The sequence below is a fragment of the Oncorhynchus nerka genome, linkage group LG1 (assembly GCF_034236695.1).
Source record: "Oncorhynchus nerka isolate Pitt River linkage group LG1, Oner_Uvic_2.0, whole genome shotgun sequence".
Taxonomy (NCBI): Eukaryota; Metazoa; Chordata; class Actinopteri; order Salmoniformes; family Salmonidae; genus Oncorhynchus; species Oncorhynchus nerka.
In genome coordinates, this window is record NC_088396.1 from 20,076,169 (window position 1) to 20,147,698 (window position 71,530).

General features: G+C 42.9%; 2 long non-coding RNA genes across 2 annotated transcripts; one reads left to right on the forward strand and one right to left on the reverse strand.

Annotated features, from left to right (window-relative positions):
- The first annotated feature begins 22,663 nt into the window (after nt 1-22,663).
- LOC135565673 (uncharacterized) lies at nt 22,664-33,793 on the forward strand. Its single transcript, XR_010461768.1, has 3 exons — nt 22,664-22,772; nt 28,735-28,865; nt 30,649-33,793. It is a non-coding gene; the product is annotated as an uncharacterized LOC135565673 (long non-coding RNA).
- Nucleotides 33,794-45,923: 12,130 nt separating this feature from the next.
- LOC135565674 (uncharacterized) lies at nt 45,924-54,823 on the reverse strand. The gene is made up of 3 exons (XR_010461771.1): nt 54,679-54,823; nt 49,073-49,226; nt 45,924-47,806 (listed from the first exon to the last, which is right to left on the reverse strand). It is a non-coding gene; the product is annotated as an uncharacterized LOC135565674 (long non-coding RNA).
- Between the last annotated feature and the right edge of the window lie 16,707 nt (nt 54,824-71,530).

The following is a 71,530-nucleotide window of genomic DNA, read 5'->3' on the forward strand; positions in this document are numbered from 1 at the left end:
TTTAAGACCAATCTGTTCCACATACATTTTCATTTGATGAGTCACTAAAAACACATAGGAGTTAAATTGGTACAGCGTTCTCACTCTCAAGTGCAACAAAAATTGCCTCCTACAAGGCATGCCTCAAAATATGTTAATGAGCCAGAAACAACAATTACCGTGCACCCAACGGTGGTCAAAATGTGTTTGGCGCTCCAAAGAAACGGTACTGTATTCTGTGGGATGGAATTATGGTACCATTTGAAATGCACCAATTTCCCCACAATACACAATCATTTACAGTATGCTGAAGTAAAACTTTTCCTTTTTTTTTATCACTGTTGATAATACCTCAAATTACAATATAAATGCAAATGTTCCGTTACAGTGTATGTTATGACCCAATGGGTTGGTTTGATTTCCATGCTCTCCACCAATAGGCATAACACTTGTAACAAGTTAGATAAATAGTTATTTTCATGCTACTGCAATTACATTGTTGACAGCAGACAGGTTAGGGTCAGGTGGGAAATATACTCGAACCTGGTCCTCACACACGTGTGCATGTGCACACTGCTGTGATGTGTAATGTATTGAGACAGCTGGGTCCCCAATAATGATACAGAACCACCTCAGGTTTGGTGGGAAGAGTAAAATAAAACACAACACTGTCTCTCTAAATCACAGCTATACGAACCAGCAACCACAACCTACACCACACCAGCGTTGGAAAAAGACCCAATTGCCTGACTAAAAGTAAAGATACCTTAATATCAATAGGAAATGACTCAAGTAAAATACATCCAGTGAAATACTACTTGAGTAAAAGTCTGAAAGTATTTGGTTTAAATTATACTTAAGTATCAAAAGTAAATGTAATTAAAAAATATATACTTAAGTATCAAAAGTATAAATCCTTTCAAATTGCTAATATTAAGGAAACCAGATGGCCCAATTCTCATGTTTTTTTTCAATTTATGGGTAGCCAGGGGCACAGTAGAACATGCAGACATAATTTACAAACAAAGCATTTGTGTTTAGTGAGTCCGCCAGATCAGAGGCAGTAGGGATGACCAGGGATGTTCTCTTAAGTGTGTGAAGTGGACCATGTTCCTGTCCTGCTAAGCATTCAAAATGTACTTTTGGGTGTCAGGGAAAATGTATGGAGAAAATGTATGGAGATAAAAAGTACATTATTTACTTTAGGAATCTAATCAAATCCAATTGTATTTGTCACATGCGCCAAATACAACAGGTGTAATGTGTGAAATGCTTACTTACAAGCCGTAACCAACAATGCGGTTAAAAAAATGTAGAAAATATGAATAAGAAATAAAATTAACAAGTAATTAAAGAGCAGCAGTAAAATAACAATAGCGAGACTATATACAGGGGGTACTGGAACACACTCAATGTGCGGGGGCACCGGTTAGTCGAGGTAATATGTGCATCTAGGTAGAGTTATTAAAGTGACTAAGCATAGATAATAACAGAGAGTAGCAGCAGTGGAAAGGGGGGGGGGGGGGCAATGCAAATTGTCTGGGTATTTGATTAGATGTTCAAGAGTCTTACGGCTTGGGGGTCCAAGCTGTTTATAAGCCTCTTGGACCTAGACTTGGCACTCTGGTACTGCTTGCCATGCGTTAGCAGAGAGAACAGTCTATGACTTGGGTGGCTGGAGTCTTTGACAATTTTTAGGGCCTTCATTTGACACTGCCTGGTATAGAGGTCCTGGATGGAAGGAGGCCTGGCCCCAGCGATGTATAGGGCCGTACGCACTACCCTCTGTAGTGCCTTGTGGTTGGAGGCCGAGCAGTTGCCATACCAGGCAGTGATACAACCAGTCAGGATGATCTCGATGTTGCAGCTGTAGAACCTTTTGAGGGTCTGAAGACCCATGCCAAATCTTTTCAGTCTCCCGAGGGGGTATAGGTTTTGTTGTGCCCTCTTCACGATGATCTTGGTGTGCTTCGTGTGTTCATTTGTTGGTGATGTGGACACCATCAGCAAATGTAATGATGGTGTTGGAGTCGTGCCTGGCTGTGCAGTCATGAGTGAACAGGGAGTACAGGAGGGTACTGAGCACGCACCCCTGAGGGGCCCCCGTGTTGAAGATCAGTGTGGTGGATGTGTTGTTACCTACCCTTACCACCTGGGGGCGGCCCATCAGGAAGTCCAGGATCCAGTTGCAGAGGGAGGTGTTTAGTCCCAGGTTCCTTAACTTAGTTATGAGCTTTGAGGGAACTATGGTGTTGAACGCTGAGCTGTAGTCAATGAATAGCATTCTCACGTAGGTGTTCCTTTTGTCCAGATGGGAAAGGGCAGCATGGAGTGCAATAGAGATTGCATCATCTATGGATCTGTTTGGGAAGTATGCAAATTGGAGTGGGTCTAGGGTTTCTGGAATAAGGGTGTTGATGTGAGCCATGACCAGCCTTTCAAAGCACTTCATGGCTACAGACGTGAGTGCTACGGGTCGGAAGTAATTTAGGCAGGTTACCTTAGTGTTCTTTGGCACAGGGACTATGGTGGTTTGCTTGAAACATGTTGGTATCACAGACTCAGACAGGGAGAGGTTGAAAATATCAGTGAAGACACTTGCCAGTTGGTCATCGCAAGCTCGGAGTACACATTCTGGTAATTCATCTGGCCCAGCGGCCTTGTGAATGTTGACCTGTTTAAAGGTCTTACTCACATCAGCTGCGGAGAGCGTGATCACACAGTCTTCTGGAACAGTTGATGCTCTCATGCATGTTTCAGTGTTACTTGCCTCGAAGTGAGTATAGAAGTAATTTAGCTAATCTGGAAGGCTAATGTCACTGGGCAGCTCTTGGCTGTGCTTCCCTTTGTAGTCTGTAATAGTTTGCAAGCCCTGTCACATGCGACTAGCGTCGGAGCCGGTGTAGTACAATTTGATCTTATTGACGCTTATCTTGTTTGATGGTTCATTGGAGGGCATAGCGGATTAAGCTTCCGGGTTTGAGTCCTGCTCCTTGAAAGCGGCAGTTCTAGCCTTTAGCTCAGTGCGGATGTTGCCTGTAATCCATAGCTTCTGGTTGGGGTATGTACGTACAGTCACTGTGAGGACGATGTCATCGATGCACTTATTGATGAAGCCAGTGACTGATGTGGTGTACTCCTCAATGTCATTGGAAGACTCCCGGAACATATTCTAGTCTGTGCTAGCAAAACAGTCCTGAAGCTTAGCATCTGCTTCATCTGACCACTTTTTTATTGACTGAGTCACTGGTGCTTCCTACTTTACTTTTTGCTTGTAAGCAGGAATCAGGAGGATAGATTTATGGTCAGATTTACCAAATGGAGGGTGAGGGAGAGCTTTGTATGCGTCTCTGTGTGTGGAGTAAAGGTGGTCCAGAGTTTTTTTCCCCCTTTGGTTGCACATTTAACATGCCAGTGGAAATGTGGTGAAACGGATATAACTTTGAGTGTGGTCTTAGTGCCAGCATCGGTCTGTGGTGGTATGTAGACAGCTACACAAAATGCAGATCAAAATTCTCTAGGTAGATAATGTGGTCTACAGTTTATCATGAGATACTCTACCTCGGGCGAGCAAAACCTTGAGACTTCCTTAGATATCGTGTACCAGTGTAACGGTTTTCTTGCGGTGAAGGAGAGTCGGACCAAAATGTGGCGTGGTTATTTAGATACATCTTTAATGAAGATGAAACACGATCAATACAAAACAACAAACATACCATGAAAACCTAAACAGCCTATCTGGTGCAAACTAACACAGAGACAGGGACAATCACCCACGAAACACTCAAAGAATATGGCTGCCTAAATATGGTTCCCAATGAGAGACAACGATAAACACCTGCCTCTGATTGAGAACCACTCCAGACAGCCATAGACTATGCTAGAAAACCCCACTAAGCCACAATCCCAATACCTACGAAAAACCCCAAGTCAAAACACACCACATAAAAAACCCATGTCACACCCTGGCCTGACCAAATTAATAAAGAAAACACAAAATACTAAGACCAGGGCGTGACAGAACCCCCCCACCAAGGTGCGGACTCCCGGCCGCACATCTAAACCCATAGGGGAGGGTCCGGTGGGCGTCTGTTCACGGTGGCGGCTCCGGCGCGGGGCGTGAACCCCACTCCAACAAAGTCTTAGTCCCCTTGTATCGCGTCCTTTGATTGGCGACCCTCGTTGCCGACCTTGGCCTAGTAACCCTCACCAAGGACCCCACTGGACTGAGGGGCAGCTCGGGACTGAGGGGTAGCTTGTTACTGAGAGGAAGCTCAGCACTGAGAGGAAGCTCAACACTGAGAGGAAGCTCAGTACTGAGAGGATCTGGAAGATCCTGGCTGACTGGCGGATCCTGGCTGACTGGCGGATCTGGACTATCTTGGCGGGTCCTGGCTGACTGGCGGATCTGGAAGATCCTGGCTGACTGGCGGCTCTGGCTGCTCCATGCTGACTGGCGGCTCTGGCTGCTCCATGCAGACTGGCGGCTCTGGCTGCTCCATGCAGACTGGCGGGTCTGGCTGCTCCATGCAGACTGGCGGCTCTGGCTGCTCCATGCAGACTGGCGGCTCTGGCTGCTCCATGCAGACTGGCTCTGGCTGCTCCATGCAGACTGCGGCTCTGGCTGCTCCATGCAGACTGGCGGCTCTGGCTGCTCCATGCAGACTGGCGGCTCTGGCTGCTCCATGCAGACTGGCGGCTCTGGCTGCTCCATGCAGACTGGCGGCTCTGGCTGCTCCATGCAGACTGGCGGCTCTGGCTGCTCCATGCAGACTGGCGGCTCTGGCTGCTCCATGCAGACTGCCGGCTCTGGCTGCTCCATGCAGACTGGCAGCTCCGGCAGCGCTAAACAAGCGGGAGACTCCGGCAGCGCAGAACAGGCGTGAGACTCCGGCAGCGCTGTAGAGGAGGAAGGCTCTGGCAGCGCTAAACAAGCGGGAGACTCCGGCAGCGCAGAACAGGCGGGAGCACCTGTGTTGATGGGACGGAGAGACAGCCTGGTGCGGGGTGCCGGCACTGGTGGTACCGGGCTGGGGACACGCACCTCAGGGCGAATGCCTTGCATACTATGCCAAACCAACAGCCTTCTCTCTATTCTGTCCAATACATCCTCAACACTCTCAGACTCAGCACTCAGCTTCGCCGACAGTTCCAATTCCATCCATGGCTCCTTACGGTAAACAGTGAGAGTTGGCTCAGGTCTGACTCCTGACTCTGCCACACTCTCCCTGTGTCCCCCCCCCCAAGACATTTTTGGGGCTGCCTCTCGGGCTTCCAGCCGCTCTGCCGTGCTAGCTCCTCCTGCTGCTGCTTTTGCTGCTGTTCCTGCTGCACCTGTTGCTTCTCCTGCTGCTGCTGTTGCTGCTGCCTCTGTTTACCACGCCGCTTGGTCCTTGGTTGGTGGGTGATTCTGTAACGGTTTTCTTGTGGTGAAGTAGAGTCGGACCAAAATGCGGCGTGGTTATTTAGGTACATCTTTAATGAAGATGAAACACGATCAAAACAACAAACGTAACGTGAAAACCTAAACAGCCTATCTGGTGCAAACTAACACAGAGACAGGAACAATCACCCACGAAACATTCAAAGAATATGGCTGCCTAAATATGGTTTCCAATCAGAGACAACAATAAACACCTGCCACTGATTGAGAACCACTCCAGACAACCATAGACTATGCTAGAAAACCCCACTAAGCCACAATCCCAATACCTACGAAAAACCCCAAGTCAAAACACACCACATAAAAAACCCATGTCACACCCTGGCCTGACCAAATTAATAAAGAAAACACAAAATACTAAGACCAGGGCTTGACAACCAGCTGTTGTTTACAAATATTTCATCGACCGCCACCCCTTGTCTTACCAGAGGCTGCTGTTCTATCCTGCTGATACAGTGTAAAACCTGCCAGCTGTATGTTGTTCATGTCATCGTTCAACCACGACTCGGTGAAACATAACATATTACAGTTTTTAATGTCCCGTTGGTAGTTTAATCTTGCTCATATGTCATTGATTTTATTTTCCAATGATTGCACGTTAGCCAGTAGAACGGATGGCAGTGGGGGTTTACTCACTCGCCTACGAATTCTCAGAAGGCAGTCTGACCTTCACCCCCTTTTTCTCCGTCTTCTCTTCACACAAATGACAGGGATTTGGGCCTGTTCCCGAGAAAGCAGTATTTCCTTCACGTCGAAATCATTAAAAGAAAAAGCTTCTACCAGTTCGTGGTGAGTAATCCCTGTTCTGATGTTCAGAAGTTATTTTCGTCCATAATAGACGGTAGCAGCAACATCAAATCAAAGTGTATTTGTCACGCACACTGAATACAACACTTTCACAGTGAGTGAAATGCTTACTTACAGGCTCTAACCAATATTGCAAAAAAGGTATTAGGTGAGCAATAGGTAAGTAAAGAAATTAAAACAACAGTAAAAAGACAGTTGAAAATAACAGTAGCGAGGCTATATACAGACACCGGTTATTCAGGCTGATTGAGGTAGTATGTACATGTAGATATGGTTAAAGTGACTATGCATATATGATGAACAGAGAGTAGCAGTAGCGTAAAAGTGGGGTTGGCGGGTGGTAGGTGGCGGGACACAATGCAGATATCCCGGTTAGCCAATGTGCGGGAGCACTGGTTGGTCGGGCCAATTGAGGTAGTATGTATATGAATGTATAGTTAAAGTGACTATGCATATATGATAAACAGAGAGTAGCGGCAGCGTAAAAGAGGGGTTGGGGGGGGCACACAATGCAAATAGTCCGGGTAGCCATTTGATTACCTGTTCAGGAGTCTTATGGCTTGGGGGTAAAAACAGTTGAGAAGCCTTTTTGTCCTAGACTTGGCACTCCGGTAGCGCTTGCCATGCGGTAGTAGAGAGAACAGTCTATGACTGGGGTGGCTTATGTTATGTACATTATGTACATTCATATTATGTACAAACATGGGAAGTGAAGTAAAAGTAAAAGTTGTCAAAAAATATAAATACTAAAGTAAAATACAGATACCCCAAAAATGACTTAAGTAGTACTTTACACCACTGCACCACACACACTAAAGTGGCCCATTCCAGTCTAAGCTGCAATGAAACAGCATAGTCTAAATGTGGGAATTATGTGCCATTACATACTATTCATCATGCAATTCTAAATCATTTCCAGTACCATATTGTCTAATAAGTGTTAATGTATCTTTATGGTAGTTGTTAAGTAGTTCCCATGCTGGTATTAGGGTGTTAAACTTTTTTGAAATGACTACAGAATTCAGAATTCATGTTTTGTTTCTGTCTCTTACTGAACCTCTATATAAAGAGACTACAGTAAGAGCACTCCATCTTCTCAACTACACCCAGTCCACTGAAGCATCCACCTAATGCCCCAAAATGGCTGACATTCCTGTTGCTCTCCAGTGTTTGCTCCAAATGACAGTGCAGCAGTTCAACCAGTTGCAGCTCAACCCCATCTGTTTAAAGGACACTCCATCACACTGCGTGGGTTTAAGCAATTTTGATATTAGTGCGTCACATAATGGGGTTGATCCTAGCCAACAGCTCTAGAGATTTGAAACTCCTTGAATTGAAAAGTAGTGACTGTGCTTCTCACTACATAGCAAATTCCCCAGTGTTAAATGAACACTGAAAGTGTAGACCCGTATAGACACTGAACAGTGTTGAATTAACACACTGCTTAGTGTAAAAGCTTGATTTACATGTTTCCCTTTCAAATGAAAGCTAGGTTACCATCCAATTGGCAACATATTTTCATAAATGCCCTTTTGGCTGATCAATTTGTGGTTTCAGGGTGGGTGAAAACAGAGTTGGGTGCTGTGGAATCGGTGGAGGTAACCAGAAGTGGTCTTGTGATAATTGTTTGTGTTTCTGCTGGTCAGAGGGAGAAGGTGCTCCGTGTCAAGCAAATGGGGGAAAGAGATGTGAATTGTTTTGCTACCAAGAAAAGGGCACCATTGAAAGGAGTGATTACTGGGGTAGCGGTAAATGTGAAAGTTAACCAACTGAAGGGGAAGATTCCCGATGTCTGTGATGCTCGTTGTTTGGTGTGACGCAGACAGGGTGGCGTGAGAGGTGAAACAGAAGAGTTGTTCTTTTGAGTTTTGTGTTGAGTCTTTGCCCAACAAGGTGAGGCTAGGATATATAAGTTATCCCGTAGAAGCTTTTATGCCAAATGCATTACATTGTTACAGGTGTCAAGCTTATAGGCATGTGGCAGCAGTGTGTAGGAGGGAGGTAGGTGTGCAGAAGGACATGAGACAAAGGAATGTGTAGTATTGGGGAAAGAAGTGGTATGTGTTACTTGTAGGGGTGCCCATGTGGCTGGGGATCAGAAATGTCCGGTGCAGGTTGAGGTTACCTGGGTTAGAGTAGTGGGTGTCGTATGCTGAGGTAGTGAAGACAGTAGAGGAAGATGGGTCAAAGTGGATGGATCCTGAGAGGAGTGATTCGAGTGGTAGATCGGTACCAGTACACAGGGTTAGGCCAACAAGTGATAGATGCTTCAGTAAAATGTGATTTCTTTGCGAAAAACTAAATATATTTAGATAGTGGAGTAGGGTGGTGGGTTTTTAATGAGTTAGATGGTAGGGTATTTGTTGATTTTTGAAATGTACATTTAAAAAAAAATTAAGCTATGTATAAGGGAGTTTTACTGTTATGCAGGTGAGTGAGGACCCAAAAGCGGTTTAAGTCGTTTGGCAGAACGGATGTACTCAAGGTTCCTATGGTCAGTCCAAACGACAAAAGGAACGGTCGCCCCCTCCAACCACTGTCGCCATTCGCCTAGGGCTAAGTGGATGGTGAGCAGTTCGCGGTTTCCCACATCATAGTTACGTTCCGACGGCGACAGGCGATGAGAAAATACGCGCAAGGGTGGACCTTGTCGTCAGAATGGGAGCGCTGGGAAAGAATGGCTCCCACGCCCACCTCTGACGCGTCAACCTCGACAATGAACTGTCTAGAGACGTCAGGTGTAACAAGGATAGGTGCGGATGTAAAACGCTTCTTGAGGAGATCAAAAGCTCCCTGGGCAGAAACGGACCACTTAAAGCACGTCTTGACAGAAGTAAGGGCTGTGAGAGGAGCTGCCACCTGACCGAAATTACGGATGAAACGACGATAGAAAATCGCGAAGCCGAGAAAGCGCTGCAGCTCGACACGTGACTTAGGGACGGGCCAATCGCTGACAGCTTGGACCTTAGCGGGATCCATCTTAATGCCTTCAGCGGAAATAACAGAACCGAGAAATGTGACGGAGGAGGCATGAAAAGAGCACTTCTCAGCCTTCACATAAAGACAATTCTCTAAAAGGCGCTGGAGGACACGTCGAACGTGCTGAACATGAATCTGGAGTGACGGTGAAAAAATCAGGATATCGTCAAGGTAAACGAAAACAAAGATGTTCAGCATGTCTCTCAGTACATCATTCACTAATGCCTGAAAGACAGCTGGAGCGTTAGCGAGGCCGAACGGCAGAACCCGGTATTCAAAGTGCCCTAACGGAGTGTTAAACGCCGTTTTACACTCGTCCCCCTCCCTGATGCGCACGAGATGGTAAGCGTTACGAAGGTCCAACTTAGTGAAAAACCTGGCTCCCTGCAGGATCTCGAAGGCTGAAGACATAAGGGGAAGCGGATAACGATTCTTAACCGTTATGTCATTCAGCCCTCGATAATCCACGCAGGGGCACAGGGTCCCGTCCTTTTTCTTAACAAAAAAAACCCCCGCTCCGGCGGGAGAGGAAGAAGGGACTACGGTACCGGCGTCGAGAGCTACAGACAAATAATCTTCGAGAGCCTTACGTTCGGGAGCCGACAGAGAGTATAGTCTACCCCGGGGGGGAGTGGTTCCCGGAAGGAGATCAATACTACAATCATACGACCGGTGCGGAGGAAGGGAGGTGGCCCTGGACCGACTGAACACCGTGCGCAGATCGTGATATTCCTCCGGCACCCCTGTCAAATCACCAGGCTCCTCCTGTGAAGAAGAGACAGAGGAAACAGGAGGGATAGCAGACATTAAACACTTCACATGACAAGAGACGTTCCAGGAGAGGATAGAATTACTAGACCAATTAATAGAAGGATTATGACACACTAGCCAGGGATGGCCCAAAACAACAGGTGTAAAAGGTGAACGAAAAATTTAAAAAGAAATGGTTTCGCTATGATTACCAGAGACAGTGAGGGTTAAAGGTAGCGTTTCACGCTGAATCCTGGGGAGAGGACTACCATCCAAGGCGAACAAGGCCGTGGGCTCCCCTAACTGTCTGAGAGGAATGTCATGTTCCCGAGCCCAGGCTTCGTCCATAAAACAGCCCTCCGCCCCAGAGTCTATCAAGGCACTGCAGGAAGCTGCCGAACCGGTCCAGCGTAGATGGACCGACAAGGTAGTACAGGATCTTGAAGGAGAGACCTGAGTAGTAGCGCTCACCAGTAGCCCTCCGCTTACTGATGAGCTCTGGCTTTTACTGGACATAAAATGACAAAATGACCAGCGGAACCGCAATAGAGAGAGGCGGTTGGTGATTCTCCGTTCCCTCTCCTTAGTCGAGATGCGAATACCCTCCAGCTGCATAGGCTCAGCACCTGAGCCAGTGGAGGAAGATGGTAGTGATGCGGAGAGGGGGGCAACGGATAACGCGAGCTCCCTTCCACGAGCTCGGTGACGAAGATCAACCCGTCGTTCTATGCGAATAGCGAGTTCAATCAAGGAATCCACGCTGGAAGGAACCTCCCGGGAGAGAATCTCATCCTTTACCTCCGCGCGGAGACCCTCCAGAAAACGAGCGAGCAAAGCCGGCTCGTTCCAGTCACTGGAGGCAGCAAGAGTGCGAAACTCTATAGAGTAATCAGTTATGGATCGATTACCTTGACATAGGGAAGACAGGGCCCTGGAAGCTTCTTCCCCAAAAACAGAACGATCAAAAACCCATATCATCTCCTCCTTAAAGTTCTGATACTGGTTAGTACACTCAGCCCTCGCCTCCCAGATTGCCGTGCCCCACTCACGAGCCCGTCCAGTAAGGAGAGATATGACGTAGGCGATACGAGCTGTGCCCCTGGAGTACGTGTTGGGCTGGAGAGAAAACACAATATCACACTGGGTGAGGAACGAGCGGCATTCAGTGGGCTCCCCAGAGTAACACGGCGGGTTATTAATTCTGGGCTCCGGAGACTCGGAAGCCCTGGAAGTAGCCGGTGGATCGAGGCGGAGATGGTGAATATGTTTCGAGAGGTCGGAGACTTGGGCGGCCAGGGTCTCAACGGCATGTCGAGCAGCAGACAATTCCTGCTCGTGTCTGCCTAGCATCGCTCCCTGGATCTCGACGGCTGAGTGGAGAGGATCCGAAGTCGCTGGGTCCATTCTTGGTCAGATTCTTCTGTTATGCAGGTGAGTGAGGACCCAAAAGCGGTTTAACAGAAACAGAGTCTTTTAATGTCCAAACACAGGAAGACATAAATCCTCTTCAGATGTATCGGTTGACAAAATAGACAACCCGCAGAGAGGGCGACAAATAAATCATAAAGTCCTCTGATCTTTACAGGAGAGTCCCCTTCTAGCAGCAGAGGAGAATAGCAGGGTTAGCGGCAACAGACTGCTGGTCTCTCCGGGTAGGCGCGGGTTGTAGAGGACAGAGGTACCTGATCACACGTAGCATCTGATGAAGAGGCAGATTACGACAGGACGGGACAAGGATGAAGCAAACGAGAATCTGACAAAGACAGAAGCAGAAACAGAGAGAGAAATAGAGACCTAATCAGAGGGAAAAAAGGGAACAGGTGGGAGAGAGTAAACGAGGTAGTTAGAGGAGATGAGGAACAGCTGGGGGAAGGAAAGGGAGAGAAGGTAACCTAATACGACCAGCAGGGGGAAACGAAGTGAAGAGAAAGAACAGGAACAAGACATAACATGACAATACATGACATTTACTCCAGTCTTCGCTTGAAAAAAGATTTTCATGCAAATATTCAAAAATCTGCACAAAAACAATATGCACATTTGCCCACCAGAGATGTGTTTCCATCAAATTAACTTGTTGCAGATAAAAAGCTGTGCATGATGACATACTGCACATAAAAAATACATTTTGTGGTTAAATTTCCGTGTAACAAATAGAAAAATGTTAAGTAGGTTTCCATCGCATGTTCAACTCTATTGATGGTTTTCTCACAAAAAATGTTTGTGTTATATAGCGAGTGTGCCCACTCTGGTATTGGCACGTGCACTCTAGCCAACACTATATTTAATATACGTGCGTATATATACATGCATATATTATATGTGCGTATATTCTACATGATGAGATTATTATAGAGAATTGTGTTATTTGTTTTTAAATGGCAGCCAAACATCGATTATCATGTCACCAGAATAAAACCCTCAATATTTATTGGAAAGGAGCATCAAGCTCATCCCCGTGCACTATCCCCACCCTGTGTGGTTCATCATCATTTATTTCATCTGTAGCCTAATAAACTGCATGCTTTCGTCGTAGACAACATGTCATCTTATGACTCCAGGTTTACCTCGATATGATGGCTGTTATATCAATATTTGAGCGTAAAACTTTTCCACCCACATACGTCTCATAATACATTTTACAGACGCAAAAAGAGCACACCTTCTCTGGTGAATTTTTGTGAAGTCGACATTTGCAAAGTTTACCGAAACATTTTCTGTTCCCATCAGGCCTGTCATGACATGTTTCATCCGACATGTACTTTACTCACATAAAAAGGTTGGATGGAAACCTGGTTAGTGACACGCTTGTTGCAGTCATCTATTTTCAGTCCTATGGGCTTCACATGTCCTAAGTGAATTTGTCGTAATTAAAATGTAATCATTTAAAGTATACCATTTTAATAATAACATATATGCTCAGGATCTCACTTGGTGAACTCCCGAGGACTGAAAATGGATGAATGCAAAAACCAGGTCTCTGTCATTAACAAATACGGTCATGGGTGGTAACTCTGCAATTCACTTGAAAGGCAAGACACTAGGAAATGAGTATTTACACCAAGCAGTGTGTGAATTAAACACTGTTCCAGTGTCTATACTGGTTCACACTTTGAGTGTTGATTTAACACTGTTCCAGTGTCTATACTGGTTCACACTTTGAGTGTTGATTTAACCATGGAGAATTTGTTGTGTACTTACGGTGCCAGCTGCTCTCATCTATTTACCAGTGTTTTAACTTAGAAAGGTGGTTAGGTGTTAATAAAACAAACAGCAAATAGCCTACGATGTACTAACACTAACACTACACAGTGAAGATCGAGATATCTTGTAATACTCTATTATTACGGTATGAAGTATTATATGAAATAGTAGCTATAATGAAGTAATATCAAAGACTTAAAGCTGATAATAATAATTAGGTTGGTGCCTTTATTTATTCTACTTCACACATGTTCAACTGTGTATTATACACATGTGTGAATTGGAAATGTGTTTTTTACATATTCCAACTCCCCCTGAGACCCCCTCAGATAGTGGGTCACGGCCAGAGTCTGCCATGATCAAAGGCAATTAGGATTAAGTGCCTTGCTCAAGGGCACATCGCAGATTTTCACCAGCAACCATTCAGTTACTTGCCCAACTCTCTAACCGCAGGTGTCACTGCTGCTCTCAAATAAGACATTAGGGAGGGAACAGTGGATTTAAATGGTTTTCAGGGTGGTGAGTAAGACGTTTTCATTTATTACAATGAGATCTGACTTCTCTTCTGCAGTGAAAGCTAAGGGGAACTCCCTCTATGGCACACGAGTCAAACTCATTCCATGGAGGGCTGAGTGTCTGTGGCTTTTTGTTCCTCCTGTGTACTTGATTAATTCATTAATGTCACTAATTAGTAAGGAACTCCTCTCGCCTGCTTGTCTTGGTCTTAATTGAAAAGAAAAACCAAAAACCAACAGACACTAGGCCCTCCATGGAATGAACTTGACACCCCTGCTCTATTGCAATGGGAAACTATACAGAAACACAAACACACATTTACATGTATAATTTGCGTCAATGTAATGTATTGATCATTACATCCATCATTGCGTTTCATTTATTGCATGCATTCATTGGTATTTTGAATGGCTAGAAGGGTTGTTGGGAAGGGTGGGGGAAACGGTTTGTGGCTAGCGTTTCCTGTACACATGAGACAACCACTCTCTATTTCTCACTGTGGAAAAGCACCCTAAAAACCACAGCCATTCCCTTTTAAATGAGCATAACACCCCTCATACCAAATAGTTGCATTAATGACTTTTGTCTCTTTTATTAATATCAAAATCACACATGGGTCTGCTCCTTTATTTGTTTGGGGAAAGTCAACTCGTCAAAAAATCCAGTCCCCAAATCAAACAATCTCTTCATGTCGCGTTTAAAAATGATTTACTATCACATACTCTGCTTTGTGTGCAATACATAATTGATAGTCATTGAGTACATTGTATTTATTCAGTTATTGTCTCTCGCTTTTAACCACAAATGTTTAAAGTTAAAGTTTTCCTTAAAATAAAGAAACACAGTTGAACTGGACCGTTTTCCTCTGAATATGTTCACTTGTCTTGTCTTGTGTGGGTTTTGCTGCTTTACTGAGCATCGTTAACAGAGAATTGTAAATGAAGACATCTGAACAACAGAAAAATATCAAAGGCCACCAAGACATGTTTAGTTTGTGTAGTAAAGTAGACAACTTAACCTATCAACCTGAATCTATGGACACCTTCATAATTTTGACAGTAATTTACCAACAGTAACCCCTAAACAACACACGTGTAGTGAATTTCAGGTAAATCAAATCAAATCAAATGTATTTGTCACATACACATGGTTAGCAGATGTTAATGCGAGTGTAGCGAAATGCTTGTGCTTCTAGTTCCGACAATGCAGTAATAACCAACGAGTAATCTAACTAACAATTCCAAAACTACTGCCGTATACACACAAGTGTAAAGGGATAAAGGATATGTACATAAAGATATATGAATGAGTGATGGTACAGAGCAGCATAGGCAAGATACAGTAGATGGTATTGAGTGCAGTATATACATATGAGATGAGTATGTAAACAAAGTGGCATAGTTTAAAGTGGCTAGTGATACATGTATTACATAAAGATGCAGTAGATGATATAGAGTACAGTATATACGTATACATATGAGATGAATAATGTAGGGTATTTAAACATTATATTAAGTAGCATTGTTTAAAGTGGCTAGTGATATATTTTACATTAATTCCCATCAATTCCCATTATTAAAGTGGCTGAAGTTGAGTCAAAGTGTTGGCAGCAGCCACTCAATGTTAGTGGTGGTTGTTTAACAGTCTGATGGCCTTGAGATAGAAGCTGTTTTTCAGTCTCTCGGTCCCAGCTTTGATGCACCTGTACTGACCTCGCCTTCTGGATGATAGCAGGGTGAACAGGCAGTGGCTCAGGTGGTTGTTGTCCTTGATGATCTTTATGGCCTTCCTGTGACATCGGGTGGTGTAGGTGTCCTGGAGGGTAGGTAGTTTGCCCCTGGTGATGCGTTGTGCAGACCTCACTACCCTCTGGAGAGCCTTACGGTTGTGGGCGGAGCAGTACCAGGCGTTGATACAGCCCGACAGGATGCTCTCGATTGTGCATCTGTAGAAGTTTGTGAGTGCTTTTGGTGACAAGCCGAATTTCTTCAGCCTCCTGAGGTTGAAGAGGCGCTGCTGCGCCTTCTTCACGATGCTGTCTGTGTGGGTGGACCAATTCAGTTTGTCTTTGATGTGTACGCCGAGGAACATAAAACTTACTACCCTCTCCACTACTGTCCCATCGATGTGGATAGGGGGGTGTTCCCTCTGCTGTTTCCTGAAGTCCACAATCATCTCCTTAGTTTTGTTGACGTTGAGTGTGAGGTTATTTTCCTGACACCACACTCCGAGGGCCCTCACCTCCTCCCTGTAGGCTGTCTCGTCGTTGTTGGTAATCAAGCCTACCACTGTTGTGTCGTCCGCAAACTTGATGATTGAGTTGGAGGCGTGCGTGGCCACGCAGTCGTGGGTGAACAGGGAGTACAGGAGAGGGCTCAGAACGCACCCTTGTGGGGCCCCAGTGTTGAGGATCAGCGGGGTGGAGATGTTGTTACCTACCCTCACCACCTGGGGGTGGCCCGTCAGGAATTCCAGTACCCAGTTGCACAGGGCGGGGTCGAGACCCAGGGTCTCGAGCTTGATGACGAGTTTGGAGGGTACTATGGTGTTAAATGCTGAGCTGTAGTCGATGAACAGCATTCTCACATAGGTATTCCTCTTGTCCAGATGGGTTAGGGCAGTGTGCAGTGTGGTTGAGATTGCATCGTCTGTGGACCTATTTGGGCGGTAAGCAAATTGGAGTGGGTCTAGGGTGGAGGTGATATGGTCCTTGACTAGTCTCTCAAAACACTTCATGATGACGGAAGTGAGTGCTACAGGGCGGTAGTCATTTAGCTCAGTTACCTTGGCTTTCTTGGGAACAGGGACAATGGTGGCCCTCTTGAAGCATGTGGGAACAGCAGACTGGGATAAGGATTGATTGAATATGTCCGTAAACACACCAGCCAGATGGTCTGCGCATGCTCTGAGGACACGGCCAGGGATGCCATCTGGGCCTGCAGACTTGCCAGGGTTAACACGTTTAAATGTTTTTCTCACGTTGGCTGCAGTGAAGGAGAGCCCCGCAGGTTTTGGTAGCGGGCCATGTCAGTGGCACTGTATTGTCCTCAAAGCGAGCAAAGAAGTTGTTCTTGTCCCATCGCGCACTAGTGACTCCTGTGGAGGGCCGGGTGCAATGCATGCTGACACGGTCGCCAGGTGTATGGTGTTTCCTCTGGCACATTGGTGTGGCTGGCTTCCGAGTTAAGCGGGTGTTGTGTCATGAAGCAGTGCAGCTTGGATGGGTTGTGTTTCGAAGACGCATCCCTCTCCTGAGTCGTACAGATTGCAGCGATGGGACAAGACTAACTACCAATTGGATCCCACGAAATTGGGGAGAAAAAGGTGAAACAAATATAGCCTCTTACAAGACAAGTCTCAAAATATGTTAATGAGCAAGAAACAACAATACCATGCACCCACTAGTGTTCAGAAGGTTTATAGCACTGTATTCTGATTTACAGTGATTTACTAGCAGCAATTGGCCAGTAAGCTATTGTAGAATTTCAGGACAAGGTTAGTTGAATTCCATAAAATACCGTATATTACTGTAACCTGTGGGGCTACAGCATTCTCACTCACAGGTGCAACAAATATAGCCTCTTACAAGGCACACCTTAAAATATGTTAATGAGACAGACTCTTACATCTGGCCATTACATTTTCCCACAATGCACCATACTTTATACTCTAAAAATTACTGTTGAAATTTCATAAAGGTCTTTGAGTGTGCTGTAAAACAAATGTATTGTATTTTACTGTGCATTCTACGGTAATCTACTATATTCAGTTTATACAGTATCCTACTGTTGATTTATAAAGTAAGCAACTGATCAAATAAAATAAACGACTAGCAGGGTGGTTAAAAAGATAAGAAAGAAGGTCCTAAAAATGCTTCTCTGTGACATCACAGGGTAAGATTAATAGTTTAAAAAAACCTGCAACAAATTTCTTGCCAGAGGGATGGTATTTTCTTGCTCCCCACGTGTTTGAAAATCACTGTTTTAAATTTGAAATGTTTTAACTTTTGTTGATGTCATCGGGTAGAACTTCTTATCTTATATATTTTTCCTCAAAATGTAGAAATGTGTTGTTTTCACATATATAGACAATAGTATTGTGCTGGAGATATTGAGAATGAGATTGAAAAGGGGTGGAGCTGCCCTTTAAATTAGAGGCTGCTTTTAGGAAAAAACCCATCAGAACAGTGTCTATGCAAGTCTCGTAAATCTCAAAAATCATGTTCACTGACTGTTTCTCTACAATTAGTACGATCTGTAAAAGCAGCGGAAGTCCTTTCAACATGTATTCTAACCTGTAGAAGCACACACATGCTATCTACACTATAGTTGTACATGATGTGTACATCATGTGTAGTTTGCTGTCAGAAGTAAAATTATTCCTTTTAGGGATACACAATGTAAGGGAAAGAGAGAGTGAGAAGAGAGAGAGAGCAGAGAGGCGCGAGAGAAAGAATAAGTGAAAAGGGGAGAGTGAGAGGCTCCCATCATATACCACCCACACATATTCCATCCTCTTCTCCGCCCGCCCGCCAGCCAGTCCATTACCTTCATGTAAATGACAGCTCTCTGTGTCTTGCAGTACAGAGAGAAAAGCACTGTTACCATCACAATATAGTGTAGGCCAGAGGAAGTTCTATCACTGTTAAACCCACACAAAGTAGTCCTCTATATTGCCCACCCACTCCCACAACACTCACAGCTAGGTGGGGGAGGCAGGGGAAGCAGAGAGGACAGAAATCCCAGTTAGCACCACTGTCAAACCCATATAAATGTCGTCCTTCGCCCTACTCCTCACACAGCTGAATGGGCCAGGCAAAGGGGAGCATAAACGCTCTGCCTATTCTGAGACTACGCCTTTTTTTTTGGAACTCAACTTATTGTTGAGAATTACAAAAGTAAAATACACAAGGTGCAATTTCAAAATGTGGTAGTGCTTCAGCAGTTTTCCATGTGGTATGTCAGTCAATGTCAGTCAATGACAGTCACTCAATTTGCCCATGTCAAATGTTTTGATCGCTAGATAAGTTAGTCTAGCAAGCTATGTAAACCTTGTACTAATCATCACCAAATGACTTACCGGTGCAGGCAGGGCATGTGCCCAGGGACCCTGACCTCCAGGGGCCCCCTCTTGATTTTGTTAGTCACAAAAACGTCCCTCCACCCCATGGCAAAATGAGTAGAATTGCATAAATTTGTTTTAAAACTACAACATTTTCTCTACACACTATGACAAAATGTGAAGAACAGCAGGCAAGTCATTTTAACACCGCTGCCAAGAGGGGGGAGGGGGGCTAAAATGTTTTGGGGGGTCCCCCAACCAAATCTCGTTTATGGCCCCCAAAAGGCTCACTTCTGTGAGGGAAAGAAGGGGGGGATTGGCAGAGGCAAAGAGCAGTCACCCACAGCTCTGTCTGACACACTTAGAAAATGACATCAGAACTCTGCGGGTGAAAAGGTGCTTTGAATCACATCCATGACCTTCTCTTCCCCTCTTTATCCACTAACAGTTGATTTCATGGCTTCCAGTGTAGCAGCTTTTGCTGATTTCAATACACCGTGAGAGACAAATCTCTGACCTGCTGTAAATTGAACGATGTTTCTCTGTTCCCAACTGCATACAAAACTGTTTGCAATGACATCAGGCTGACGTCTTTTGTGGTGTCATGGTTAGGGCTGTGGCGGTCACTACATTTTGTGTCAAGCAAATAACTGTCAGTCTCATGGTAATTGACCTCGAATTAACAAACACATTTAGCATCTCCTGGCTTCCACACTGATGCTGACCTTTGGAACATCTATATTTTAAAAAAAAGTCTAATAAAACCATGCATATACCTACACCACAATAAATCCATGATTTATTTTAGACAGGTCTAAAGAAGCATGATATGAAGAAAATCTAGTGTATTTCAGAATAGCAAAATCTGAGTTGTCCTTATGTTAGGTCCTGATCTGGCTTTTCCAAATGGCTGTGTGTTACACTAGTTCATTTACCAGACAAGATTTGCTTAGAATTCCGTGGCATTATTTTATACTACGAAGAATACAATTGAACAAAGCTGAATAAAATAGAAAGGATATTTTCTCCAAACAATTTGAGGGAGTGCACACTTTTGGCTATTCTGTGTTGAGTGGTTAACAAAGAAATAGGTATTCCAATATGCTTCATTTAGAGTTATTAATGTAAGTTTAGTTGTTCTACAAACATTGGGCTATATGTGTTTTAATACATTGTAAGGTTGCATGATGCAACTCTAATGATGATTTGGAAAAAAGTTGCTTGAAAGGCATGAACCCTGCTTTGTTTTTTTTCACAGGCTGTACACACTACATCAGTCACTCTTTCAGAATTTGACAAGCACCTGATAATGCCTAGAACTTTACGGCGCCATCCCCTTCGTGTGGCCGTAATGCCCCCTAAAAAAAATCCATGCCTTTTGCGGCCAATGACCGTTGTGCCCTTCTCTCTGAGTGCATTGTGCTCCATCACCTAATCTGGTCTTTCTCACAGGCTACAAGTGAAGACAGACACTTCGGGGACGCAACTGCATGCGTCCTTATTCAAATCAGAGGCGCATATGGAAGATATTTGAAGAACTGTCCACATTTACTTCTCGTCAGCTAACAAGATGAGTAGGCCTAACGAACAGCAAAATCACTAGCCTATGTCAATCTACTATCCCCCATAGTATAAAGGTCGACCTATTCTATTCTGTGTGAGAAATACATTTTCCAAACATAGTCTTGGACAGTTGTGGGATGTGATAGATCCCAAGTTAATACAACCACTAGCATTAAAAAAAAATGTGGCTGACACAACAGATCAGCTCAAACGTTTTGATAAATGTAAGCTTGAAGCTTGAATGTTCCATTAGCAGGAAAACACCTTTATCCGAAGTGACCTGCAAATGTAATTATGCATGTATTGCTTTTATTATAAAGGTGCATTTTTATGGTGAAAATGATCTTTCCCAAACTTGAAACTCACCCGCTGCTTATGTATGCCAGTTAGGCTCTACATCCTTTGTAAAGCGGATTAATGTGCTTCATTTTAAGAAGTTATATGGCCACTTTAGTTGTGATACAAACCTTATTAAAACATATAGGCCTACGGGCCAGGCTACATGAGGTGGGTGACTATAATTTGAAAAGGTTGCAAAAAAAGACTTTGTTTCTTATGCTGGGCATCATTCACAAGGGATAATATATCATTCGCAAGTGATAGGCTGATATTGTCACCCATCAGACTTTTCTTGATTTAATCTAGTCTTTACATATACTAAACACTATATGTGTGCCATTTGTTTTGATTTTGTTTTGATGGACCATTATCATGCACCTGCATCGAAAAAGGGTCAGCGGGGAAAAATACACGTCACTTAAATAGCGAATGGAGGGCGCTTTTTCCCGTGGTTCATTTTCATGACCAGACAGGTAAGCTGTACTCCTGTTGTAAATCTAAGCAATGTGCTTAATGTTAGGAAAGTTGAAAAATAAATACAGTAGGCCTAGCCTATATAAAGCTGATTCTCCTTTTAGTAGAGGCCATCACTATGTTTCTCGCGCAATTGTATAGCCTATTGAAATATTGCACAACATGAGCTTGTGGGCTTTCATGAAGTGTTTGATTCGATTTTCGAAGACATTTGCATTGATGTCAGAGTGATTAGAGGGACTGAGTACCAAGCGGTTAGCAAGTTTGGTAGGCTACTAATGACCATCAGCTGCATCAGAGCTTGGAGAAGCCTAATCACCATGACTAAACGGTCACATGTAATTTGACTGACTTCATGACTCGTGACCACCTGTGTGGAGGTAATACGGTCACCGCAACAGCCCTAGTCATGTTTAAGTTGTATACTGGTTGTGAAAGGATGTTTTTTAGAAACCCCAAAATATATATTTTTACCTGGTCGTAATCTGACCAGATAACCAAAATATGAAGTCTTTCCCAGGTGACTTGATGTTGTCATTCAAAATATGTATTTAGCTGAATGTAATCTGGTTATTGGACTTCTCTTCAACCAGAAAAACAGTTTACAACCAGAAAATTACATTTTTATGAGGTCCCCTGCCAAACGGTGGGACATCATTATGACCAGCCTACTGTAGAAAGGGGATCTGTACAGTGACTCTGTGACAACCACTGCCTCACAAGCTGCTAAACCCTGAGATCCCACACACTTCCCTTCCATAATATTATGGAGCACTATGGAAACATGGGATAATATTTGGGAGTGGTGGAAAAGACAACGGGCAGGTTATGGACAACATTAACTCCCTTTGACTACACCCTGTTTGGTTGCTGTTCCGCAGCAAAAGCCATTCGGAATTTCTGATTACAACGTCAACAGGCATATATGTTTTCTCTTCGTCCTTGTATCCTCCGTAGGAAAGCATTTAGTTGCTAATTGACAAGGTACTGCATGTCCCTCAGACAGCAAACCTTTCACAGTGCATGGTTGAGGGATGGATTCTACGTTTTCTTTTAAATGGCATGGATTTCTACATAAATGGCATGGATTTCTACATAAATGGCATGGATACATCCTGGCATCACTGTCAACTACGACAGCTCTCTCTTTCTATATTCCAAGACATATTTTGCAGAGTTGAAGACACTGCAATTGACAAAGAATGACACACAGAAACATTCTGTTGTGTTTATGACAGTGTGTGTATGTGTAAGGTGGGCTGTGTGTGGGGGTTGACTGGAAACCGCCACTCACACAGCCTCATGTTGTGTGCTCACATATACATATACACATATATATATATATATATATATATATACATACACACACACACACACACACACACACACACACACACATGAGGCTCGGGGGTGGAGAGAGAGGCGGTGTTGCTGTTAAGACAGGCATCAGCTCCTTCATGGATCATTCTCACTACAAGAGACAACCTCACTGGAAAGAGAGAGAGAGAGAGAGAGAAAGAGAGAGAGAGGGGAAGGGAGAGAGAGAGAGAGAGAGAGGAAGGGAGGGGGAAGAGACAAGCCAGCGGAGGGAGCAGAGACAAAGCTTGCTGACGGAGGAAGTGAAGTGTGCTCTGCAGCATGTGGACCATGTGCTCAGGTAAGAACAACTCCAACTCCTTTCTGTCCCTGTACACGTCTATTTCTCCCTACCACTCTATTTCTCTCTGTCTTTATGTCTGTTTCTCTGTCCCTGTCTCTCTCTATATTTCTGCATCTCTGTGCCCAGTGGTTGCCATTAGAAAGGTAAACAATTTATTTTTATCAGTTCATTTTATTAGTACTGTTGACTTGTAAACATTATGCGCTATCGTATCCAAAGTTCAAACTCCACTCCCTCTTCCCTCAATGTATACCCACGTTTGGAATATATAATGTAAATTCTTCATGGGAGATTTGTGCATAATGGGAGTATATTAGAAAAATATAATTGCACAGATGTAATATATGGTGAGATTTATCTGCACATATCGCATTGAAAAAAAACAAAAGGGCATGGATCCTGCCGTTTTCAAGATTTCGGTGCTGAACTGGATGTATATGGTATTGTCCTAGGAGTATATCTTTGTTTTACTGGTTTGTACTGTGAGTATATCTTTGTTTAACTGGTTTGTACTGTGAGTATATCTTTGTTTTACTGGTTTGTACTGAGAGTATATCTGTGTTTTATTGGTTTGTACTGGGACCATATGTGTGTTTTATTGGTTTGTACTGGGAGTATATCTGTGTTTTACTGGGAATATATCTGCGCTGAAGTTTTGTACTGGTGGTACTGTTGTGGAATGTGTGAGACTTGGCCCCATATCTCTTTGTTCCCTAACTCTTTCTTTCTCTGTGGGGCCGCAAGAGAACAGAGGAATAACACACACACACACAAACTACGCTAACAGGCACAACACACATGAACACACACACACACACACACACCCCTCTTGTGGAGAACCAGCCGAAACTTCCCTCCGGGGGGAGAGCTATGTGAGGAATGTGATTATCACGTATTTGTGTTTATTTTATCACAGCGGGATGCTCACAAAGCAAAGAGGGGACTAGATCAGACAAACGGCTGATGCTGAGTGTGAAACTGTGTGCGTGTGTGCATGCTTGCCTGTGGGTTAGTGAAGGTGTGTTAGGGTAAGGAGGAGAGACTGTCTGTGAATTTGTTTCAGAATTGTTTTAAACCGTTAAACAAAGGAATATGCTCAGTTTCTGAAAGACAAATACCTATGCCTTGTACATACATACTGTTCACCTTTTCTATACACTCACGCAGACTTACACCCACACATGCACTTACAGTCACATGTGCACTCAGTCACTGAGAGCCATGCACCCACTCACCCCAACACCCACGCAACCACCCACACACTCACATGCACAGACTAGCACCCTCCCGCCCACATCCACGCACGCACAACAAGCCCAGCCGTCTGTCGAGCCAAGTGCATTACAGAGTTCTTTTAACACACAGCTTCTGAATGGGGGGGATGAATGTGGGGAATTTCAGCTGAAACGTGAGGACAAAAGCCAGGGGGACATTTAAAAGGCATTAACAGATCCATGGGAATCAGGAAGGGAACATACACACGCACCTGCTCACTCACACATACATATACACACACACAGGAATGAATATTACACAGACTCGCACACAGGGGCGTTATGCTCCCATTATTTTATAGGGGGTACAAAGTACGTGAAGATGCCCCTGGCAAAATTCTTAGAATTTAGCATTTTTCAAACACCTGAAACATTGTTTCCTGCAATCTAGAGCCATAATCATTATGCCACGTTCTATGTAAAAAAATATATATAAAAAATAAAAGTATAATTTTTTCTGCATAGGCTGTCTAAGCATATCACTTTACCTGATTTCACTTGGTGAAGTCCATGGGCCAAAAAATACATGCACGCAACAATAATGTCTCTGTCAATAACAAAAACAGTCATGGGTTGTAACTCTAAAATTCACCCGAAAGGCAAAGCACTCTGGGGAATATTCAAATAAGCAGTGTGCTAATAGTACCATAACCCAAGAATGTGTATTTTCTGAAGTCTAGCAACCTTGTCAGCAGGCATGTCAGCTAATATAGTTATACAATCTACTCTAACTTGATTGATAGCCTGAAATGGCTTGGGAGATTGGGAATCTATCTTGCTGTCCTGCCCATCATTGGTAGCTAAAATCAAATCAAACGCTGTTTATGTCACTCAACACTCTCTCCTCCTCCACTGACGATACTGTCGGCACGCACCAGAGCAGGGTTTCCCAAACTTGGTCCTGGGGCCCACCCTGGGTGCACGTTTTTGGCTTTTGCCTTAGTACTACACAGTTGATTCAAATGATCAATGCTTGATGAGGAGTTGGTCATTTGAATCAGCTGCGTGGTGCTAGGGCAAAACCAAAACGTGCACCCAGCGGGCGCCCCAGGACCAAGTTTGAGAAACCCGGCTCTAGAGTGTAGCCTACTGCCTAGCATATCCGTGGTGCCTCTTAGAAGGAACCACTTATTAGGGAGAATGGAGGTACTCTTTCACTGGTGTGTGCACCCTCCGCAAAATACTCCTAAAAGATATTTGAATAGATTATTATTATTACACACACAGAGATGCAGCTCTGGCGTTAGAGGGACAATGGTCTGGGATAAGAGATGACGAGAGACTGGTCATGTTGTGTTTTTGTGTGTTAGAGTGATGAATTGAGAGAGAGAGAGAGAGAGAGAGAGAGAGAGAGAGAGAGAGAGAGAGAGAGATGGAAAGGGGGACCTACATTCACAGGTAAAGAACAGGGATTGAAGTGAATAATGCTCCCAGCTCCCACCACATACCTTACCGTAATTAACTACTGGTCTTCTGTTCAACTGGAGGACAGTAGCACACTTTGTCCTGAATGGTAATACCCTCTCTAGGACAGATGCACACATGTGTAGACTACCTTTATACATTTTTATTCATTTCTGACTTGAGATACTTGAAATAAACCTGGAGAATTAGAAAATTGACTCAAATCGACCATTATCTCCAATGCATGATTTATGGCATGTGTTGCCCTTTTACTTAAAGTGGTCCCCGAAAAACCGTACTACATCACATATGTGCAGATATGTACACCATGTCATTGCTCTCTCTCTCGCTCTGCTGTGTGTGATTCTTGCTAGCTGTCACTCAAAAGGAAAAGGGCTGAATCTCATTGGCTGGAACTCGAATTGCTAGGGGGCTGGCCCATGTGGGGGGAAATGGCACAGCACAGCTTCCAGAAAACAGTCACTTTCAAAATAGGGATTTTGTGGCTAATTGAGGTAAGACTGTAACTCTGCTCAAAGAATATGCATGTATGAACCACACATTGACAATGTCAGTCCAAAGAATACTTTCAAAATACTTATTAGATGCCAAAATACCGAAACATGTCTATATGTTTAGGCACTAATTGCGACTAGTTAAGGTTAGGGATAGGGTTCAAACATAAAAACGAAACAGGTGCCTAGCACTGCGATTGAACCCACGATGCTCGGCGCCGTAGAGCACAGTATAAATAACTACTAGATGGTAACACGCACTCTTATTGCCCCTAGTGCAGGGGTGTGTCAAACTTCAAACTCAAAAAAAATGGTTCTCTAGGGATTTTTAATGCTCCCTGACTTGTCTAGCTTTCATTTCCATGATTATAAGTGAGTTGGACATCGTCAAGAATATAGGTCCATCATAATTTCTACACAGTTTCGATTTGGTTTTAGTCATTTTAAATTAGTTTGTCCACCCCCCCCCCCCCCCCAAAAAAAAAAATGTAATAAGAAAACTCAACCAGATGCGGGCCAGATCGGTAGTGGATGGTTGTAAATTGCCATGGAAAGGAAATGCCATGCCATCATTTTAACATTCTAAATATAGCATTTGGGCTGTGATTTCCACAACTTTTCATGTTTGCCAGACCCTCTATGAAACAGAATAAAAGATCTTACCAGCAGTGTCAGTTAATTCCATCAGTAGTAGTTTATCCAAACAAACGCAACATGACTTCTAAAGGACTGGTCAATAGACCTAACCCTGATGGCACAGTCCATTGAAGTAAACCCACACCTTTCCCAATATTACTGGCACACGGCTTAATGTTTGAACCCATTGATTTCTGAAGGGAATAAGGCAGATATGTTATGGGCTATAGCAGGTGTTCACTGTAGTCATAACTGTAGTCATAGGACTAGTAGGTGACATGATACCAGTTTCAAATACCACAGAATTTGACGTGATATTCAGATGAGAAAACAAGTGTTAATTTATTCCGGAAATTTCACAATATGAATGCAATGCATCTGTCACATATGACTCAATTCTCAAACGATAACTACTCAAGTGACAACATTTGTTGAATTTCCCAAATTACCATCAGATGAAAACTCTTACTTGGGAAATTGAGAGGGTGACAAAAGAGAAAGGGACAGTGAGAGAAAAAAAATAGTTCAAAGGCAGTTTTGGGAAATGTATGCAAATTGATATACACCCCCTTACCAGATCAACCCCCCTCCATCATCCTATCAGAGAGAGAGAGAGAGAGAGAGAGAGAGAGAGAGAGAGAGAGAGAGAGAGAGAGACCAATATACTCTAGGTGAACACCCCTTGCAGTTGTTTCACCTCGTCTCATGATGCTAAAGCACCCTGTTATCCTCCACTGTATAGACATGAACATTATTGCCCAATGGAGAATGCAGAGATGGAGGAAGAGCTAGAGAATGATGGATGAGGAAGGATGGAGGACCTATGACGGAGAGATGGAGGAGAGATGATGAAAGATGGAGAAGGCGTGAAGGTGGAGAGTGTAGGCTATAGAAGATAGATGTACACTCTTAAAATAAAATGTTCCTGGAGGATTTTTTTAGGGATTCTTCAAATTGAAACTGTGGGGGAACCCCTATACGTTCTTTGAACCACCCTCTTTAATGGTTCCTCAAATAACCTTTTGGGTTACATTTTGGGGATTTTAGCGGCAAACCAGAAGTAAAAGATCCAAATATGAGGTAAACTCCCAGCAGAGCCCCAAGTCCAATGGGTATATCCTCTGGCGTGTTGATGTTAATGTGTTGATGTTCTCTGTATCCATAGCCAGTATGATTTTGCAGTGCATGGTGATCGAACAGGTTTCCAGTGATATTCATCAGATGTGTAGGGAGGGTGCACAGTACATTTTGCAGTGATAAATCAATACTTAAAGAGTCTATTTGAACACTGCCTCAGATAACACAAATACATTTTACAGCAGTGTATAGAAATGCCTATGAGACCCCATAATGCATTGCTCTTTTACGGTACTGTACTGTAATATAGAATAACAGTGGTTAACTGTTAGTTTTGCTGTAAATGTACAGCCATTTGTAACAGTGAAGGAGAGAGAAGATGAAGGAGAGAAGGATTGGGAGAGTTGGAGGATGAGATTGAGAGAGATTTGGGCCCGTATGAAACTCTCTCCTCATTGACATTAGAATGGCATTCTGTAATGGGATTAAAAAATCTACTCCAGACCAATACATCAGTCTAATTCAATGAAACACATTTGGTGTCTAAACTAAGAGCAGCAAAAATGTAGGCTAGTCATATATTCTGGAAACCATGAAACTTCATCAGCCTTTCTGTGTCAAGTCGTGTTATGCATAAGAGTGGACTTTCCTGAAATCGTAGCCTACGTGTCACTACACGCACATGGGTCGCGGCAGGGACGGCCCCGGGTGAAAGGGTTTGGTCATTGAGGTCGGTGTCAGGGCGGGCGGGGGACAATCATACAGCCCGGCTGAGGTGAAGAGCATGTCTCCCCTTTACCTTCGCTGGAGCAGTAGACCCAGTGGCATTTCCGACTGATTCGGTATGCACACGGAGAAAAGCCCCGCGGCTAGCCAGCGATAAGGGTGGAGGGGAAATTACTTGAGGAAATCGCAGATGAGTGATGGGTTATTTGCATGAAGTGCATTCGTGATTGAGAAAGTCAGTTATTCTCTTTCTGTATTCGTTTGTTGGAGAAACTCCTTTCAGCCTAAGGGGATGTTTATTTTTTTTTGTGTCGCCTGTTTTTGTAGCAGATAACTGCCGAGTGTCGAGCCCACGGAAGGTGTCTGCAACCATGGGCTCTCTGCTGCACAGCTGTCGGTGTTTGGAGCAGCAAGGAGCGGAGGAAAGAGCCTCGACCCTGGAGACAGACAACCACAAAGTAAGCAACAGCTGTGGACTCGCCGTCTCATCTTTACATGCTAAAATACACTGTTTATATCATGTTAATTCGATGGGATATATTATTGTTTTATTTGCAAAATTGTTTCACATTCGTAATCAACATCAACTTTAGGTTTTAGATTCATGTTTAGACAAGTGTCATTATTTTGTCAGTTAGACCTACGTGTAGGCTATCTTATCCTACAGTTTGCATTGTATGACAAAGACCAAAGAAGCATTGGCAAATATGTTGGTGAGCATGGCATTGCAACAGTGTGTGGTCTGCCTTGGCTTTGGCAAGAGTATGTGTGTGTGTGAGCGTGAGCGTTAGTGCTTGCGTGAGAGAGAGAGAGAGAGAGAGAGAGAGAGAGAGAGGAAGAACGAGAGATGAGATCTGAGAGTGTGGTTGGGTGCAGACAGGATCTCTGTGTGTGTTTTCCCTTCTTTAAGTTGAGGGAGGAGGGGTGGTATGCAAGTCAAGCGAGGTGTGTGTGTGTGTGTGTGTGTGTGTGTGTGTGTGTGTGTGTGTGTGTGTGTGTGTGTGTGTGTGTGTGTGTGTGTGTGTGTGTGTGTGTGTGTGTGTGTGTGTGTGTGTGTGTGTGTGTGTGTGTGTGCACGTATGTGTGTGGTATGCGAGCTGCTGGAGGACATTCTTGTGTGTGTTTTGGAATGTGATTACCCTGGGGGAGACCCTGTGACTGAGACAGAGAAAGAGAAAGAAAGAAAGAAAGAAAGAAAGAAAGAAAGAAAGAAAGAAAGAAAGAAAGAAAGAAAGAAAGAAAGAAAGAAAGAAAGAAAAAGAAAGAAAGAAGAGGACGAGAAGGAAAGAGATTGGAAGAGAGAGGAAGAGAAAGAGAGTGAGAGAAGGCAGGGATACATTTATATTTTCGATTCTATTAATGTCAGTGGTGATATGATTGACATGCAGGTGACTTTAGTATTGCTACTAGTAATATTAATAATAGTTATCATCATCACCATATCTTAGTGACATTTAATTCAAAGAAAAAAGCCTTTCAAGCAACAACGCAAGCATTCACAATAGGAACAATGGTTAAAGGGCCTTAACACTTGACTTGTTACAAATGGTTTGTTACTTGTTACAAATGGTTTCATGCAAACACTGCTTCTACAATCTTAGTTGAAATGGATGTTAATATGGATGTCATACAATAGGGGGCATTTGTGAGACACACACAACTGTCTCAAGTCCCAGACACTATGTGTTCATATACTACAGTTACCGAAGACACATGATGGCATACCCAATATGAAACACACAGCCTCCACTTATAGAATAGAATCATTTTTCGAACAAAGCTGTTTTATATGTGAATGATTATTTAAAGCGTCTTATTGAAGATTTGTAACGGTGACAGTTAAGCTCAGTCATAGTGAATGGGAAAACGTAAAACAGAGTTTCTTCTTATAAGTGGACAGACGACGAGGTTAGGGTTCTGGTTTGGTTGTTCCTTGGAGGATATTGCTTGTTGTTGGAACTAGATGGGGAATTGAAACGATAGGGACTGCCAAGAATTGCCCACACACAAATGTTACATATTCTAATGAGCAATCTGGCCCGGACTGAATACCAATACACTTCACACTACAGGCGTATATTATGCAATTGATTGTGAACATAACCAAGTCTGTTTCAAGGGATTTTAAATAATTGTTATTTGTTCCTATTTTCTGTCCCCTACATGATTTTGGTTTGATGAGAGTTAATGAAAATGAGAACCTAATTAGGATATAATATATCATATAATGTTCTCTTTCAGAACCTGTCCATCAGAACCTGAAATCGTCAAGATGACATGGTGGAGACATCCTTCTACAGGTAATTGGTCTTTTTCTAGCTGTTATACAGAGTTTATGGAGGATGACATGTTCCTGTTTGTCCAGGCCCTCCGATGTAGGCTTTCAAATGAAACCTCTTGACTTTTTACACGTTTCGTTACAGCCTTAATATAAAATTGATTAAAATGTTGTTTCCCCCTCATCAATGTACACACAATACACCATAATGACAAAGCAAAACCAGGTTTTTACACATTTTTGCAAATGTATTCAAAATAAAAAATGGAAATATCACATTTATGTAGGTATTCAGACCGTTTACTCAGTACTTTGTTGAGGCACCTTTGTCAGCAATTACAGCATCGAGTCTTCTTGGGTATGACACTACAAGCTTGGCACACCTGTATTTGGGGTGTTTCTTCCATTCTTCTCTGCAGATCCTCTCAAGCTCTGCCAGGTTTGATGGGGAGCATCACTGCACAGCTATCTTCAGGTCTCTCCAGAGATGTTAGATCGGGTTCAAGTCCGAGCTCTGGCTGGGCCACTCAAGGAAATTGTACACTTCTGTACTGTATTGGCTGTGTGCTTAGGGTCGTTGTCCTGTTGGAAGATGAACCTTCACCCCAGTCTGAGGTCATGAGCGCTCTGGAGCAGGTTTTCATCAATGATCTCTCTCTACTTTGCTCCGTTCATCTTTGCCTCGATCTTAACTAGTCTCCCAGTCCCTGCCACTGAAAAACATCCCCACAGCATCATGCTGCCATCACCATGCTTCACCGTAGCGATGGTGCCAAGTTTCCTCCAGACGTGACGCTTAGCATTCCGGCCAAAGAGTTCAATCTTGATTTAATCAGACAGGAGAATCTTGTTTCTTATGGTCTGACAGTCCTTTAGGTGCGTTTTGGCAAACTCCAAGTGTGCTGCCATGTGCCTTTTACTGAGGAGTGGCTCTAGGAGGAGTCTTGGTGGTTCCAAACGTCTTCAATTTAAGAATGATGGAGGCCATTGCAATCTTGGGGACCTTCAATGCTGCAGACATTTTTTGGTACCCTTCCCCAGATCTGTGCCTCGACACAATCCTGTCTCGGAGCTCTATGGACAATTCCTTCGACCTCATGGCTTGGTTATTTCTCTAACATGCACTGTCAACTGTGGGACCTTATATAGACAGGTGTGTTCCTTTCCAAATCTAATTGAATTTACTACAGGTGGACTCCAATCAAGTTGTAGAAACATCTCAAGGATGATCAACGGAAACCGGATGCACCTGAGCTCAATTTTGAGTCTCATAGCAAAGAGTCTGAATACTTTTGTAAATAAGGTATTTCTGTTATTTATTTTTAATACATTTGAGAGAAAAAAATCGAAAAACCCGTGTTCGCTTTGTCATTATGGGGTATTGTGTGTAGATTGATGAGCAAAAACATTAATTTAATCCATTTTAGAATAAGGCTGTAATTGAACAAAATGTGAAACATATCATGGGGTCTGAATACTTTCCAAATGCACTCTATACCTGTTATTAAGTTTCCATTGTCCTGAAGTGGTGATATCTGTGGAAGTACTGTACAAGTCTAGCTCTTGCCCTATATTTTTAGTTTGACTATAGTCAGACTCTTTGACTGTGACTTTGCGTTTCTATTAAGTGAATTAGCTCAACATTTCTAGGGTTTTGGGTCAAGGATGTTTCATGTCTAATTCAGTCAAGGGATTGTATTGTTATTTTACAATTATTACAATTATATAGCCATAATTCAGAGGATCGTCCTTTCAGCTCTTTCAATCTTTCATTCTGTCAATATTTCATTCTGTTCTTCCTCTGGCTTAACATAACACCTCCTACAGTGTGTCTAATCATCAGATCATGAGTCATGACTCTTGATGTATTTTGAGAGGGACTGGATGCTATTTAGCTCTGGCAATAAGAGCTATCTGAGCGATGTAGCTCCTGTGAGTACATGTCTACCAAGAAGGACAAGAGAGTAGTTACACTCTTAGAAATAAGGTGGTATCAAGAACCTAAAAGGGTTCTTCATTTGAAGAACCCTTTTTGGTTCCAGGTAGAACCCTTTTGGGTTCCATGTAAAGCCCTTTCTACAGAGGGTTCTACATGGAACCCAAAAGGGCTCTGCCTGGAAACAAAAAGGGTTATCCTATGGGGACAGCTGAAGAACCCTTTTGGAACCCTTTTTTCTAAGAGTGTATGGTTTGGCTGAATGTAAACTGAATTCAAAAAGGCAGAGTGATTCATACAGTACACACACCCCCATGTTTCCCCTGCCTCTGCTCTCCTCAGATGTAAGACACATGACATCATTAAAAGGGAGCTCTCAAGCTCAGTGTGGGTTCCTCGTGTGGGTAGACTGTGTGTGTGTGTTTGTTTGTGTGTGTCTGTGTGGGAGAGAGAATGAAGCCATCCAAAGCGCCAGACCCATTGGTCCATGTTCACTGTATGCGTGCCCTACTGGAGGCTCTCGTACTGGGATACGCTCACTCCCACATCAGGGTAGAGGTTGGGGCTGAGTGAGAGAGGGAGTGGGAAGAGAGGAGTGAGAGAGAAAGAGAGGAGAGAGCCGGAGGGAGTCAGTGGGAAGAGAGCTCTGCCCCACAGCATAGAGAGGGTGTTTTTAGGTACGGTACATGCACACACAAACACACACACACACAGATCAATCTAAATACAGTTGCTACTGGAGCTGCGTTGATGCAGTTACTTTAATCTTAGGATTTTGTCAAGATTAGCTCAAGATTGATCTGCTGTTTTGAAGTCTATAACATTGTACGTCTGTTTCATACAGTTCTCCTGGTTTCAGTCTCATTGAAAAGTTATGAATGTATGAATAGTTTCATTCCAAAATACAATACATACATTTTCTGAAATATTGATAAATTAGCTTTTATTGTTTAAAGAAATGTTGATTGACATTGGGTTGTTTAATGACAGACATGTATTTGTTTAAAATCTTACACTTGATGGTTTCATTTCAGAGAGACAAATAATCATGTATTTTTTTGCAAAATGCTACATATCAGCCTCACTCTAAGAGAAATAAGAATACTGCTATGTTTTACACAGTCAAATGTAACAAATAAATACATGTTTAATAAAGAAATGTACAAATGATACATTGCATTTTTTTTTAAAGATGATTCAATACAGTAATATTAGATCTGTATGTAAAACATTTACATTTTACATTTCAGTAATTTAGCAGATGCTTCTATCCAGAGTGACTTACATTACGTTTATTAATCTTAAGATAGCTAGGTGAGACAACCTCATATCACAGTCAAATATACAGGATACAAACATCCCATTCCAGCTAAACAATGGATACAAAGCATTTTGCAACAACAACAACAAATATCTATGAATTAAAAATCTGAGAAAAGTCATATTTTACACACACATGAAGATACCCATAAGCCAAAAAACACAGCTGTGAAAAATTGGAAATAAACTTTTTTTAAACCAACTCTTTCAAATCTATAAAACAAAGATACATATGAAGTTCAGCAGAGGGTTTCTCACCCTACTTTCTCTGTCTCCTCTCCTCTCAGATAGTAGGCTGCAGCTCAGACACTCTTGGCAGAATCGTCTCATATTGACTTTACCCTGCCTTCTATATGAGTTCTCTGTTTTCCCCAGGAAAAAAATGAACAGAAAGCCCAGTACAGCATTCCCATATGGTCCTCTACTGACTAGATGTATTACACACACACACACACACACACACACACACACACACACACACACACACACACACACACACACACATGTACACATGAAAGTAAACATGCACACACATATACATACCTACAGTCATACACGCACACACACATGCACGCGCGCACACACAAACACACACAACCATTAGTCATAGTCTGTAGTAGTTGTCATATGGTGTATAAGTCATAGTAAGGTGGGAGGAATAGAACAGAGAAACAGACAGATGCGTTGTCCTGATCTTTCTCCAACACAGCTTTAGTCATACTGGATGTGTCTGTGTGAAAGAAAGTGGCTTGGGCTCAAAACACGCTCCCTAGTGGTCTCTCTGGTGAATTGCAATGTGTGTGGCAAATAACAAAACATTAAAAAACGCTGACCTGGACTGTGTTAATTAGGCGGAGGTGTAAAGTACTTAAGTAAAAGTACTTTAAAGTACTACTTAAGTCGTTTTTTGGGGTATCTGTACTTTACTTTACTATTTATATTTTTGACAACTTTTACTTCACTACATTTCTAAAGAAAATAATGTACCTTTTACTCCATACATTTTCCCTGACACCCAAAAGTACTCATTACATTTTGAATGCTTAGCAGGACAGGAAAATGGTCCAATTCCCACACTTATCAAGAGAACATCCCTGGTCATCCCTACTACCTAATCTGGCGTATTCACTAAACACAAATGCTTAGTTTGTTATTTATGTTTTAAGGTTGTAGTGTGCCCCTGGCTATCCGTAAATAAGAAAAACAAGAAAATTGCTTTGTTTAATATAATGTGAAATTATTTATACTTTTACTTGTACTTTTGATACTTAAGCATATTTTAGCAATTACATTTACTTTTGATACTTCATTATATTTAAACGGAAATACTTTTAGACTTTTACTCAAGTAGTATTTTACTGGGTGACTTTCACTTTTACTTGACTCATTCTCTATTAAGCTATCTTTACTTTTACTCAAGTATGACAATTATGTACTTTTTCCATCACTGTCAGGAGGCCATATGATGGAAAACATTTTGCAATGGAAAATCTAAATTAGCATTACTGGACAAATCCAGGTAGTCCCTCCCTGTTTCAGTCCGTTTTCTTCCGTTTAGTGCCTAATGAACATGACCCTGTATTACATGAGACTAAATGTACTGTGCTGTAAAGTGGCTTTGTTTCAAAATACATATCGTAATTATATTGTAGAGGAAAACATTGTGTAATCAGAGACAAAACATGAAGGCAGACAGACACAAAGTGGCGACTGGTCCAGAAGTCCAGTCCTCAGACCCCTCGGTCACATGCAATGGCATGAGCCAGCGGACAATACAAGACAACCAGGAAGTCTGAGGGAGGGAGAGACCACTCTGACACTGGGGGGGGTCCTGAATTAGGGACACACACACAGCTCCCGGATTCCCCTGAGGGAAACAGGAAGTGAGACGGAGAGAGACAGGCGTGCGCTGCAGGAAGTAGACCCTGTGTCATTCCATCTCTGAACAGCTGTGAAAAGAGTCCCTCTTCTCTCTCTCTCTATCTCTCTCATCCCCTGCCCTCTCCTCCACATTTACTACCCCCAATGGATTCATAGTGCATTTCCAGGAACCTGAAATGACTGCTCAGTGCAGTGTACTGTGCATAGTAACCCTTGACCTCAGCTCTTTGTCCAGCTGCTGAGAATGGTACAGTATGTGGTTCTCCAGGAGACACCCGGGGCGTGAGTCCACAAGTCTGGCCAGAGGCAGGGCGTCACTCCTGGGGGAAGTGGTGGTTAAATGTGGGGTGTGGAGGGTGTGGATAGGGGTAAGGGAAGGTTAGGTATTGAAGGAGGCGTGGGGTGAGGAGGGGTAGGTATGGGTGCGAACAGGGAGAGCGGCTGGAGGAAGAGCGAGAGGAAGCCGTTGGAGGGAGGGGTGTGTGTGTGACAGAGAGAGAGAGAGAGACAGAGAGAGAGAGCAGGAAACCCTGCTTGGTGTGGCGGAGGAGAATGGAATGTTTAAAAAGAACACGCTTCGCCTGCAAATGTCCAGGATGAGGGCGTCTGCTCGTGCCGCTGTGCGTGTGTCTGTGTGGGAGGATGTGACACTCATGTTGACTTGGCCACTCACAGGATATATGAAGAGGAGCGTGACCAAACAAGGGATCAGAGAGGGAAGTGTGCATATAGGTAGACGAGAGAGTGAGAGAGTGAGTGAGAAAGAGAGAGAAACCATGGGTGGAATGGGGCACTAAAAGTGAGAGTGAGTCAGAGAGAGAGTGGGAGAAGAAAATAAGAAGAGAAAGAGAGACGCCATCAGCTGCATTTCCTCTGACACCTTTTTCCTACAAAGGAAAGGGGAAAAGGAAGAGAGGAGGAAAGGAGAATGAGGGGAAGGGAAGGGACGGGACAGGGCTGGGCTGCAGAAGCAGACTAGCAGGCTCCTTTAAAAGAGTCTCCGGTGTTGTCACACACACACCTTAGGGGCACCACCCAACACCCACATATACACACACTCTGCCACCTTTAATCAACCTCCCACACAGTGTATAACACCCACAAACACTTCCTCCATCTACAGAGCCACACATACAAACCTGGAGAACACCACCCACAACCTGTAAACATGTTCCAGTAATGTTTACTGTACATTACTGTCAGGGCAGTAGCCAGTAGGTTACTGTAAATTTACAGTAATTTACAGTAGATTTACAGGACCTTTACTGAAAAACAGTAAAGTGCATTACTGGAAACACTTCCAGTGCATTACTGGAAGCACAGTGGTAAACGTTGTAGATTTACAGTGCAGGCAGCTAGTGCCAACGATGGGCAGTATTTCTGTTACATGTATTTGATATAGATATTTCAATAGTTTTAATACCTATTTTATCATTTGTATTTCATTGGCTTGAATTACAATGAATGTATTTTCAAACAGTTTAACTAGAATATATTTAGTATTTTCTTATACAAATATAAACTTGCAAGTAGCTCGCTTAACTACAACAATATTCTCGGTATTGGGAACATAATCTTTTTACTTGCTATGACTGTGACATGTTCTTGTTAATCTTCCTAATGATCCATCCCTTTTTTCAATTTTCGCCTAAAATGACGTGCCCAAATCTAACTGCCTGTAGCTCAGGACCGGAAGCAAGGATATGCATATTCTTGATACCATTTGAAAGGAAACACTTTGAAGTTTGTGGAAATGTGAAATGAATGTAGGATAATATAACACATTAGATCTGGTCAAATATAATACAAAGAAAAAAACTGCCATTTTTTATACCATCATCTTTGAAACGCAAGAGAAAGGCCATAATGTATTATTCCAGCCCAGGTTCAATTTAGATTTTGGCCACTAGATGGCAGCAGTGTATGTGCCACGTTTTCAGACTGATCCAATGAATCATTGTATTTCTGTTCAAAATGTTGTATCAAGACTGCCCAAATGTGCCTAATTGGTTTATTAATAACTTTGGTTTATTAAATAATAAATTGGACAGTGCAGTTAGCTTAACAAGAATTTAAGCTTTCTGCCAATATCAGATATGTCTATGTCCTGGGAAATGCTCTTGTTACTTACAACCTCATGCTAATCGCATTAGCCTACGTTAGCTCAATCGTCCCGTGGGTGGGACACCGATCTGTAGAGATCCTTAATGCACTGACTGTAAGTCTCTCTGGATAAGCACATTTGCTAAATTACCAAAATGTAGATGTGAAAATGAACACTGGCAAAGTACACTGCTGGATATTATTCCAATGAGCTCCGCCCCCAAACCAAATTTAATCAAAACAGTTTGAGGGCGGAGCTCATTAGAATAATACCCAGCAGCTGGTGTTGGGACCGGAAAAACCTGGGGTTGGTGCTGTGGACCTGGGTGTACAGTAAAGGTTTAAGGTCAATCTTTTTTCATTTTTTTCTTCAAAATTCAATACATGTCAAAGTTTCTAATCAAATTTAGTTAAACTTAAACATTTATAAACAATAAATAATCAATCCAATTTAAGTTAAATCCAAAGAAAAACAAACACATATTACCAAGAAACAAACACAAAAGCATTCATTCAAATAAGTAAAGGTTTAAGACTTAATGTCAATGTCACTCTGATCTATCCCCTACACATTAAATTATTGGGGCACTACTACCACATATCAGTTCAATTGGTACAGCATTCTCAGTAAAGGGTAAAACAAAGTTGTCCACTATCAGCATATCTATTAAGTATGGCCATCAAAATGTTAGCTATTAAAGTCAGATCCAACAATAATATGAAGGAGCTAGAAATCCAGCGCTTAAAACCAAAGTTGTCATTGTACACTGACGCTTCATGTTTTCTTTTAAATCCACAATCCCTGCACAGCCTCATAGAGGACCTCGGACATTTCTAACCTCTGAATAAAAATCTAATTATGATAAATGCGTCATATTACGTATTGGATTTCTAAAAACTTTTACATTACCGTGTAGCTTACCAATAAAATGGTCCGATCTCCAAAATATTGCTATTTTTTAAAACAAGCAATAGAAAGCTGGTTGCGATTTCAGTTTAATCCACCAAAAAAAAATATATATATTATGGTTAAATATAAAATATACTAATTGATTTAAAAAACATTTGTAAATGATATCATAAATAGGACTGGTGGAGTTGTTAAACATGCAGTTAACCTAAATATATGGAAATGTCTGCTCTATCCAAAATTATAACCAACTTATTGCAGAAAATAACATTAAACATTAATATTGTTTTTTTGGGGGGGGGCGGGGGGGATTAAAACTGTATAATATTTGTAGAATGTTATATATATATATATATATATATATATATATATATATATATATATATATATATATATATGGGGGATACAACCATCCCAGCTCAGTATATTTTGTTGCAAAGAGACAGAATCATAAGATCACTTGTTTTGGTACTGCCCATAAAGTATGGAGCTTGTTTTTGGTCACAGGTTCAGGAATGGTTGGAAATTGCAACATTTACTTGGAGCTAACTCTGTAAATAGCACTGCTGGGGATTTGAAAAGTCATAGTCAATCAAATAATAATATTTTTTAATTTACAATTTAATCTTTAATTTACAATTTGTAGAAACGATTACAATAGAAAGGTTTAGAACATTTTATGAAACATCACAGCACAGTGGGAAAATATATGGCAGCTAAAAATGAACTGGATGGTCTTCAGAGATAGATGGGAGGGGTTGAGGGTAGCTGAAGGCTGGGACTGGATGGTCTTCAGAGATAGATGGGAGAGGGTAGCTGAGGCTGGGACTGGATGCTGAAGATGGGAGGGGTTGAGGGTAGCTGCTGGGACTGGATGGTCTTCAGAGATAGATGGGAGGGGTTGAGGGTAGCTGAAGGCTGGGACTGGATGGTCTTCAGAGATAGATGGGTTGAGGGGTAGCTGAGGGGACTGGAGGTCTTCAGAGATAGATGCTGGGACTGGATGGTCTTCAGAGATAGATGGGAGGGGTTGAGGGTAGCTGAAGGCTGGGACTGGATGGTCTTCAGAGATAGATGGGAGGGGTTGAGGGTAGCTGAAGGCTGGGACTGGATGGTCTTCAGAGATAGATGGGAGGGGTTGAGGGTAGCTGAAGGCTGGGACTGGATGGTCTTCAGAGATAGATGGGAGGGGGGTTGAGGGCTGGGACTGGATGGTCTGAGAGGCTGGGACTGGATGGTCTTCAGAGATAGATGGGAGGGGGTTGCTGAGGCTGGGACTGGAGCTTCAGAGATAGATGGGAGGGGTGAGGGTAGCTGATGGTGGATGGTCTTCAGAGATAGATGGGAGGGGTTGAGGGTAGCTGAAGGCTGGGACTGGATGGTCTTCAGAGATAGATGGGAGGGGTTGAGGGTAGCTGAAGGCTGGGACTGGATGGTCTTCAGAGATAGATGGGAGGGGTTGAGGGGGAGGGATTGAGGGTAGCTGAAGGCTGGGACTGGATGGTCTTCAGAGATAGATGGGAGGGGTTGAGGGGAGCTGACTGGGCTGGGATGGGAGGCTGAGGGTAGCTGGATGGTCTTCAGAGATAGATGGCAGGGGTTGAGGGTAGCTGAAGGCTGGGACTGGATGGTCTTCAGAGATAGATGGGAGGGGTTGAGGGTAGCTGAAGGCTGGGACTGGATGGTCTTCAGAGATAGATGGGAGGGATTGAGGGTAGCTGAAGGCTGGGACTGGATGGTCTTCAAAGATAGATGGGAGGGGAGGGAGCTGAGGGTAGCTGAAGGCTGGGACTGGACTGGTCTTCAGAGATGGTCTTCTGGAGATAGATGGGAGGGGTTGAGGGTAGCTGAAGGCTGGGACTGGATGGTCTTCAGAGATAGATGGGAGGGATTGAGGGTAGCTGAAGGCTGGGACTGGATGGTCTTCAAAGATAGATGGCAGGGGTTGAGGGTAGCTGAAGGCTGGGACTGGATGGTCTTCAGAGATAGATGGGAGGGGTTGAGGGTAGCCAAAGTCTGGTGCTTAAAACAAACAAAGATGACTAATGTAAAACATACTGTCTGTGAAATGTATGTAGTATGTATACTCTGGAAGTGGATGCCTAAGTATGGTTGTCCATTAGTTTACTCCAATCAGGGGAGGGGTGATAGAGTTATTGGAAAATAATAAAGAATAAAAATATATACAAAATTATATATTGTTTAAATAATATGTATTTACAAATAAAAAAATATATTGGGATTGGAAATTATGCAGATAATTACATTGATAGAAGCCACAATCTATTTGCAGTATTAAAGCTGATCTTCCCCCTAAAATATAAATCTAACAATAAATAATTAATCCAACTTAAGTTAATCATAAAACAAAAAAGCACCAAAAATAGTTTATAGAGAGTTTGTAAAGATTTAAGACTTATTATCACTCTGATCTGTTTCCAAAACACATCAAATTATTAGTGCTCTACTATCACATATCAGCTCAACTGGTAAAGCATTCTCAGTAAGGGGTGCAACAAATCTAGCCACTTACAAGGCATGCCTTAAAATATGTTAATGAGCCAGAGATTTATTCCCCACCCACAACATTTTCCCACAACGCACCATAATTCACAGTGTGCTGCTGTAAATATTCAGCAAATCAGGTAATGAAGTGCTTTACTGTAAAATTGTATTATAAAATCAATTTTACAGCATTGTAGGGTAATGCCATTGAGCCCCCATAATGCATTGCTCTTTACAGTACTGTACTGTAATATAGAATAACAGTAGCTAACTGTAGATTTTTGCTGTAAATGTACAACAATTTGTTACAGCGCACACATCCACACCAAACACACCACCCACAGCACACCAAACACTCCCAATATATAAATTCCTTTTGCTTTCTATACAGGGGTTGACAAATACTACGACAAGTAGCATTATTATAATAAAGTACTACTACTACTTCCACTACTACTACTACTACCTCAGCAGTCAAAACTGATTGAAATGAGGTTTCTAGTTCTGATCTTAAGGTGCTTTTAATGACGTCACCTCAACCTCAACCTTCAGGGATGTATATAAAGTGTAATATTGGGATGCAAACTCAAAATGGATTACATTCCAACTCTATATTTGACTTGGTACAGGAGTCTTCTTTTTAATTATTATCCCATAACCATATGTGAGGTGTACACTTTCGTTTCAAAGTAGATTTGTTTAAGACTACCATGGAACACTCTGTGTGAACCTGATTTAGCCCACTGCGGTAAAAGGTTAAAAGAGCAAGGCAAACAGCTCTCACACCCACACCCCAGGAGGGCAGTGGGGTAGAATGTAAAACAAGCGGGGCTATCTGGAGAGAGATAAGACGTGAAGTTATGCCTGGGCAGCGTGACTATGACATCACGGCTGCGTCTCTCACTCTCCCTCTGTCCCTAGGCTAGACGACACCACCGGCCTAATATAGCCATCAACATTGCTGCCAGACAGACACACAACCAGGAACAGGGGGCAAGTCTGGCATGCACTTGCTTGGCTGGGGGTTGTGCGCATGTGTGTGTGTGTGTGTGTGTGTGTGTGTGTGTGTGTGTGTGTGTGTGTGTGTGTGTGTGTGTGTGTGTGTGTGTGTGTGTGTGTGTGTGTGTGTGTGTGTGTGTGACGTCTCCGTTACATCAGGCGACGCCGCAGTCCAGCTGACTGAGACATTCCAACATGGCTGTAGAAGAATATCTTATTTAGAGATTAGTGTATGTGTGTGAGTGATTGCATGCGTGCGTGGTCATGGGGTCATTGTCACCATAGGCTAAAGGTATCCTCTGTGACGTGATGCCACTAGGTTATTGATTGTGTGTTTTGCTATAATGCTGCTTTAACTGTCAATTTCCATACAGTCTGAAATGTATGATAGTAGATCATTCAATAAGACATGTTACAGGGGCATTTTCAGGGACATGTTTTTTTTAAATTAACATTATTACATTGTGTTATATAGATTCATGTGGTTGACTTTAAACGTCTGTGGTAATATATACACTGATTTATTTATTTACATTGAAAATCATTTAAACTCAGCTGAATGTATTTGTTTGAACCATCTGATGTTTGGTTTAATTATATTAATGTTGTGTCATATTTATCCCATATTATTTATTGGTGTGACAGGCAGGGTAAAGGCAGGGGGAAAACTCAATTGAATTAATTACCCAATTAAAAACAGAAAGTAATTAACATAAATTATACATTACCCATATGAAATAAGTTATTTTTCACTCACGACACTTACATCAATTTAAATATTATTTGTTGATGATATATTTCTCAAATGCCAATTAGGTAAACTGTAAAAACAATTGTTTAAGAATTGAACGCAAAACGAAACACTTTTCTGTAACACTTTTTAAACGCATCAAGGCATTTAGAATTGAAATGAAGACGCATCACAGTGTTTAGTAAACACCAGAACATGTTTATTCACTATAACACTTTTTAAACACATGAACACGTTTATTCAGCACACGGCATTTAGGTTTTAACGCTACTGTACGGTGTAAAGCTGTGTTTGCATATTTCCCAACATGCCTTTCGAGTGAAAATGAGAGACACCCACCCATGATTGTGTATGTTAGTGACAGAGACATGCTTGTTTCATTCTAAACTAATAATTGAGGTTTTCACTAAGTGAAAGTTTAAGGGAATTTCTATTTGAAAGAAGTTATAGGTTTATCATCCTCACCATGGTTGTTTGAAAATCCTGGGTCATGAGCTTATGTCAGACCTGCAAGTCACAATGAACTGTGTTGTAACTAACTAGTTCTTAGCAGAATCCAGCCAAATGGAGGATACACCATACATTGGACTGCTTCATCACCCATAGCCTGCACTCAGAATGACTGCTAATGGTAAAGATTTAATAAACAAGACTACCTAAACCTTCTAAACTGGAACAGCCATCTTAGTATTCTAAATATCAACCTGCTACAAAGCATACTGGGAAATATGATAATGAGGCCCCTCCCACATCTTTTTCTCTCTGAGTGAAGATAGGAAAGTAAACACTAGTGTTTCAAATCTGAACACAAATCTGAGATACATTGTGTTCTCCTGGTTGGAAACTGAGTGGGAAAAGCTGCCTGTCATGTTTAACCTTGCATTCTAAACAACTGTGTTTAAGATGAGAACACTTATTGGCTAATCAAAATGCCTAATGTTTAATTTTTAAATACTGATGCTCAGGTTATAAATGTGTCACGTTTCATGGTTTTAGAGTGTATATTTTGAAAACGCATTACACTACTTGTTAATCATTTAGCTTCAGCTCTCTTAAATTGCAATAAGAATTGAAATATTCTTAGAGCAGTGGTTCACTGGGCAGGTTCTCTCTCCCTCTCTATCGCTACCTTTTAACAAAGTCAGTTACCCGTTGAGGTGCTGTGGGGCCAGCCGGCAGTATTCCCAGGGTGCTGGGCTGTTGGGGTTCACACCTTTTACTCTTCAGGAATCTCTGGAATTCCCAGCTTCATTTCCACTGCGAGGCGGGAGCACCAATTGCCATTGTGTGTGTGCGTGTTAGGGTGTGTGGTGATATGAAAGACCCCGCCTGTGTGTGTTGAAATACATAGTACTACGCCCGTACATCCACCCAGAGAAGAAGCAGGGAGTACTCTCCGTGTGAGACCACAATAGAGTGACTCACACACACACACTCACACACACACACACACACACACACACACAGCGTTATCAGGGTAATTTCTGACACTGCTGCTCAGTGATTGTTCGGTATTGCCTTATTGTATTGCATCGCTATAAACATATGCATGTTTTTACAGTAGGTGACTTTGAATACATCCATTGCTTGACATACAATTTGGGTCATTATAGACCGTATTGATTTGAATGAATATTATGTCCAAATGATTGATTGCAATGTATAATGCATTTACAGTACATATGTAGGATCTTAATTTGAACCAAACCTTTTTTGCTCAGAATTTTGCAAACTTGTAGTGTATTCAAGTTTTTAAAAGACTTCTAAAGGTAGTAATTTCCACTTTAAAATGTCAGACTTGATTTCTCCTAACGAAAAAAGTATCACCCCCTACAAAAAATGTCCATTAATTAAAGTCCATATAATAATGAACTTTTCCTGTTGATGCAGGATTATTTTACTGCTGTAGCAAGATGGCTCAAATTAAGATCCTACATCCTTTATTTATAATGAATTCACTCATCAAATTAGTCTTACATTTTTATGAAGCTGATATATCGCTAAATTCATTTCAAAGTCTCTGCACATATAAATGTATATTTTATATTTAATAAATATTTTATATTTAATAATATTTTAAAACATGTTTTACCCTAATATTTAGACTTTTCCAGAACAAGGAATTGCATAACTGTAATTTACTAATTTACTTAAATGTACATTTGAAATAATTGTTTCTAAACTCACCTAAGGGGAAACAAATGTGAATTGAATTGTACAAACGTTTCTGTCAACTAGGGTAATCAGCAATCCATATCATTTTAAATATTAAATTGTAATTTACAACAATTAATTGTATTATTTTTTAAATTACTTATACAAATTAATTGTATACATATTTTACAATTTTCTGTTAAGAATTTGAACAATTTCTTTAGCTGTCTAGAATTATTACAGTAAAAATGTACTTACACACCTGAAGCAAACAAACTATTCTTTTAAGAAAACACATGTTAAGTAAAACACCAAGACTCTATGAAATATTGTAACACAACCTATTCAAAACCCTCTTCTACAGAAGTAATGCTCATCCTAGTCAAAATCAGAGGAATAAGATTCTCTGGCATTGCAGTCATTACCTCCCATTATGCCTTTCTAGTGAAGGTAATTCCAGCTGTTTGTCCCCAAGTTCCAGAGTCCTTTAGCCAGTCATGGCTCTGAGTCATGCTAGCTAAACCACACTAACGCTAGCTAGCTACCAGAGCTGAGAGCCACTATTGAACACAATGAGAGACTTACAGAGAGCAGTAGTTTCTCTGTGCTGCTGACACATGGCAAGCTGTGATTCATACACACACACCCCTCCCCCCCACCCTCTGTACATTCTGTAGTAACTGGGTTTCCTAGAGCCCCACCCAACCACTATGCATTATGTAGTAACTGGGTCATAATAATAATTTTATACTGGCCCCCAAAAAATCCATAATTTCAAATGTATATTATATTCATAATTTGGCATCATTTACATTTCCTCATTTACCTACTTCAGTCATTTTGATCCCTACTTCAGTCATTTTGATTCCCTACTTCAGTCATTTTGATTTCCTACTTCAGTCATTTTGATTCCCTACTTCAGTCATTTTGAATCCCTACTTCAGTCATTTTGATTTCCTACTTCAGTCATTTTGATTCCCTACTTCAGTCATTTTGATTTCCTACTTCAGTCATTTTGATTCCCTACTTCAGTCATTTTGATTCCCTACTTCAGTCATTTTGATTTCCTACTTCAGTCGTTTTGATTCCCTACTTCAGTCATTTTGATTCCCTACTTCAGTCAATTTGATTTCCCACTTCAGTCATTTTGAATCCCTACTTCATTCGTTTTGAATCCCTACTTCAGTCATTGTCTTTTGAAAGCCACGAGAGTACCTACAGTGGTATAACGGTGTCTTTACGTAGCTACAGACTCCAGCTTCATGAACTTGCAAAGGTTTTAGTAGCCAGAAAAGCAGTGTGGGTAATACAGGTCTATCCTCAATGTGACTCACGCTGTCCATTTAAAATAATTATGAATGGACTGTGTCAGCCCCAGACGTTTCTCCCACATCCCATACTACTATGACTGGTTGTGTATGTATGTACTTTCCTATTTTTGTGCGTGTTCATGCTGTACCACTCATGCACGTGTGTATTGTGTGTGTGCACGTGCACATATGTGTGTGTACACAAGCGTGGTAGTCTTAACAGAAGACCATATAGAGCGTAGTTTGGGTGCAGCTCTGGGATGAGTCACATGCCCTCCGCTGACTAAGTTCCCAGCTATGTGATTCTGGGAGAAGGCTCAGCCCCATCCGAACCCTAGCCCAAACCAACCACTGGGGAAGAGAGGGGTAGGAGGAGGACAGGGAGGGAAGGGTGTTGTAGTCAGGAGGAAGAGGATACGAAGGGCTAAGGTAAGGCAGGGAACACCCAGTGGTGAGGGGTAGGGTCTGAGAGGAAAGGAGGGTAGGTCTGGGCTGGGCTAGGACCAGTCGGCAGGTAGGGTATGGAGAGATGGGGCAGGGGTTGAAAGTAAGACATTTAGGTATAGGTTAAACTAGGGAGTAAGGACGGGTAGAGTGTGGGGGTTGGAAACTTTTAACATTGAAACGGAACATTTGTATCTTTAAACATAAAAACAGAAATGTTTACTTTTAACATTAAAATGGAACGTATGTAACTTTTCACATTGAAACGGAACGTTTGTAACTTTAAACATAAAAACAGAAATGTTTACTTTTAACATTAAAACAGAACATTTGTAACTTTTAACATTGATTCGGAATGTTTGTAACTTTTAACATTAAAACGACTTCATACAAGGAGTGTCATACTGCACACGCACTGTTCAGATCAGGTGTCTCTATACATCTGCTGATTGGTTGAGCTACCAGCGTGATCAGGGATTTGTATTGGAGTGGCAGTTTCTGAGCCTCTTCCTGTACTCTTGGTAACAGAGTAAGGAAAGTTATGGTTGTGAGAAGGTTATATGGAGGTGAGTACTGGCAGATGAAGATGTTTTTTCTTTCTCTGTCGTTCTCTCTGCTGGACATCCAAGCTTCTGTCTTGTACTTGTCATCAGTGCTGTGGTGTCTGATAACTCAGCTTATCTTCCTATTTCTCAGGTGTCTCAGAGGAGATCGACTGTAAGTCCAGGTACTTTCTCTGTGGTGTAGACTAGAGACAGTTCAGCGGGACCATTGCGATGGGATAGAAGCGGAGGGGTCCAGTTTTTGCCTATGAGAGACATTTGGGATATACAGGACTCTCACTGTTTGTTTCAATCAATAATTCATTCAATCAATCAACACATCAATGTGTACATCTCGGTGTTGATAGCGATACTAGAATCTTTGTGTTCAGGGCTGCCTGTCGTTTCCCTATTTTACAGGCTTTTCAACAGACGCCCGACACTTTGGTAGGGGAGTTTCCTGCTTTTAAAGACCCGAGGCGAACACGCACACACACGCACGCGCACGCACGCACGCACGCACGCACGCACGCACACACACACACACACACACACACACACACACACAGAAACACAGTACACTACTGAAGCTGCCCCTGGCCGACATTTCTTTCCTCTCCCCTCATCCTCTCTCCTCCTCTCCTCTCTCCCTTCCTTTCTTTTTTTCTGAATGGGTGTCCTCTCTCTAACCTCTCAATTGAGAGGAGTGTAACCGGACAATGCCCTTCACAGAGATAGGCCCCGCCCCTTTCAGCCAGGCTCATAAGACTATAAGAGCACAGAGACTCGGCTCGGAGTGTGTGTAACAGAGTGTGTGTGTGTCTGTCTGCGTCAGAGGGACGGAGGGAGAAGGAGAGCAGGGGAGCCAGAGAGGGAGGTAGGCACAGAAAGAGAGGAGGACTGAGGGAGAAGGAGAGTCTTAGTGCTGTGTAACATATGATAGTAGTTTCTCTCGGCAGGGCCGAGCTGTGAGAGTGTGGTCGGCAGCGGCGTCTCGAGTGTGCCGGGAAAGCACCTTTATCCCAGAGGGACTCATACACAGAGAGAGAGAGAGAGAGAGAGAGAGAGAGAGAGAGAGAGAGAGAGAGAGAGAGAGAGAGAGAGAGAGAGAGAAAGAGAGAGAGAGAGTCTGTGTCGGCTTCAGCACAGCACTGCGCTGTCACTTTAAGCCTGTTACTGATTACACTCAGTTACACAGAATGCAACTGGAGTAGAAAAAAAAGACTGACAGAGAAAGAAAGAAAGAGATCTAAACCAAATTCAAAATAGTCCGTCCTTAGTTTCACAGAAACTGTGAAGTTGTCGTAGGGTGAGAGACAATTATCGCTCTCGCTCTTTTCTCTCTCTCTCTCTCTCTCTCTCTCTCTCTCTCTCTCTCTCTCTCTCTATTCCTGAGAGTGGCAAACTGGAGGGGAACCCCAGATGATCTGCCAGGGAGAGAGCGGGGGCAGAGAAAAAGAGGAGGAAGAAGAGGGAAACAGACAAACAGAGACAGTGAGAGTCATAGAGAATGAGAAGGGGACCTTTCAAACCTGGTAAGAGGCTCCCAGACGTCAGGAAGAAATGCTCCGAGAGGGTAAGTGAAAAAAATAGAAATCTCAGCTAACACTGCTGCTTCTGATGGATGTCATATGGTCCACGTTAAGGCTGAGAAAACGCTCACAGATCCTCCATAGTTAGACCAAACTAGAGGAAAACAGAGAAGCAGAGTTGTTAGAATCAGAAGGACAGATTCTTATTGAATAGAAATATACACTGCATTTAGAAAATAGTGACATCATTGTGACAGAGATCCTCTCTCTAACTGTAAGGCCTGTAAGAATAGGAAGACGTGGGGCATCTTTTGGGATTGATATTTGTGTGAGGTACTTTAGCTGAATGCTAAGTGATAGATTGACTGTAATGTGTTAGTGCTGCTATGTATTAAATGGGGTTTACTACTGACAGTGTTACGTCATAGTTTGTCTATACTAGTGTCATAGCAAATAGCTCATTCACTGTTACATAGTAATAGCGCACAGCTTGGGCATCGTTGGAATGATCCGGATACAGCTGTATGAGAGAGCTATAGCTCTTCTGCAGTCTCCAAATGCGAGTTCTTTAAATGAGCTGTAAATAGTACATGTGATATTGTATAGGGCAAACTTTATTTTTCATCATTAGGATAACAGTTATATTATGTGTCTGTAGTCTATTTTATCTCTTCAGTCGTTGACTTGTTCTGTTGGGTTGATACCATATCTCAGAGGGAATAGTAATGTAATATCATTTCCTGTCTATGCGTTCCCCCTCAGCCTCTGTCGTGCTGTCTCCCCCGTAAACTTGGGTAATGGTACAGTCCACTCCTTGTACCCAATGGCAGAAGGCATAAATGAACTCCGAGCACAAAGGATAGGGGGATGCGTTGTAGAAGGGGAAGTGAATGTATACTATATCCTACCACATGCGGAACTCAGTGCTGTTTCTTTATGAATGGGCAGTCTGAGTGCACGATCTGATTGGTTGAGAGAAGAGAATCATTTCTGAATGGACAGCAGGGTGCAATCACCGGTGTTTAGAGTAACCTTCTGCGGTTGCCTTGCTCTCCCCCGGTTACCAGCTGTCCCGAAGGTTGTGTGTGTGTGCGCGTGTTTGCATATGTATGTGTGTGCGTGTTTGCGTATGTGTGTGCGTGTCTGCGTATATGTGTGTGTGTGTGCATGCGTGTCTGCGTATTTGTGTGTCCAGATTAGTATTTTAAGGTTTAATGTCCATCAGGCAATGATATGGTTTGATTTGATTCTGTATTTATTTACTCAATTGGGTTCATAACATACAAATGTTGTGTGGTGAAACTTCCCTTAGAGTTAGGCATTACTTCTGGTCCTTCTCTCTGGGGTGTGACAGGTCTTGAATTGTAGTGGCATACTAACCTAATTACTTTAGTGCTGCTCATACCGAAACAAATGGAAGCAAACGTGAACAATGGCCATCCTAAAATTAGATCTCAAGGCTACCTGTCATAGACATGGGATCCCTCAGAGGGCACGTGTGTGTGTGTGTGTGTGTGTGTGTCTGTGTGTGTGTGTGTGTGTGTGTGTGCATGGCCAAGGAATGTGCTTCCAGACAGCCCCTGCATGCTAGTCCCTCTACACTCCCTCCCACACACTCACACACCCTTTCTCTTTGTTTTACTGCAGTACAATGATATCCAATCCTATGGCTCCACCTCAGATAACTCTGGTTCCCTCACCCTCCCAGTCCAACTGTCTGGCCAACAGTCACACTCATGCAATACTTTCTTTGGTCGTTTACTGACTGCGTGCGTGTGGATAGTAAAACAAGGAAAGTTTGTGGGGACATTATTTTAAGCTCAGGGGTTAGGTTTAGGGTTAGAGTTTGGGTTCAGTTTAGGGTTAGGGTTAGGGGTTTGGGGTTAAGGTTAGGGTTAGATTGAGGGTGACGGTTAGGGAAAATAGGATTTTGAATGGGAATTATTTGTTTGGTCCCCACAAAGATAGTAAAACAAATGTGTGTGTGTGTGTGTGTGCGTGTGCGTGTGCGTGTGTGTGTGTGTGTGTGTGTGTGAGAGGGTGATATAAGTCAGCCATTAACTTTGTGAATTGTGTTTGTATCTGCATATCTGTGCTTATCGTGCCTGCATTTCTAGACTGTGTAATAAGCATGCTATTGTCGGTAAGATGCGTCGCCGGTATCTTGATGGTTGAGATAAAATTCTCAGAGGTAGATAATGTTGGAATCTGCCCTCTATCTTAATCCAATACCCATGCACTCTCACCTGTCCTTCTTGGCAAAGTCTGGCAGATGAACATCTTTCCGTGGCAGAGTATTTTGGTGGTAAAAGTAGGGTTGAATAATGTGAGGTCATCAGTTCACCGTGCAGTGAGTGTGTTGGCGGGATCTTTAATCATGTCACTAGCCGAGGTCAGTTTATTTAACTAGAGCAAACCTATTGAACTCCACTCTATCGCGTTCCTTTTTGCATGAGCTGATTTCGCTTTGTTTATACAACAATGGAGCCACTCTCACTGGAAGTCTGTCGTTCGCAGAGAAAGGAGTTCAGGCTTAACTGCATAACTTAGACGTCACAGGAGCAGCTCGCTGCGTTTGGTTTGATGTCACCACACTCAAGTGTGCGTGTGTTTGTGTTTGTATGGGCTCTAGGGGGCGGAGCCTGTGTGCATTCAGGTACGATAGGTTCCAACGGTTCTCCACACACCCATCTGGTACGGTGTGTGTCCCTATGCCCATATATGGCTGTAGCTTCCCCTACCTGGTGCCTAACCGAGAGTGCATTGAATTCTAATAAGTCGGGGTGCCGGAAAGAGACCCTAGAGCGGAAGCACGTCATGAAACAGCTGGATGAACGAGCAAGACCTGAGATCTGTGTTTGAAGGAGATATTTCTTTTCTACTGTAATCAGCTGGAGAGATGACTCACAGGGTACATAAGTTATTCAGATGGGAGCCAGTAATAAGTGTTATAGTGGAACTCTTTATCTACTGCTGACTACACTCACAAGAGATTGGATACATAGAAAACAGAAAAACAGGGATTTTCCTGGCTGATATTGCTAATATGGGAACTCTCATCAAGAAATGTATGGTGAGATGCCAATCAGCTGTTCAGGTTAGAATTCAGTAAGCTAAAAGTTCAAGGGAAGTAGAACGTGTATCTGACCTTCTAAAAGGTGCCTGAAGTAGCTTTACATCATTTATTATTTTCAACACATTTTCCACACATTGGAACAATCCTTACATTCATCCATTGGAACAATCATTACAGTAGGACAATACTTCCCCGGCAAGGCAGATACCGTGATCAAGAAGGTAGGAAGAGGGCGAGGCTCAGCTATTGCACTCTGGCTGTGCAGATCCCTGCGAATTCAACAAATGGGGCAGTGTAATGCTATAGGACTGAGCATGGAGCCAGTAACCCTAAAGCAGCTAGGGAGAGAGACACATCCAACTCAGCTCCACAGGATCTAGGGATCTTGGACCATCATCCATCCAGCTCTCCCTCTCTCTCTCTCTCTCTCTCTCTCTCTCTCTCTCTCTCTCTCTCTCTCTCTCTCTCTCTCTCTCTCTCACTCTCTCACTCACTCTCTCTCTCTCTCTCTCTGGATTTGGGACAAGAGAGAGGTTGCCAATCCTTCATAAAGACACTACACCAGGGAGCTCCCCTTTCCTCCTCTCTCCAGATCCTCTCCTCGCCCTGCCAGCCCTTTCCCATCTGTCCAGCCTTTTGGAAGGTCCCACAGACACCCCTCTCTGGGCTAGGGATATGAATGGGTCTGGGGCTGAGGTATTGGACTGGTACGGGGTTACAGGGATGGGGCTGAAATAGCTTCTGGAGCTGGGCCTTTAGTTGTAGGCTCCAGGACCACTGTTTGGCCGAGCCAACACCCAGATGAACCATTCAGGGTCCCCTTTCACTTTCAAACTGTTACATCTGCTCTGCTTTACGCTAATAAAGCAGATGCTGTATTAGAAAGAGAGGAAATGAGAGGGGTGAGGGGGGGGGGGGGTTGGGTACTGTATCTAGAACAATTGAAATTGGGAACATTGTGGTAAACGGGATGGCAGGGACATTCAACGTTCCGTGACCTTCATGTCTCCACAGACCAGAAAATGGCTTCCCTCTCTCTGGTTGGACTGTTCTGCAGATCCGGCTGAACCAATCTGACCCTCCAGATCTGTCCCGGCGGAATGTTGGAGCGGAGTATCTGATTGGCCGATGCTCTGATGGAATTACATGCTAATTGTTGGAAAGTTGGTGCTGAAAGAGGACCAGTTGGTGAGAGTGCTGTAGACTAAGGGTTGGTTATGGATATTGTTCATCTCTCATGTGAATTGAATTTAGTGGAAAAGCAACCTGAACTCATACTGCCTTGGCCTCCAAGCTGATGATAAGTAATAACGAACATGGCCTGTCCTCCCAACACACACCCACAAACACACCCAACTTACACATCCTACAGACACACACCCACACACACATGCCCACATACTGTATACTTCAGTAAACGCCAACACCCACACACATCCACACATACATAATACCCAACTGCCACCCAATAAACACACACACATATACACACGGTGGTGGTTGCCCCATGCTTTGAGGCCAGGCAGGGTAATGATTAAGTTCCTCTTGGCTCCTCTTACTGTGTGTGTGTGTGTGTGTGTGTGTGTGTGTGTGTGTGTGTGTGTGTGTGTGTGTGTGTGTGTGTGTGTGTGTGTGTGTGTGTGTGTGCGTGCGTGCGTGCGTGTTTGCCTGCGTGTGTGTGTGATTGCCTGCGTGTGTGTTTGGCTGTGTGTGTGTGTGTGTGTGTTTGCATGTGTGTGTGTGTGTGTGCATGCGTGTGTGTGTGCGTGCGTGGATGTGGTCAGGCCCAGTCATCTCCCAGGCAGCTAGGAGGAAACCCACATCAACTGAAACATGCACCACACTCCAGGAATAGCCTTACGCTTATATATACACACACACAGCCCTGGTCTCAACCCTTCTTTATCTCTCGTCACAATGTTTTATATTGTGTTCTGTATAAACTTATGTGCCTATTACAACTCGTATTTGGATTCTTTTCTGGCTTGAAGTGTTGTTGATTTTCGAACCTACTGTATCTATAAATCAAATGGTATTTTGTCAGTGGAGTTTGGCCTAGTGTACATCAGTGTGAACAGAAGGATTTCCCTTCTAAAGATTGTCTTTTCCACTTTGACATTTCAGACTTGATTTTCCCTTATGAAAAATGTTTCAACCCTTATAAAATTTCCATGAATTATAATCCACATAGTAATTCACATTTCCTGTTGCTGCAGGGTTATTGTCCTGCTGTAGCGAACTGGCTCAAATTAAGATCCTACATATGTAGTGTCCCTCTCAACCGTAAGGCTTTGGGCTTCACTGGAAACAACTGAGCCATTTACATACACTTGACCACTTCTGATGCAGAATGGCAGCATCACATGGACACACGCCCACACTCACAGCATTATCAAAGGATGGAAAGAAGCAGATAAGATAGAAGGATGGAGAGTGGAACACACTGTATCACCGTATCACTGATCATGTAAGTCTAACTGGTTTAGGTCTGTTACCATTACACACACAAACGCAGTCACACAATACTCACGTTTTAATGTTTTCACTGGGTTTGCAGTATACTCCAGGTTTGCTAATCTCGGTTAACCCAGAACTAAATTCTCACGTAGTTGGTAAGCTGCTCGATTAAGTTCTGTGTCCATACGCGTTAAGAGAAGAGAGGAAGAGATACTAGAACAAGGAGCGGAACCGGAACGAGGAGCTCCACCCTTACTTTTTGACAGTTACAGGCCAAATGTCCCCTCCCTTTTCCGAAACTCGGAAGATGCTAAGAACTGCGAAATCCGGATTTGTTCGAATAACCAGTGATGAAAAAAAAAAAACACTGGAACTACTGTTGCTCGTTATCCCACACACCCCATTCCTTCCCCGCAGATTCTACCGTACCAGTTATGTTGTGGTAGATCTGTCCACGAGAGATTACAGGTTTACCGACACTGTAAGTCTTGATCAAGTTAGGATCAGAAGTGAAACATGAACCCCTGTCACTGACCTGTTGCATTGTGTGTGTTATAGGTGTCAGAGCAGTCCTGAGTGTACCAAGCCACAGTCACCAGGGTGACTCATAACAGCACTGTGCTGTCAGCCGCCCTGCTGACCTTCAACTACCTCTAGACATCAGCTATCCTCGTTCTAGCATCTGTCTACAGGTAAGACACTGTATTTCAGCCCTCCTAAGTCCTATAGCAACAGCTATATGCTTTATTTCTCCTCCAATCAGCAAGCTCTCCGGGGACAGGGCATGCTCAGTAGCAGGGTCAGGGTCAAAATAATGTTCTCTTCCTGAATTGAAAAAGAACTGAACATAATTAAAATGACTGAATTGACCCCAGTCCTGCTTTGTAGCTCAGTGGCACCCTCCTGCTTGCTTGCTTGCGCAAGTCATGGATTGATTGATTGACAACAGTTGTGTTTTTCCCTCCCCTCCTCTTTCATTCCCTTCTCTCTCTCTCTCTGTCTCTCTCTGGAATGTACCGGGTCCTTCTCAATTCATTCATGTGGATCCAGGAAGCGCGTTCCTCCCCACAGCCCCAGGCCATTCTCCACCACCCTACCACACATACAGTACATAGTCCACTGCCCAGTAGTCACTATTGGCCATGCTAAAAGTACAGAAGTGACAATATCATCAGAAGTTTGGCTCATCCCATTGCCTAGTTGATCTAGTGATCTCACTGCCACCACGTCCGACTGATGTGCCACACAACTTTCCTCTCTACAGCAGTCATCACCAATGTCAGCCCTGCATCACATACTCAACCCACTCACTAACTCTCTTTCTCTGGCTCTCAGTCAACACTGCAACTCCTACGTTGACATGGGACTCAAACTCACTGAACACATTGAACTCTCAACACTAATGTCATCACCAGCCAAAACACTCCGAGAGAGAGAGAGGGAGAGAGAGAGAGAGAGAGAGAGAGAGAGAGAGAGAGAGAGAGAGAGAGAGAGAGAGAGAGAGAGAGAGAGAGAGAGAGAGAGAGAGAGAGAGAGAGAGAGAGAGAGAGAGAGAGAGAGAGAGAGAGAGAGAGAGAGAGAGAGAGGAGAGAGAGAGAGAGAGAGAGAGAGAGAGAGAGAGAGAGAGAGAGAGAGAGAGAGAGAGGGAGAGAGGGAGAGAGCGAGAGAGAGAGAGAGAGAGAGAGAGAGAGAGAAGAGAGAGAGAGAGAGAGAGAGAGACTTGGAGTCAAGTGAGCATCAGCTGGTTGAGTAGAGTACGAGACTGCTATGTTTGATCAGTACGGTCATACGGCTTCAGGTATGCAGAGGCAAAATTGGACAGGGGACAAGAGGGAGAGCCCAGCATACATACCACTCCATCCTCCATCTGTCCATACCTCCCCTAGATTCCCCTCTTTCCTCCATCTTTTCACACAGTATGCATCCTTCCATCTCTCCCTCTCCATGTTCTGATCTGCCTCTCCATTTGTTCATCCATCTCTCAATATCTCTCTCCTCTTTACTGTCCTTCACTCCATTCCTTCCCATGTCCTCTCCTCTTCTTTCCTCCCTCCCCCACTTCGATTAGGTGGTTGAGTTTTCCCTAGAGGAAATGATGTATGATATTTACGGTAAATAACTGCCATGATAATCTCATACAGACTTGTCCCCATATGACTTATTTTTTACGGTATTCGGGGAGGGAAAGCTGATCCTAGATCCGTAGTAAAGTTTGTGTCTAATGGTTCAGGTTAGGATTTGGAGAGGGTAAGCTGATCAGTGCCTAGAGCAAAATGCTTAAAGGAAACTTCTCCCTAAAAGAGAATGCAAGTGTGGCATCAGAGTCACTGTGGAGCTGACATGGCAGTGCCTGCTGCCTCCAGTTGCCCCAGGCCTAATGGGAAAGAATGTCAGGAATCTGAAACTGATAATGCCATGCTTAGAGATAGCTATAGAGAGATAATTCTCATATCCTTCCCTCCCCTCACCCCATCCTCTCTGTCTGTTCTGTCTCTCCCTCGTCACCCTTCTCCTCTCCCTTCCCCCCCTCCTCTCACCCCATCCTCTCTCCTTGTTTCTTCTCCTCCCTCCCTCCCCCTTCCTGCTCCTCTCACTTAAGAGCTGCAGTCAATGTTGCCTTATGATTTCTTACCCAATAATGACCATCTCTTTCTCCCACTTTCTCTCTTTCTCTCTCTAACCAGAATGGACCCAATGATCATATGAGGATGACGACCATGATGAAGCCCCCCCCATGACGGACAGCCTGTATTTGCGTGTGGGTCAATTGCTCAGTAGGCAGTGTAGATCCTGTGTAATTATCAGCAGCTACATCTGGCTACTGGGTCTCTGAACACACGCCACTGCCTGCTTCCTACTCCCGGCCTGGTGGTACATCCCATTACCAACTGATTGGCTAATTGCACATTCCATTTCTCTCTGGTTGTCTAGTATGTTATCATATGGGCTGTTACATCTCATGACAGCACAGGACGCTCTCTCTGCCTATGCTTGTCATTTCAACAACAACAAAATCGGAATATTCTTTTCTCTCTCTTCTCCTCTCAATTATCTTCTCCCTCCGCACCGTCCTTGGCGAGAACCATTCAAACTCTTCTTGCTATTCTTCTCTGAATTGTGCTGTTTTCTAAAAGAGAGAAAAGAGAATTGACGAGAGCAGAGAAAAAGCGAGCCAGAGTTGAAGGAAATGTCACATGTGTCAGGCACAATAGCACAGAGCCTTTAAGAGAGGAGAACATTGTTTACGATGCGATGCCTGCAGTTTCCATAGAAATATGTCTATAGAGAACAGGCAAGATGAAATGTCACATTCTCTCTATGATCACTCAGTCAGAGACAGTGTGCGCGTGGGCGTGTGTGCGTGTGTGTGTGTGTGTGTGTGTGTGTGTGTGTGTGTGTGTGTGTGTGTGTGTGTGTGTGTGTGTGTGTGTGTGTGTGTGTGTGTGTGTGTGTGTGTGTGTGTGTGTGACAGCTGACGAGACATCTTTGCTTGGTCCTGGACCTAGCATACAATGTAGATTTCTGTGTGGTTTAAGCTACAGCTACATTGTCTGCTGGGTTTCAGGCTGGCAACAAAAGCAGCCTTCAACAGCTGAATGATTCAAGAACTCAACGAATCAACTCTTCCAAGAACTCAACAAATCCACTCTTCAAGAACTCAACGAATCAACTCTTCCAAGAACTCAACAAATCCACTCTTCAAGAACTCAACGAATCAACTCTTCCAAGAACTCAACAAATCCACTCTTCAAGAACTCAACGAATCAACTCTTCCAAGAACTCAACAAATCCACTCTTCAAGAACTCAACGAGGTAAGTTCACATTCATTCCGCCACTGTGTCAAATGTTTCACCCTAAATTACAATGAAATGTCATATCTTTTAATAAACATATAGAAAAGTATATGGTTGTGCGACTGGTTTTTCATATGAAAGTGTAAAGTGTTTTCAGTAAAAAAATGTAAGTGTTATTTTATAGGGAAATATCACATTGGGAAAAAACTATATTTGGCTTGACAGTGACATCAATGGAGTATGGTTAGAGTACAAACAGATCTGGGACCAGCTGGAGAGAATCTGGATGGAGTCTGCAGGGGCAATTTATTTCTCTAGAAATAATTTGTATTTAGAATAAATACCTGTATATAACAACTCAAAGCCAAACATATACTGATACTTAACATGTCTAGCCACTGCTGTTTAAATAGTCCCTTATTCCCTTAAAAAACACATGAATTTCACATGTGAACACGTGATCTCATGTGATCATGTGATTTAATGTGAAGTTAATGACACCACACGATACAACATTTGAACACATGTGAAAGCCCAGGTGTCATATGTTATTTGAAATATTTTACTTTAAAAGGCATCATTTACACGATTAAATTTAAACAGTCATGGTCCCCTGCAGGTTTTATATAGTTCCCAGTTTGTTCCAAGGACGCTTTTAGGACGTTCTCTGAACATTGTGTTATGGTCCGGTGGAGGTTTTTGTCTAGTTACTGTAAAAATACAATAAGTTCCCGTGATTTTACAGCAAAATGAAGGTGTTAATGGACATTATACTGCTATAAACTGATTACTTGGGACTCAACCTCCCTTGGGATTTATACTTTCAACCTCTTGGCTGCTAGCTACCAGAAGTTCCTGCCTGTCCACCAGGTCTGTGGACACAATGGAGATTCACAATATATTTATTGCCAAGAATAGATTTCTGCACTTTGACTAAGGTTGCAGTAAAAATAAAGTCAACATGTACAGCAACTTTAAGGTGTTATTTTTATAAAATGACATTATGCTGCTGTATTCTGATTTCAGTTACTGTAAAATTGTCTGTAATTTTGTACTGTGACCACAATTGTGGCTTTAAAGATGCACAATGCAGAAATCGCTCCACCATTTCCTGGTTGCTCAAATTCTAATAGTTCGGCTGATTTCAGCTTATGTGACATAACAAGCAAGTATAGTGTAGACAGTCGTTGTACCATCCAAACCGCTGTGAAGCTGGTGTACAATGTCCTGCTACAGTGCAGCTACACCACCAAATCTGGGAGCATGAAAGATACTGTATGATCACAGACATTGGCAATAATGCATTTCTGTACTTCTGCACGTTATTGAAAGCTGCACAGAATCAAGTAAATAATGTCCAATTATCACCACCAACATAGCAGTCCTCAAGGACACAACATAGAGTATACATTTACACCTTTGGGATTTGAACTTGCAACCTCTAGGTTGGGGCACAGTTAATGTTTCTGCAGTGCCACTAAGTTTATACTTATTGCTTGGCTAGGGTACACTACAGTGTTGTTTCCTGGGTTACAAAAAGGTCAAAGGTACACTTCACTGGTACATACACTACATTGACCAAAAGTATGTGGATACCTGCTGGCAAAACATCTCATTCCAAAACCATGGCCATTAAAATAGAGTTGGTCCCCCCTTTGTTGCTATAACAGCCTCCATTCTTCTGGGAAGGCTTTCCACTAGATGTTGGAACATTGCTGCGGGGACTTGCTTTCATTTAGCCACAAGAGCATTAGTGAGGTCGGGCACTGATGTTGGGCGATTAGGCCTGGCTCGCAGTCGGTGTTCCAATTCATCCCAAAGGTGTTCGATGTCATTGAGGTCAGAGCTCTAAGCAAGCCAATCGAGTTCTTCCACACCGATCTCAACAAAACATTTCTGTATGGACCTCGCTTTGTGCACAGGAGCGTTGTCATGCTGAAACAGGAAAGGGCCTTCCCCAAACTCTTGCCACAAAGTTGGAAGCACAGAATCATCTAGAATGTCATTATATGCTGTGGCGTTAATATTCCCCTTCACTAAAACTAAGGGGCCCGAACCATGAAAACCAGCCCCAGACTACTATTCCTCCTCCACCAAACTTTACAGCTGGCAGGTAGCGTTCTCCTGGCATCAGCCAAATCCATATTCGTCCATCAGACTTTCAGATGGCGAAGCATGATTCATCAATCCAGAGAGCGCATTTCCACTGCTCCAGAGTCCAATGGCAGCACTCTTTACACCACTCCAGCGACGCTTGGCATTGTGCATGGTGATCTTAGGCCTGCTCGGCCATGAAAACCCATTTCATGAAGCTCTCGTCAAACAGTTCTTGTGCTGACGTTGCTTCCAGAGGCAGTTTGGAACTCGTTAGTGAGTGTGGCAACCGAGGACAGACAATTTGTACAGGCTATGCACTTCAGTGGACCTGTTCTGTGAGCTTGTGTGGCCTACCACTTTGCGGCTGAGCCGTTGTTGCTCCTAGACGTTTTCACAATAACAGGATTTACAGTTGACTGTGACAGCTCTAGTTGGGCAGAAATTTGACGAACTGACTTGTTGGAAATCTTGTTGGAAATATGGCTCGATTGTATACGCCTGTCAACAATGTATGTTGTTGAAATAGCCGAATCCATTCATTTGAAGGGGTGTCCACATACTTTTGTATATATAGTGTATATGAACGCACATTGTACAGTTCGGTACCTTATAGGTTTAATGAGACATTTTTTTCATCATTATATTTTGAATATAGGTACGATCAGCACTGTGCTTTGATATGTGGGGGCAATGTACTGGTGGGGCTCATAGCATATTTGGGGCCGTGGTCAAATAAATGTATATTTGTGCCAACCAACAGTGGAAGTGTTGTAGCAGTTTAAATGTTTGATGGTTATGACAACGCAAGTTAAGCACCCCCTTTGAAATGTTATGTTCTTCAAATGTTCTAATGTTCTTCAAATGTTCTGTGTCAGTAAAGAGCTGCACTGTAAAGAGGTTATTGGGCATTTTCCAGTAACTTAATGGCAACTCGTTGCAATGAATTTGTCATTTCTTAACTGGAAACTACTTGTCAGTAAGTTATTGTAAAAGTCATTATAACTTACCTACAGGGCACTTGCTGCCACCAGCAATTCTTGCCAGTAACCTACTCTGCCGTCAATAACTGTTCTGTTGACAACATCCACATCACTTGCTAATTGGCAGCATATGATTGCAGCGGCCACCTATCAGCAGATTATAGGCATGGCTTTCAGCTAGATATTTTTGGTCACCCATGAGAGGGAATGTCATACCAGTTCATATCCAGTCTGTTGTAGTCTGTACATAAATATTTAGCTTGTATATGGTTGGTTTTGCAGTCTTGTTAAAGGCTGCCATAAGTGTGTGTGACACGAAAGAGCCATGGAATATTTCATTTATAGTTAGTTATCACGTAATACTCACTTTCCTACTGGGCCATCAGGTCAGTGAGAGCGACATCTTAGCTGCAATAAGTTAGTCTGAATTTTACAATAACTCACTTTCAGCTAGATGATAGTAAGTTATATTGAAAATTAAACATTAACTCCCTGTGAACCAGCTGACATTAAGGTACTGGAAAATGCAAAGTAACCTCTTAACAGTACAGCTCTTGATTGTCACAAGTTCTTACAAAGATTGCAGAACAGTGTGTCAAAAGAGGTGCTCAACCTTCATCAGACATAACGATAAAACCACAACATTAGAACGCTGGGTCTCAAAGAACCCCCCCCCCCCCTTCAAACTAATGAGAATCCATTCTGACTGCAACATTCTAAGTGTAATTAATACATTTCATACAGTGGGAATAAAAAGTATGTGAACCCTTTAAAATTACCTGGATTTCTGCATAAATTGGTCATAAAATAGACAAACACAGTCTGCTTAAACTAATAACACACAAACAATTATACTTGTTCATGTCTTTATTGAACACACTGTGTAAACATTCAGTGGAGGTTGGAGAAAGTATGTGAACCCTTGGATTTAGTAACAGGTTGACCCTCCTTTGGCAGCAATAACCTCAACGAAACGTTTTCTGTAGTTGCGGATCAGACCTGCACAATGGTCAGGAGGAATTTTGGACCATTCCTCTTTACAAAACTGTTTCAGGTTCACAATATTCTTGGGCTGTCTGATGTGAACCGCTCTCTTTGAGGTCATGCCACAGCATCTCAATTGGGTTGAGGTCAAGACTAGCTGGGCCACTCCAGAAGGTGGATTTTCTTCTGTTCAAGCCATTCTGTTGTTGATTTACTTCTGTCTTTAGGGTCGTGGTTCTGCTGCATCAACTAACTTCTGTTGAGCTTCAATTGGTGAACAGATAGCCTAACATTCTCCTGCAAAATGTCTTGATAACTTGGGAATTCATTTTTCCGTCGATGATAGCAAGCTGTCCAGGCCCTGAGGCAGAAAGCAGCCCCAAACCATGCTCCCTCCACCATACTTTACAGTTGGGATGAGGTTTTAATGTTGGTGTGCTGTGCCTTTTTTTCTCCACACGGTGTTGTGTGTTCCTTCCAAACAACACAACTTTAGTTTAATCTGTCCACAGAATATTTTTCCAGTAGCGCTGTGGAACATCCAGATGCTCTTCTGCAAACGTCAGACGTGCAGCAATGTTTTTTTGGGACAGCAGTGGCTTCTTTCGTGGTGTCCTCCCATGAACACCATTCTTGTTTAGTGTTTTACGTATCGTAGACTCGTCAACAGAGATGTTAGCATCTTCCAGAGATTTCTGTAAGTATTTAGCTGACACTCTAAGATTCTTCTTAACCTCCTTGAGCATTCTGCACTGTGCTCTTGCAGTCATCTTTGCAGGACGGCCACTCCTAGCAACAGTGCTGAACTTTCTCCATTTATAGACAATTTGTCTTAACATGGACTGACTTTTAGAGATAATTTTGTAACCCTTTCCAGCTTTATGCAAGGCAACAAGTATTAATCTTAGGTATTCTGAGATCTCTTTTGTTTTTAAACTTGGTTCTTCTCAGGCAATGCTTCTTGTGAATAGCAAACTCAATTTTGTGACTGTTTTTCTAGGGCAAGGTAGCTCTATCCAACATCTCCAATCTCGTCTCATTGATTGGACTCCAGGTTAGCTGACTCCTGACTCCAATTAGCTTTTGGAGAAGTCATTTGCCTAGGGGTTCACATACTTTTCCCAACCTACACTGTGAATGTTTAAATTATGTATTCAATATAGACAAGAAAAATACAATCATTTGTGTGTTATTAGTTTAAGCAGACTGTGTTTGTCTGTTGTTGTGATTTAGATGAAGATCAGATCAAATTGTTCGTCAAATATATGCAGAAATCCAGGTACTTCCAAAGGGTTCACATACGTTTTCTTGCCATTGTACATGCTATCACAAAGGTAATCATGTGGTTGTGTTAATGTAACCCAAGGTCTTCATAATAATATGATTTCATTTTTATTTCAAATAACACAATAGCATTTTCGTTAGTTTATGTTACACCAGGCTAAAAATTCAAGTGTTCATAAATTGTATTTGTGGAGTGGCTATAAAACAGATAGCATATGTGTTGGAACACGTTAAACACCTTCTTTTTATAATTACACAATTAAATAAATACTCCAATCACTTGTCCTAACACCTGAAACTACTCTTCGTAACTTTCACTCGCTTGACACATTGTGACATGCCTTTGCTTGGTTGTAAATGCATAATTGTCTCCGGTTCTCTCTTTATTGTGTCCCTGTTGTCTAATCATTTTCCGCTCCTTCGTACGTGCCTTTATTTAGCGCAGAGTGAGGGAGTTCCCTTCTGACTTTGTTCATGGTGATGTCCAGGCTTGTTTTCTTTGCAAGCAACTTGTTCACCAATGAGAGGGAGGTAAGGTTCCCCAAGCCTCCTCGCCAGCTTCTCCGACACTAGCTCGCCTGCTGCCCGATGTGGATCTTTTCCCAGATATTGAAAGCCGTTGAGCATGTACAATTACACGCGCTCTCACTGTGTAGTCTACTCCAAATAGACCAGAGTAAGTCCCTTTACCCCTACCTACATGTACAAATCACCTCGACTAACCTGTACCCCCGCACATTGACTCGATACTGGTGCTCCCTGTATGTATCCTCGTTATTGTTATTTTGTGTTACTGTTTTGTGTTACTTGCAAATATATTCTTAACTCTATTTCTTGAACTGCATTGTTGGTTGGCGCTTGGTAAGTAAGCATTTCACAGTCAGGTCTACACCTGTTGTATTCGGCGCATGTGACAAATAACGTTTGATTTGAAAAGACTGTTTGGATTCGGTGGACTGATATAGGGTGCATACCATTTTGACATTATAATTACAACAGATCAATACAATAAAATGGCCCGTACTGTTCTTCATTAACAATTGTTGATTGCATAATTATGCATTGATCGCTTCCCCTCGCTCATCAACTCACCCCCTTTCTCGCCATCATACTTTGTTTCATTAATTTAATCTGTTATATGTGTGAACTAAATTTAGGTATAGATTAGGTTCAGTTTTGAGGCAATTATCGTGGTGATTATCAGCAGGACACTGCACTTTCAACTGTTGAGGGAAGAAGGGGCAACGGGGGAAAACAACTAAATAAATGACATGCCCTCCTAACACTTATAACTCCAGTTCTGTTTGTGATATTAAGATTCTAACACCAACCGTGTGTTATATAGATTTTTTTTCGGAAAAGTCAAGAACAGAGAGGGTATGACTTTAAAAATGTCAGCAAAAATAATAACAATTCAGTTCATGAGTAGTGTTAAACTTGTACAACATTTCCACTGATGGTTGGCACAAATCCAACATATTTTATACGATGCCCACCAATATGCTAATGAGCCCTTGCCAACACATTGTCCCCACTTACATTTCTTATGCTGCTTTTGTAACCAAGTGGGAATTTACCACATACGACTTGGAAAATTTCATTTGAATGGACCTTCAACTGGCCCTAATTACTAATGGGAAACTCCTCTATCATCCTGAGCTCCCACTTCTCACACATGCTGACCTCTGACATCACCTACTAAGAGAATGACCTCGATAGAATAATTTTCGTCAGTAACAACAAAACAAGGAATCTATTAAAATCAAATCAAATCCAATTTTATTTGTCACATACACATGGTTAGCAGATGTTAATGCGAGTGTAGCGAAATGCTTGTGCTTCTAGTTCCGACAATGCAGTAATAACCAACAAGTAATCTAACTAACAATTCCAAAACTACTGTCTTATACACAGTGTAAGGGGATAAAGAATATGTACATAAGGATATATGAATGAGTGATGGTACAGGGCAGCATACAGTGATGGTATCGAGTACAGTATATACATGTGAGATGAGTATGTAGACAAAGTAAACAAAGTGGCATAGTTAAAGTGGCTAGTGATACATGTATTACATAAGGAGGCAGTCGATGATATAGAGTACAGTATGGTGGCCCTCTTGAGATGAATAATGTAGGGTAAGTAACATTATATAAGGTAGCATTGTTTAAAGTGGCTAGTGATATATTTACATAATTTCCCATCAATTCCCATTATTAAAGTGGCTGGAGTTGGGTCAGTGTCAATGTCAGTGTGTTGGCAGCAGCCACTCAATGTTAGTGGTGGCTGTTTAACAGTCTGATGGCCTTGAGATAGAAGCTGTTTTTCAGTCTCTCGGTCCCAGCTTTGATGCACCTGTACTGACCTCGCCTTCTGGATGATAGCGGGGTGAACAGGCAGTGGCTCGGGTGGTTGATGTCCTTGATGATCTTTTTGGCCTTCCTGTAACATCGGGTGGTGTAGGTGTCCTGGAGGGCAGGTAGTTTGCCCCCGGTGATGCGTTGTGCAGACCTCACTACCCTCTGGAGAGCCTTACGGTTGAGGGCGGAGCAGTTGCCGTACCAGGCGGTGATAGAGCCCGCCAGGATGCTCTCGATTGTGCATCTGTAGAAGTTTGTGAGTGCTTTTGGTGACAAGCCGAATTTCTTCAGCCTCCTGAGGTTGAAGAGGCGCTGCTGCGCCTTCTTCACGACGCTGTCTGTGTGAGTGGACCAATTCAGTTTGTCTGTGATGTGTATGCCGAGGAACTTAAAACTTGCTACCCTCTCCACTACTGTTCCATCGATGTGGATAGGGGGTGTTCCTCTGCTGTTTCCTGAAGTCCACAATAATCTCCTTAGTTTTGTTGACGTTGAGTGTGAGGTTATTTTCCTGACACCACACTCCGAGGGCGCTCACCTCCTCCTGTAGGCCGTCTCGTCGTTGTTGGTAATCAAGCCTACCACTGTTGTGTCGTCCGCAAACTTGATGATTGAGTTGGAGCGTGCGGTGGCCACGCAGTCGTGGGTGAACAGGGAGTACAGGAGAGGGCTCAGAACGCACCCTTGTGGGGCCCCCGTGTTGAGGATCAGCGGGAGGAGATGTTGTTGCCTACCCTCACCACCTGGGGGCGGCCCGTCAGGAAGTCCAGTACCCAGTTGCACAGGGCGGGGTCGAGACCCAGGGTCTCGAGCTTGATGACGAGCTTGGAGGGTACTATGGTGTTGAATGCCGAGCTGTAGTCGATGAACAGCATTCTCACATAGGTATTTCTCTTGTCCAGATGGGTTAGGGCAGTGTGCAGTGTGGTTGAGATTGCATCGTCTGTGGACCTATTTGGGCGGTAAGCAAATTGGAGTGGGTCTAGGGTGTCAGGTAGGGTGGAGGTGATATGGTCCTTGACTAGTCTCTCAAAGCACTCCATGATGACGGAAGTGAGTGCTACGGGGCGGTAGTCGTTTAGCTCAGTTACCTTAGCTTTCTTGGGAACAGGAACAATGGTGGCCCTCTTGAAGCATGTGGGAACAGCAGACTGGTATAGGGATTGATTGAATATGTCCGTAAACACACCGGCCAGCTGGTCTGCGCATGCTCTGAGGGCGCGGCTGGGGATGCCATCTGGGCCTGCAGCCTTGCGAGGGTTAACACGTTTAAATGTCTTACTCACCTCGGCTGCAGTGAAGGAGAGACCGCATGTTTTCGTTGCAGGCCGTGTCAGTGGCACTGTATTGTCCTCAAAGCGGGCAAAAAGTTATTTAGTCTGCCTGGGAGCAAGACATCCTGGTCCGTGACTGGGCTGGGTTTCTTCTTGTAGTCCGTGATTGACTGTAGACCCTGCCACATGCCTCTTGTGTCTGAGCCGTTGAATTGAGATTCTACTTTGTCTCTGTACTGACGCTTAGCTTGTTTGATAGCCTTGCGGAGGGAATAGCTGCACTGTTTGTATTCGGTCATGTTACCAGACACCTTGCCCTGATTAAAAGCAGTGGTTCGCGCTTTCAGTTTCACGCGAATGCTGCCATCAATCCACGGTTTCTGGTTAGGGAATGTTTTTATCGTTGCTATGGGAACGACATCTTCAACGCACGTTCTAATGAACTCGCACACCGAATCAGCGTATTCGTCAATATTGTTATCTGACGCAATACGAAACATGTCCCAGTCCACGTGATGGAAGCTGTCTTGGAGTGTGGAGTCAGCATGGTCGGACCAGCGTTGGACAGACCTCAGCGTGGGAGCCTCTTGTTTAAGTTTCTGTCTGTAGGCAGGGATCAACAAAATGGAGTCGTGGTCAGCTTTTCTGAAAGGGGGGCGGGGCAGGGCCTTATATGCGTTGCAGAAGTTAGAGTAACAATGATCCAAGGTTTTACCACCCCTGGTTGCGCAATCGATATGCTGATAAAATTTAGGGAGTCTTGTTTTCAGATTAGCTTTGTTAAAATCCCCAGCTACAATGAATGCAGCCTCCGGATAAATGGTTTCCAGTTTGCAAAGAGTTAAATAAAGTTCGTTCAGAGTCATCGATGTGTCTGCTTGGGGGGGATATATACGGCTGTGATTATAATCGAAGAGAATTCTCTTGGTAGATAATGCGGTCTACATTTGATTGTGAGGAATTCTAAATCAGGTGAACAGAAGGATTTGAGTTCCTGTATGTTTCTTTCATCACACCATGTCTCGTTAGTCATGACGCATACACCCCCGCCACTCTTCTTACCAGAAAGATGTTTGTTTCTGTCGGCGCGATGCGTGGAGAAACCCGTTGGCTGCACCGCCCCGGATAGCGTCTTTCCAGTGAGCCATGTTTCCGTGAAGCAGAGAACGTTACAGTCTCTGATGTCCCTCTGGAATGCTACCCTTGCTCGGATTTCATCAACCTTGTTGTCAAGAGACTGGACATTGGCAAGAAGAATGCTAGGGAGTGGTGCGTGATGTGCCCGTGTCCGGAGTCTGACCAGAAGACCGCTACGTTTCCCTCTTTTACGAAGTCGTTTTTTGGGGTCGCTGCATGGAATCAATTCCGTTGACCTGTTTGTAAGGCAGAACACAGGATCCGCGTCGCGGAAAACATATTCTTGGTCGTACTGATGGTGAGTTGACGCTGATCTTATATTCAGTAGTTCTTCTCGACTGTATGTAATGAAACCTAAGATGACCTGGGGTACTAATGTAAGAAATAACACGTAAAAAAACAAAAAACTGCATAGTTTCCTAGGAACGCGAAGCGAGGCGGCCATCTCTGTCGGCGCCGGAAGTTCTTTACATTTGGCACGTTAATGCATCCAACTGGTACTTACAACTTCACAACTGGCAAATTCCCACCTCCCACATGGTTACGAACTCAGCTTTATATTGAATACATTGGGTAGAAAATATACCATTAGACTATCGGCACATATACTCTGAAAGGTACTGACCAGTACCATGTTGGTCTCCACTTTCTGGAAGACGATCGTGCAATGCTGACTATCTCTGACTCTGAAAATGAATCAGACGATGATTTATCCCTGATTTAGGTCAAAAATATTTTAATTGAACCAGACATTGTACAGTAGAGTCTTCTGAAACGGCGATCAACAGTGTTGTTGTCACAGAAGAAGCTGATTGAGTTTTGAAACCAGTATAATGCCTAAGGAGGTGTAGCTAAGGAAATGGAGAAAATTCTGGTGTTTGATTGCAAATATGCGGAGGGAGTCAAAAAAAGAACACGCTGTTGTATGAAATACCTGTGTCCGGATATTTTTTATTTCTTTATTTTGATTTAACCTTTATTTAACTAGGCAAGTCAGTTAAGAACCAATTCTTATTTTACAATGACGGTCTACCCCAGCCAAACCCTCCCCTAACTTGGACAACGCTGGGCCAATTATGCACTGCCCTGTGGGACTTCCAAGGATCAAACCAAGGTCTGTAGTGACACCTCTAGCACTAAAATGCAGTGCCTTAGACTGCTGCGCCACTTGGGAGCAGTAACAACAAACTAAGGGCATCTGTGACAGATACATTTCAGATTTGATATGTTCCTGATTTAGTCAGAAAGTCATTTTCATTGCAAGTTAAAGCGTACTGTTAGCTAGCTAGCTAGCTAGCTAGCTAACATTGAACATGGTTGGTTAGCTTTAGCTACCTGCAGATTCATGCATGGTAGTAACGTTATGAGTTGGGATTATGGTTAATTGTTTAGCTAGCTAGCTATCTAATGGTGACTAACCCCATTCCGTACAAATCTGCACAGCCGAGACATTCAAACGAGGCTGCAATAAAAACGAATGGGACTGTAGCGACTGTGTTGACATCAAATTCTGGGGTGTGAACTATGTTTCTATTCAAGCGTTGATTGACATGGTAATGGCTCTATAGTATTGGAGAAAAGTTGAAAAAACTGACCCCTACGACACTGTACGTTAAATTGTGACGTGTCATGGCGTAACGTACAGCACGCATAAAGCAACTAATTCTGTCTTACAGCCTCTCTCCACCAGGTGTAGCACTTCTCTCACCGTTTAAAAACAAGAAAGGGACAGGGACAGGGTAAGGGGGGGATACCTAGTAATTTTTTGCGTCATCACTGCAAGCTATCATGACTCTCAAAAGCCGCTGTTAACTTAAGAAGATCACTTTAGCACCGCCCTAAAAACCAGATTCAAATTCGACACAAACCTTCAAAAGGGTATGTAATGACACATTATATAAACTCTTTATAGTGTTTTATTCACATTTTAGAGATGATAAGGTGATAAGTTGGACAGATCGGAGTGAAAAAAGCCATTTCCCCACACGACATCTCTCCTTCTCACTACCACGCAATAGGTTTCGCTTCCCCACCCTCCATTTTTAAAAAGACCCGACGGAGCTCATTGCCTTCTTGAAACATGCAGAGATGGGCACCATGAAGGCCACGTCATTGATTTTGTTGGAAAGGGGAGAAATTGTGCTTTACAATGGTATTCATATTACAGTTGATCTGGAAGTGTTATGTTTTTTGGGTGATAAAATAAGGTCAATTGTACGGACCAGCGCAAAAATGAGTTAGTTCACGTTACATCCCCTATATAAGTAACCATTTCACTGTACCATTTACACCTTCTGTGTCCTGTTCAGGTGACAAATAAACTGAGATGTTTTTTGATATAGTGTGTGTTTACCAGAGACGATAATGTGAAGAACAACATGACCTGCACCAAAGTCAAACTAGGGTATAACGTTAGGCTAATGAGACAGCGTCCAAGTTCTAAAATTGTCCGGTAGAATGCCCTGCTTTTATTTAGTCACACACAAACGTTTTCTGTAATCGTCTTGCCATTTAACTTGTAAATAATGATATTGTTGTGAGTTTATTTTCCTGTAATAATTAATACAAATGTGCAAAAGTTCAAATGAAATGGTCATTATTTGAACTGGCTAGCTAACAAGCTATAGTTGAAAAAACAAACCAAAACATTGTTTAGAAAGTTACTTTTAGTTGCCTGGTTTGCTAGATTGACATCTACTAAATTCCTTTTTATAAACTGATTGCTGGTGCTAAAATACGCCAGTTATGCTATTTTTGACCACCAGGCTGTTGATGTCCTGCAGCCTGTCGTTTTGGTGTTTGTTCTTTTTCATAATAACAATGCCAAGTTTGAAGTCGGACGACAATAGAATGTTCATGATGTCACTTCGACAACTGTCTGCCGACATGTGTAGTATAAACCAGCCTTTAGTCTTGAAGTCTTTGGTTGTTTAGTACACTGCCGTACTCACTCTGTTTAGTACATAGCCTCACATGTGAATTGTTAAAGAGATGGGTGGGGCTAAGGCCATAGA